This window comes from Alosa sapidissima, chromosome 3 (assembly GCF_018492685.1).
Source record: "Alosa sapidissima isolate fAloSap1 chromosome 3, fAloSap1.pri, whole genome shotgun sequence".
NCBI classification, from domain to species: Eukaryota; Metazoa; Chordata; class Actinopteri; order Clupeiformes; family Clupeidae; genus Alosa; species Alosa sapidissima.
In genome coordinates, this window is record NC_055959.1 from 4,478,060 (window position 1) to 4,550,148 (window position 72,089).

At 42.1% G+C, this 72,089-nt stretch overlaps 2 protein-coding genes across 3 annotated transcripts; one reads left to right on the top strand and one right to left on the bottom strand.

Annotated features, from left to right (window-relative positions):
• The first annotated feature begins 4,035 nt into the window (after positions 1–4,035).
• nprl3 (NPR3-like, GATOR1 complex subunit) lies at positions 4,036–35,082 on the top strand. 2 transcript variants are annotated; one of them, XM_042085623.1, is made up of 14 exons: positions 4,036–4,754; positions 4,966–5,035; positions 8,384–8,422; positions 9,427–9,559; positions 23,326–23,400; positions 28,367–28,520; positions 30,043–30,124; positions 30,406–30,543; positions 30,935–31,091; positions 32,152–32,258; positions 32,559–32,688; positions 33,290–33,482; positions 33,974–34,166; positions 34,531–35,082. In XM_042085623.1, exons 1-14 carry the CDS (start codon positions 4,553–4,555, stop codon positions 34,694–34,696), a joined length of 1,839 nt encoding a protein of 612 aa, XP_041941557.1. In that variant the 5' UTR covers positions 4,036–4,552; the 3' UTR covers positions 34,697–35,082. The 2 variants fall into 2 exon arrangements, with proteins under 2 accessions (XP_041941557.1, XP_041941558.1); XM_042085624.1 differs by lacking the exon at positions 8,384–8,422.
• A 1,029-nt stretch (positions 35,083–36,111) lies between these two features.
• On the bottom strand, positions 36,112–46,635 carry wipf2b (WAS/WASL interacting protein family, member 2b). The gene is made up of 8 exons (XM_042085626.1): positions 46,460–46,635; positions 45,561–45,681; positions 45,071–45,203; positions 44,603–44,719; positions 41,793–42,530; positions 41,354–41,554; positions 39,724–39,825; positions 36,112–39,472 (listed from the first exon to the last, which is right to left on the bottom strand). Exons 2-8 carry the CDS (start codon positions 45,621–45,623, stop codon positions 39,432–39,434), a joined length of 1,395 nt encoding a protein of 464 aa, XP_041941560.1. The 5' UTR covers positions 45,624–45,681; positions 46,460–46,635; the 3' UTR covers positions 36,112–39,431.
• Positions 46,636–72,089: the final 25,454 nt, after the last annotated feature.

Below are 72,089 nucleotides of genomic sequence, written 5' to 3' on the forward strand. Positions count from 1 at the left end.
AGGCAGTGTTTCCCACAGATTGAATTGTATTTGTGGTGGTAGGTGAAGGGCGGGGGGGGGGGGGGGGGGGGGTGGATTCTGTGTCGGAGTCAATAAGATAAACAGCCTATAATTCTACAGTTACTTGCCTTGCACTACAAGTCCATATTGTCAAGTAGCTGTAATGTTATAGTGTGCTAACCTACACAACCCAACATCATTCTATTCTATTATGCTAACCTCCACAACCCAACAGTATTCGAACACTAATGCTTCAAGTGGGATTTGAACTCTCAACCTCACCAGTACAAGGCATTATCCCACTGTGCCACTGACAATCATACACATTGGGCAGTCACATTCACATGGTGAAAATGTGTGTTGGTAAACACACAAGAAAAACTTCAAGCATACATTTGACAATAAAATGAAAGGCTTTCCTGAAAGAGTACACCTGAAAACTTTTTGAAATTCTGTGGCAATTAGACATTTGTAGAGAAGAACACTAATGGAGGAAATATAAATATGATAGACCTAATGATGAAGGAAAAATAGTAAACAAAGAAGTTCCCCTAAATGTCAGAGTGTCTCGGCATTCTGATTCTTGGCAACTAATGACTGTGTATGTTGATTGCCTGATGTCATTCAGGTGCTGTTCAATGGTGTGAATCTTCAATAACCAATAGTATTCGAGCTCGAGCCTAAAGCTCTACCGGGGATTCAAACTCTCAACCTAACAAACCCCAGTACTAGGCATTAGCCCACTGAGCCACTGACAATCCTACATATTAGGCAGTCACAATCACATGGTGAAAATGTGTGTTGGCAAACACACAACATCAAGAAAATTCCTAGCATACATTTGACAATAGAATTAAGGGCTTTATAAAAAAGAGTACAGATCTGAAAATGTGCACTGTTAATGGTATCCACCTAATGATGGTTGTATGGTTGTTATATAGGTGATATAGGAGAAATGGGCTGAGTGGTCAAACTTTATTGGCCTATATCTCTGAAATGGAACAACATATCCAAATTCTTTTAATATCTTTCGTGAGGCTTTGTCTAAACATTGTGTGTGAGAATTTTGGTGAAGATTTGATAATTTTTGAAGCCTGTGAAACTTTTTATGATGTTTGGCTTTTCCCTGAAATTGTGGCAAAAGTAAACATTTTTAGAGCATAAGACCAGGGTGGGAAAAGATGCATCTAAATGTAGAGATTAATATGATGAAAGAATTTTGAGTCTAGGTCAATCTGGTAAGGAGAAATAAGCATTTTTGACAAGAGCGCCACCTTTGGGTGCAGTACCCCAAATTTTGGGTTATGGGTAGTGGGGGGTACTGGTAACAATACTTGAAAATGTCAAGTTTCTAGGACTTACGGTTTATAGGAATATAGGTGATCTAGGAAAAAAGGCCTAAGTGGTCTAAGTTTATTGGCCTATATCTCTGAAATGGAACAAAATATCAAAATTCTGAGTCATAACTTTTGTGAGGCTTGGTCTAAACGTTGTCTGTGAGAATTCTGGTGAAGATTTCATTATTTTTGAAGAGTGTGAAACTTTTTATAATGTTTGGCTTTTCCATGAAATTGTGGCAAAAGTAAACATTTGTAGACCATAAGACCAGGGCCAAAAAGATACATCTGAGTTTAGAGATTAATATTATGAAAGAATTTTGAGTCTAGGTCAATCTGGTAAGGAGAAATAAGCATAATTAACTTTTTTTGCCAATAGTGCCACCTTTGGGTGCAGTACCCCAAATTTTGGGTTATGGGTAGAGGGGGGTACTGGTAACCATACCTGAAAATTTCAAGAGTTTTGGAGTTACGGTTTAGGCTGCAGTATAATGAACGGTACAGAAACAATAGGGGTCCTGCAGCTACACTGCTCGGACCCCTAAAAATGAAAAACAAAAACATGGAACTATACAATTTTAGCAATAGTATAAAAAGTCAAATGTATATATTAAAACATCAAAGAGTCCATTTAATATATATATATATATATATATATACACACACACATATACACATAAATAAAATAAAAGAGACTTATAAAAATGTAACCTGACTCTCGCCAGATGAATTTCGTTCCGCTTAGCTCCGCCTAGCTTCACCTCTTCCGTTGAGAGTGATTTCAGCACGAGATTGTATGGTAGAGCCAATCAGGACGCAGGGCGGGAGTTTCATAGATGTGACATAGCGTAGAAGCGACTGTGAGACTGTTATCAGCGTCACGGGTTGGCTTCCATGTGAGTGGTTGAAGTAGCACGTCAATAGATGACGGACAAGTGGCTTATCCAATCATTTGCAAGCATTTTTTGATTAGGCCCAGCCTTCTGAAGCAACACTTCAATGGTTTGATCCCAGATGGATGAGTAGAGCTAGGCGGAACGAAATTCATCTGGCGAGAGTCAGGTTAATAAAAATGTGCATTAACTGCAGAAAGCATCTGTGTTCCAGAGATGGATGCCATAGTGGCTAAAAGCTGCGTCACCTTGCTTTGTTCTGACAATAGGTTTCCATAGTAGTTGCTTATGTTGTGATCTAAGGGGTCTTGGTTGATAATATTGTTTAAACATGTCATGCAAGTAGTTTGGCCCCATCCCCTTCAATGACTTAAAAACTAACAGAAGTGCTTTAAAATCAATTCTATATCTATAACGTGAAAAGGGAAGCAATCCTGTGCCTGGATTGCTTTCCTTTTCATGAACTGATCCCAAACTACACTTTACAACCAAGAGCTAGCAGCCTCTTTTACTGAAGCAATTCTATATCTAATTGGGAGCCAGTGTAAGGATTTACAAGCGCTGACAAGTATAAGTATATATACTCTTTTGATCCCGTGAGGGAAATCTGGTCTCTGCATTTAACCCAATCCGTGAAACACACGCAGCACACAGTGAAGTGAAGCACACACTAATCCCGGCGCACAGTGAGCTGCCTGCAACAACAGCGGCGCTGGGGGTTAGGTGCCTTGCTCAAGGGCACTTCAGCCGTGCCTGGTCGGGGTTCGAACCGGCAACCCTCCGATTACAAGTCCGAAGCGCTAACCAGTAGGCCACGGCTGCCTCTATTAGTCCAGAGAGCAATATTAGACTAAACCACTTATGTTGCATTTTTGCATGTGAAAAAATAGACATGTAGCCTAGGCTAAAAAAATCTATTTGATGGAGAATATGCAAAAGGTGAAGCAAATAGGCAGATTCATTATAATCATTATAATGATATCATTATAATAGGCCTATGGCCTATACCCTGAAGGCTAATGCATAACTTTAGACAACAGGTGCTCTTTAACTGGCATCATGGGGCGTTCAGAAACAAAAGCTACGATGATTGACATGATGCTGCTGCTGTCTTAAAAAACAAAATAAAAACTTTCTAAATAGCCTTATCTGGAGTATCCCTACAGGGCACAGTTTAACATGTAGGCTAATGTAAACACTGTACCCACAACATTAAGTGTTGGTTTAGACAAACTAAACAGCAGAATCTGCATAGCCTGTGCAGATTAAACCATTTTAAATCAACTTTGTCTTTATATTTGACTGAATTGTGCACTCAATTTACGAAATTGCCGTGTCATTTTTTACTAGATTGTGCGCACAATTTGTGTGCTTGTTTTACTAGTGCACTCGTTTTACTAAATTGTGGTCTCATTTTGCTACTCAATTTAGTAGGCTAAAACATGCTCACGTTTTACTAAATCGTGCGATCATTTTTCAAAAATGAAAAGGAGAGAACAATTTATTAAAATGAGCTCACTATTTGTTAGCCTATTTTTGAGAGTTTATCTACACTTCCCATACTGGAACCATAGTCCTTTTGGATATGCATCACCACGGGTTTATTTAATGAACGGACTGAGTTTTATATACATAACTTAAATTTTTTAACTAAACGAATGGTTCTATTTGATTCCTTTAGCTAATTTGAATAGCGGACCTCTGTGGCTTGTCTCAGTACGGGGTGGGTAAAGGTGTTTCGTCTCTGGGCATAATTCAAAGTTGTGCGGAACCAAACAAAGCATTCCATGTTTCCTGAAATATTCCGGTAGCCTCACAAAGTAGCACAAACTAGTGAGACAAGCAAGCTGAGACAACACTGTTGCTGTTTCGGTAGTAAGCAAAGTAATGTAAACGTAGGCTACTAGCAGCTAATGATTTTATTTGCATAAGAATTATGATTGTTCTTTGGCGCAAAGTATATTTGAACTATTGTAAGCAACTGTTACCTCACTGCATTTAATTTTATGCAATAGCCTGCCTGCCTACCGAGCTTTATGGTGTCCGTCCCGCTCCAGTAATGTCTGATGGCTAAATAGCTAAGTAACTGCTTTTAATAGTTTTTGACAGACATCAAGGCAACTATTACCCTGTTCAAGTCGTTTCTGGATCATATCAGTGATCCTATCGTATCAGACTTTCTGAGGAAAGCTTGCTGGCTATGCCAAAGGAACTTCAATCTCACAAGCCAATGTAAACAGAATCAGTTGTGTGGGGACAAGCATGTGACTAAATCCCAGGAGAGATTACCACAACATTTACCCAGTATTAACCCAGTTAGCCATGTACAAGCCAGTGTCTCCATCAATGGATTACACAGCAGATCACAAATCTGCCTTTAAACAGCCAGAACGCAACGCAATTATAAGTGGCGATAGGACAAGCCCTATAAGTGTCATTCTAGTTAGTTCTGGCAGCCGTGGAAACAAATTGCTGTTTCGGTACCCTTTCCAGAGAGTGTCCGAAAACACATCATCATCAGCGAGTAAGTATGTCTCTTAGGCATTAGTAAAACATAACTATCGTTATTATCAGGGGATACAGTTAATAGAGGTACCAGGGCATAGCATTGAAAGCCTATAGTTCATGTGTTGCTAAGTGGAATTTTGCCCATTGGCGATGTTGCTCACTCATCATGTTGAAGTTTGTGATTGAGCATTATTTATTGACTGATTATACTTTTTTATTGTCTTAAGATAAACAGCGAAGTCCCTATGCCCTAAATACAGCAGGCGATGCTGCAGATGATCAAGATGGTGATTCAAGGTATTATGACACTCAAACTATATATATGATATAATGAATTAATGACTGATCATGTAAAAATGATGCATAGTTAATAGGCATATTATAATAAGGCATATTCTTGTATTAGGTTGGTAAATGTAGTGTAGTGTTGATCTGTTATGAATTTCTGAATGACTAGACATCAATTTTCTTAAATTAATGACATAGTTCATAGTAAATTATTATTAAGACCTTTTTGAATTGTGGACACATTTACCCCAAGCCATTTCAGGGGGAGGATGGCCTAATGTTTTCAACTGTTAAAACAGTGTGACTGAATTTGGTTCTACATTATCTGGGGTGGTGATTTTGAGGGTGATCATATCGATACTGAGGATACCCTACCACCCCTTGCAGTTTTAGTGTTAAAAGGTTGAGTATCGTCATGGCTGTGTGTACCCTGGAGCTGGAACCTGTGTGTGTGTGTGTGTGGGTGGGTGGGGCGGGGGGGTGTAGCCAAGTCTGTTGCTTCTCTTTTGTTTATTTGTGAATGTGTTTTTCATTCATATGGTGTGCATTTACCATTCTTTATGTTATTTTCAAACACTAGGCTATGTTTTAACAATGAATATTTGAAAGGATTCATACTGGTCCACCCAGTGTCACTACGGAAAGCTAAAATTTATATTTTTTTAAGTCAAAACTGGGTTTTGTTTAATATTCCATATCTGGGGTAGTGTAGTTGACTTATTTATGCCCTGACCTTACATTTTATTAGTAGAAGCACATGTGTTATAGTGTAGTGTGTGTGCTATAGTGTAGTGTGGCTGAATTCAGGATGTAGAAAGATATGTAAGTAACATCATCATCATCATCATTAGATGTGTCACATGCATAGCTTTTCTATTTAAACTTTGTAAAATTGAGCATGGTTGGTTTACATTGAGAAATGCTTTACATAGGGTGTGTAATGACTTAAGTCATTATTTTGGCATCCCTTAAGTCAGTAAGTGAAGTTTTAGTGTTTAGTTTCTGTTCCCTTAAGATAATTAGTCTACTATATTTACAGTCTGTTGAAACCTCCAGACACTCCAATGCCCTCAGGTTTTCACAGCTGCTGATGACATGCAAGCTCACATTTGCAGAAACATACTGTAAACAGGCTTGTGCACAATTCAGAATTTAATTGAGAATGACTCCTAAATTCCAATTCAATTCTTGAATTTGAATTGAATTTGAATTAAGGTCAAAAACAGGATGTAGAATTACAATTCGAATTTGAATTAAAGGAAGTAGAATTGAAATTCAACGAAATTCAAAGAAATTCATATACATAATTTAAGGGTAGTGTTTAATCAATGAAGCTTCACAGTATATGACTGATATGATTGCATTAAACACACAATTTGTAACTTAAGTAGACTTCAGGTTTTGTCTTTTGTTGAGATTACTTGCGTAAAATGAGTGTTTTTTGAGGTAGAAAAAGTAAGCAATCAAGTAAACTATACTTGAATTTTGAGGTAGAAAAGTAAACAATCAAGTAAACTATACTTGAATTGCTGAAGTTTGTGCTACACTGTAAAATTAGTTTATAACCTTACTTAACCTGTTAGTTTTGAAAAGCATGCAAACTTATTGTCCTTGCAATTCCCATTCCAGATTTGTCTGTACTCATAATTGCTATTTCAACTAACTTGGTCATTACAATTACAAGTAAAGTATACTGTATGTTTATTAAACACAACAGGTGTATTGAGGTTGTGCTAACTAATGTCACATTCAGCTAACTGATATGACAAAAATGCATTTCCAGAATGCCACAGGCCCGGCCTACATATTGTTAAAGGGATCATATATTAATCTTTACTGAAATTCAATCTTAAGTTACAATAATAAAGTGACAGTGACACTAAAGGCTATATATACTGTTTATATTAATACACCACCCCATCAATGACTATCCAAAACAGACTGATCTCCTTGCAAACTTATGTTGCTTCTAGAAATGGTGGTGTTAGTGGCTGTCCATTAAATGGCACTCTCCTCTCTGGTCAGGATATTAATATCAACCCCAATGCCTTCACAACATCATGGATACACTGAACTGCAGAAATCAGGCCTTTGAATGCAGTGGTAAAACAGTCCTGACTCACTGGACATCAAAGATTAGGGGGTTCCCTGAACCGCTGGACAAACCCAGGTGTGTGCCACATATTGGTGGTACATAGTAAGGTTTCCCCCTCTCTGTGCAGTTCTTTCAGAGTGTAAAACAATATATAAATAAACGTAACATGTTGCTGATGTTCTACCCACAGCATTAGAGTGTTTTGGATAGTCATCTACTTGTGCGATGCATCCACATAAATTACACACCAACAGTATACAACTGTTAGTGTCACTGTCACTTTATTGTAATTTAAGATTGAATTTCAGTGAGGATTAATATGTGATATTTTTACAAATATGTGGGACAGGGCAGTGGCATTCTGGAAATGCACTGTAGGAAATGTAACATCAGTTAGCACACCTTGTGTTTAATAAACACACAATATACTTTAGTTGTAATGACCAAGTTAGTTTAAATATGAATTCTCAATAGTGTAAGTGTACTACACAAAGTAAGCATTTGTTTGCACAACTTGGAATACCTATTCCAGATTAGTCTGTAATTTCAAGACAATCGGTTTGCAGGTTTTTTTAAACTAAGGTTAACTAACAGGTAAGGTTAACTGACTAACTAACTTCACAGTTTAGCAAAACTTAAGCAATTCAAGTATAGTTTACTTGATTTAAATGATCATGTTCACTTTTCCACCTCAACATTAAATTACTCCTTTTAGCCAAGTAATCTCAAAAAGCAAAATCAACATAATCAACAAAAGGCAAAAACTGAGTTATACTAACTAAACCTTTTAAGTAAGAATAGCTATTCGATTTTACAGTGCAAATGCATGTGAGATTCAACACATTCTTCCTGCTGTGTGACAGTGGAATTGCTTTGAATTGACATGAATTTAATTCCACTTCCTGTCATTCCAATTCAAATTCAACTTCCTGTGGGGCGGAGCCAATTAAATTCAAATTCCAATTTGTGAATTGAATGGAGATCCATTCTAAAATTCGGAATTTTGCACAAGCCTGACTGTAAAGAACACTAATATACATATATACGTATGTACTTGTGGACATTAACCATAAATACTAACAGAAATAACCCTAGGATGTTGGTTTCGTGTAGCTTCCCCATTCATTCAAGTCACTCTTGAGTGGACTGCTAATTTACATTTGTCTTGTTTTGTGTTTTGCCATGCACTCTTGTCAAAAATGTCTGCATATTTTCTTTTTGTTTGCTTTTGTTTCTTTTGTATGGCCCAACCCCCATTTCAGAGAACAAACTCCTCTAACTGATGAACAGTTGGTAGCAGGGTAAGACCAAAACTCATTCTAAACCACTTCTCCTTTTTTTCTAGAACACCCTACCTTCATATTTCTCTCTTCCCTATCACTCTTGCATATATATCTCGGTTGTATATATATATGCGCACGCCAGCCGCAACCCTAAGGTCTCCATGGTGAATCACATTTTTTTTTTTGGTATGAATCACACTTTTTGGGTAAATGTTGCATCAAATGGTGTTTTAATGCTCGCAGACTAATTATTAGCAAGTGTCTGTTAATTGTGCCCTGATATCCACAACCTGTGATGATCTATATTGATGTCCAATCAAGAGTGATTTTTAAAAAATTGTATTCTGATGAGGACTGCCATACCACTGTTCAGTTGTCTAAAGAATGGCCTGACTGAGGCTGTAAAGAACATGTCTGGAACTGTTCATACATGTCCCTTTCACCAAACACATTTCTTGGCTTTTCTTTTTCTCCCTGTTAATTTCTCATGGGTAAATTCCCTCAGACCCATCACTGATTGAGGTTAATACTGTTTAATTCGGACTGCGAGTCTTGCCATTTGCGGGCCCCTTTCGGCGGATGGCACATGCTAATTTGGCTACTGGCTTGCCATTGGATGGTAGACGTGGTGTTTTTCAGCATGAGTTTCAGCATGAGTCTGTTCCCTCCCTTCAAACCAAAGGCCTCTGCTCTTCCTGCCAAACAGTGGCGGCGGTCTGCCTCGGCCTCTCTCCTCTTGAAAATCCAAACTCCTCCTGACTCTGCCCCAAGCACAGACCACTCACAGTGGACAGACATGGCCCAAATCATTTACCCTTCCTAACAACCCAACTCCTCCAATACCCTTTGACCTCTAGATCATGTGACTGAGTAGCGTAGATACCTGTAAACCAATCCGAGATTCCTCAAGAAATGATCACCAACCAAAACCCAGTAACCCCCTCCCCCCCATACCATCCCTTCCTCCCTGTGTTGGATACTTTTTGTGTATTCGTTATTGTTGTCATTTATCCCCCGGGTAGGTTCTCCGATATTATTCTCGCCACTATCTTGGCTACCAAGTCTGATATGTGTGGGAAGAAGTTCGAGCTGAAGATCGACAACGTGCGCTTTGTGGGTCACCCGACCCTGCTGCAATCTCCACACACCATTCAGGTAAGAACATCACACCTCTCCATTTTTGTTGTCTCTGCTTTGGTGCTAAGCAAAAATGTCACATTTCCTGCTACTATGCTAATACCTTTGGTACCCATGGTATGATAATATGTAGCTGTCTAACTCTAATTATTTTAAGGGACACAGTTCATGTTTGGGTTTTGCAAAAGGTTGTGTCACTGGTTAGCACCATGTTGTTTGGCTTATTATGGGATTGTTAATGGATAGGTCATACACTCATAGTTTTTTTTTGCTGAATTTCCCCAAATAATGTATAGTATGGGATTAGAATCACAGGTCGCACTTTAAACTAAAATAAAGCCTATTTGTGAATACGTACAAAATGCAAATTCCAACTACTTCCCAGTGCATGTCATTAAGATTTTTGCTTGATTCTCAATTTTTATTGCTTGATTGTCCATTCCAGTTTTAAAATTGAATGGAACCGTTGGACTATCATGTACTGCTGTGTCAGTTTAGTAAGTTGTGTGGTGTACATTTTGTGGCACCGGCCTGTCTTTGCTTCAGAATTAGGGCATGTACAATATTGTCCCGGTTTTCCTGCCATTGTGTCATAGGCTCATAGAAATCATAGGCTGTTGTGTGTTACATTTGATGCACGGAACTTGTGCACTCAGCACATTTTAATGCAGGCAAAATGTATTGGAGATTGACTGGTAGGCTAGTAATGAAGGTAAATGGCATTACAGTAATTTCCTGTGTATTAGCCGCATTGTGTATAAGCTGCAGGACAGTGTTTTATACAAGTTAAAAGAAACAAAAAATCATATTAATACCATATTAACTGCCCTGTGTATTAACCTCATAGCTGAAGAAATTTTGCAAAATCAATGTATAAGCCACGGCTAATAGTTGGGAAATTACGGTATAGCAAATGTGGTGAATAGGGAGCCCACGAAGGGACATGGTGGGAATACATTTTCTTTAGCTTCTATTATGTTCCTAAGCAATGCTTTTGCATTACCTTGCAATAAGTTTACCATTCCCTTGCAATAAATTTGTGTTACCTCGCAAAGTCAAATGTATTGTGAGAAAACACACGGATATTGCGAGGAAATGGAAAAGTATGGAATCCAAACAACGCCATAAAGATTGTGTGCCCGTAAAAAGATATTTACATGTGTAATAGAGTTTTGTCTTTGAGGATATGATTTGCACAAGTGTAGAATCATTTTATAGCTGTGGAATTAATTTTGTCTGTATGCAAAAAAAAATGCGTACCTGTGCGTATTTGTGCACTTGTGAAAAAAAACAATTGTCCACAAGGATTTAGTTTGAATGTGTGTGGAACAGCTTTATAGCTACAGGCATGGGAGAAGTGCGACATCTATCTTTCGTGTGCAAACTGGATCTACGAAGCTACAAAACTTTTTTACAGACACAAATTTTGTCGTTGTTTCTGAAGAGCCAATCAGCGAATTTTGGCACGGCCTTGACACCGTTTCTGCAGAGCCAATCAGCACATTGCATCGCCTACTGACTAGCTAATCGGGGTACGTCCTGCGTCACATCTCTCGGCCAGGGTCAGGCACAGAACTAGCGACCGTCAGTTTATAAGCAAGAAGAATCAAGATCAAGAAATCAAGAATTAAGTTCTTTGAGATGTTTTATCGTTATCTAGCAACCGAGGCTTTCAGTGTTAAAAATTATTGCAGTTGCACTATGTACAAGATCTGCCGTAGCACAGTGGTTAGAGGAGCGAGCTTTGATCTAAGGATCATTGGTTCAAATCCAGCATCAATCGATTTGCCAATGTTAGTTTTGAACTGGATATTTACATACCAATACAAAAGGTTGTAAAAGTAGCCAAATAAGAGTTTGTTAGTGCGTGTCTACAGTTTAACCCTTAGAACCCGATTTACGCAAAGTGCATCAAAAAAACACACCCTTTCTTCTCTGTTACATTGCTCCGTGACTGTTCATCGCAGCGAGATGAGAAAGAAGTGGGGCTTTCCAAAGAGACTAGGCACTTGGCTGTACGATCAAGTATGACATTTTTACAAAATCATGAAATTAAATCAACTTGCATCTACAGTCTATACTTCTCTGCGTTCACCTGCGCACCCATTACTCTCATTTGAATTACTCGCGAACCTGTGATCGCATAGATATGGCAAGCATATCAGATGAAAGAGGAGACACAGGGCTATCCATTGGTACCGTACGTATATCGATCCTTCTGGCTTATAAAAACAGACGAAGTGACTGCAAAATATTAACATCATGTACACAAACCAACGCTGCACACCCATTACTCTCGTTTGAATTACTCGCGGACCCGTGATCGGATAGATATGCCACGCATGTCAGATGAAAGAGGAGACACAGAGCTATCATTTGATACCAAGTACATCCTTCTGGGTTATAAAACAGACGAAGTGACAGCAAAATAATAACTTCATATAGCTGGACTTACCCCACATTTTTGTCTGTTTTTGTGGCAAAGCATGTTTATAATCCAACGCTATCGTGTGTTTCTCTATGGCAAAGCATGTTCATAATCCGGTTTTGAGATCCTAGCAAATTCCTGCATGGCATCCAATTCAAGGCTCACATTGCATCCCAATTTGTTCAACAAAGAAACACCTTTTTTGCCTTTACTTTGTTCATGGCAATGCAGTAAAAAGTTGAGAATCATTATGAGTGCATACACCATAGGCACACATGTTAACACGCAAACCTGGGTCAAGTCAGGTCAGATCATTTTTCATCACTAAATAAAAAATGGCATTTATTTCCGTAAATCACACACCAGATATTTCTGTAAATTGCTCAGCCCCAGAGTATCCCTCCAACATGGCAATTATATTGCCCGATTCAGGACAGTCTGCCCTACACACACACATGAAATGCATGTAGAGCTATGAGCTTGCTGTGGTGAAATACAGGTCAAAATATAAGATTTTTTATAATAGGCTTTTTATATTTTAATTCTTTAAAAATCAAAATAAAATCAATGCTAGTACTAATACATGAAATGATTCTGCTGAAAAAAACAATATATAATATGTGTGTGTGGCACTTACAATGACCAGGATAAATCCTTATGAATAAAGGTAGTGAAAATGCCCTAAAAACAGCTTAGGGTTCTAAGGGTTAAGTGCTTTTATATTGGTAGCTATAGTGAGGATAAGGACTTTATTTGCTATTATGGGTTGGTTGTGTTGCTTGGGCGGTGGCGATTAAAACACCATAATTCACAAAACTGTCTTCTTTTAATGTAGGTATACCTTCATCAAAGGCTATAGGCTTACTTCAAGCCGGGACAGGATAGGTCTACTTGAGTCTATGTGCGTGTGGAAACCATTATTATTATTCCATTCTCACAGTTTTATATGGGCTTATCATGGTAAAGTAGATTATTATCAGTTAGATTTATTTTCTCCTCCAAACTGGATGGCATAGAGTGCAAGGCAGTGCTTCACGTGCGCGTGAAGGGGAGAGAGGCAGATGGAAAGGAAGAGTCCGGCAGAGTAACATCCTTCAGTTAAACTTGTTACAGTTAGGCCGTGGAATGAAAGGGCTTTTTCGTAATGTTTGCTAAGCCTACAGGAGCACTGTTTTTCTAAACCGCATTAAAACGTGATCCCTATATGAGGCATTCCTGACTGTAACGTTAAAGATAGCAATTTGCGGGTTTCCTCGAGTGGGGTTGATATTTAATCAAATAAAAAAAACTCAAAGATCTTAATTCTTGATTTCTTATTCTTGATTCTTCTTGCTTATAAACTGACGGTTTTATGCATTCACTAAACAAAGATTATGGAAATTAAACACCATTTTTCCATCAAAAAGCTTGTTGTAAAATAGTGTTAATTTTGTCACCTATTTTTAATTTAGTCTTAGTCTTGTGACGAAATGTCCCTTTTAGTCTTTGTCATATTTAGTCATTCAAATATCATTTTTGTTAGTCAAGTTTTAGTCGACTAAAAGTCTTGTCATTTTAGTCTAGTTTTAGTCAAAACAAAACTAAAGGTATCTTAATCTTAGTCAGTTTTAGTCAATACATTTTAGTCTTTTTTTATAACAAATTATTTCTGATTACCATTTGAGTCAAATAGTGTTTCACACATCTCAATTTTCCAACAATATTGTGTGTCCACAGGGCTACTCGTCTGTTATAATTACTTATTTTGATTTTTTGTCAGTCAGTATGTTTACATGCACAGGTAAGTCGAGCTACAGTTATAGCTCGGCTGGGATTTGACCATAGACAGTAAAAGATTTGACTGGACCACTGTCATATTCGTAGACCAGTGTTTCTCAAAGTGTGGTCAGGGGATCACTGGTGGTCCGCAAGCTATCCCAAGTGGTCCGCGAGCAGACGTGGTAAAATATAATATAGATGAGTTGTTTGCAATATAACTTGTATGTAAATCCAAACAGTTCTGCAACACTGTCTATGTAAAATATGCCAGTTTAAATCATACAGTATGAATCACCTGACACAATAAGCAAAGTGCAAAGACAATAAGCTAGGTGGTTCACTGAGTAGGCCTATTGTGTAGACTAATTATAGGCTACTGTTGAAGTAGGTATAATCTTTTTTTTTTTTTTTTTTTTAGCTAGGGTTAGTTAAGTGGTCCTGAAACTGAAAAAGTTTGAGAAACACTGTCGTAGCCCAAACTATTAATGTTTTACTCCGCCTCGCTAGATGGCGATATGCGCCCAAACACAACACATTCCCCAAACACACTGGAATCTTAGCCATAGCTAACTTGCTAGCGAACTTTCCATATTAGCTTACTTGCTAGCAAACTTTGCATCATCAGTCTAACTAGATGAATAGTTGACATTACATGCTGAACATTTTCGTATGGACATTCTGGGGGATGTTAATTTGTGTGAGAGAAGCTTCAACTTCTGGGTATGTAGCATTGTGGCATAAAGCTTAGGTAGTTAGCTTGCTAACTCTGGCAGAAATCTCCAGTGTTCTTGTTCCATGTAGTTTCGTGTTGCAGCCACAGGGTTGCAGCAGCAGCACGTAGACTAGCCTACAGGAAAGCTGTTGCGTATGAACTCATTCGGAATATTTTGAAAACGTAACAGCTAGATATTCTGTCTTCTCATTTTGTAGACAAACATGAAGGGAGATTTTATCTTAGTTTTTATTTCATGCAAAACATTTTAGTCTCGTCTTTTTTCGTCAACAATAATGCATCTTAAGATAGTCTTAGTCAGTGTTTCAGGACATTACTGCCGCCTCGTCATCGTCTCGTCTTAGTCATGAAAAAAAAGGTTGTTGACGAACATATTTCCTCTCGTCTCATCTGACGAAATTAACACTATTGTAAAAGGCATAACTTGTTAGATTTAAGACCTAAGTTCGCTAGTTCTGTGCCTGACCCTGGGCGAGAGATGTGACGCAGGATGTCCCCTGATTGGCTAGTCAGTAGGCGATGCAATGTGCTGATTGGCTCTGCAGAAACGCTGTCAAGACCGTGCCAAAATTTGCTGATTGGCTCTTCAGAAACGACGACAAAACGCTGCCAAAATTCGTGTCTGTAAAAAAGTTTTGTAGCTTCATAGATCCAGTTTGCATACGAAAGATAGATGTCGCACTTCTCCCATGCCTATAGCTATAAAGCTGTTCCACACACATTCAAACTAAATCCCTGTGAACAAATGTTTTTCACAAGTGCACAAAATATTTTTGCAGGTACGCATTTTTTTTGCACACAGACAAATTAATTCCACAGCTACAAAACGGTTCTACACTTGTGCAAATCATATCCTCAAAGACAAAACTCTATTACACATGTGAATATCTTTTCACGGGCACACAATCTTTATGGCGTTGTTTTGATTCCATAGAAAAGGAGCTCTAAAAATAAATTTCCACCTCTAAAAATGAATTCCCATCATGACCCTTTGCGTGCTCCGTAGGTGATGCACCTGACTTCGCAGAGAGTCTGGCCTAGATCCATTGGCAAACGTTTATTTCCTGGTTGGTGGACGCTTGTCTGAAGTTTGAAATCATTGGAGTTCAATCACTAAAGTTTGGTAATGACGTATGTTAACCATGGGGGACACAACGATAATGATAGGCTTGCAACTTAAACGTAATCACTCTCAGGAACGCCCTCTGTTCGCTGGTTGGTTCGGAGACAAGTTGCCGAAGTAAACGAAGTGAATGAGAGCTATTCCAGACGGAGTACTGTAGGGAAATGTAAATGAGCGGAAGTACTTAGACAGGCGGAGTCAGGCTAGATGCACACAAGTTTGGGGGAGAAAATCTTTTGTATGTACATATCTTTTGTATGTACCTACAGTTAGTGTGAATCATAGGCAATAACCAAAGAAAAGAAGGGAGATGATTTGCACCTCCATTCATCGCACAATGGCTGTAGTTGTGTTTATACAACACGATTTCACAAAATGTGGTTTCTGTCAGAAACCAAGTAGGCTAAACATTTTCTCCATTGTCAACCTGCACTATGACCATATCCATGCTCAGCATATGTTTTTCATTTAGTCAAGTGAAATGTGGTATAATAATGCATAGGGTCATGTTCAGTCATGTAACAGAAGACAGAAGGGTAACACTTTATAATAACTACACACAATTCATCATTTATTAAGCCTTTGTTACTTATTAGTTAATGGTTTGTTCATTAGTAATGTATTGTTCATACATAATTTATCATCAGTAAAGCATTTGTTCACACAGTTATAAATGGTTTGTTCATAGTAAATATATACATATCTAAAATATGTTTATACATTATTGTTAATACTTAATAAATGATGTAATAATATGTTTTTGATGAAGTAATATTTCCATTATTTAACAGTTGTTACATACACATGCACTAATGATTAGTTAGAGTGAGGATACATCTTTTATAAACCACTTCTTAATACTATAATTCATGATTAACTCAGGAGTTACAAGTGGTTAGTTAATGATATTTTGTGAGCTTATCTATCAACACATTTACAAATGAGTTATAAAGTTTACATTTGCATTTATTCATTTAGCAGACATTTTCACCCAAAGCGATTTACACATGTCAATGAAATTAAAGGGCAAGGCCACATTGGTGGATGCCAGGGTTTGAACCCCCAACTTTATGGGTTACTGCATGCTAACCCGGCTACTTATCCACTACACTACCTCTGCCCAGTGGTATTACAACAGTCAATTCAAAAATATAATATAAATATGCGTGTTTATTATGAACAAACCATTTTAACTGTGTGTAAACATGATTTACAGATGAGAATTAATGTAGGAATAATGCTTTACATATGAAGATTTACAGTTTTTAATAATAGTTTACAGATGTTTAGTAAATGTTTAACAGTGTGTAGTAGAAGAAAACAGAAACTCTTGCATAGTCGTAGGTGTTTCCATCTGGGCCAAGGTAGTGTAGTGGATGAGGAGCTGGACTAGCATGCAGTAGCCTAAAAAGTTGGGGGTTCGATTCCTGGCTTTAACTGTTGTGTCAATGGCCTTCAATTTAATTGACATGTGTACGTCGCTTGTCTGCTAAATGAATGAGTGTGAATGTAATCTTTACAACTCATTTGAAAATGCGTTGCACGGCAGAGAAAGTCCTCACTTTAGATAAGCTCACAAAATATCATTAACTAACCACTTGTAACTCCTGAGTTAATCATGATTTATAGTATTAGTAAGTGGTTTATAAAATATGTATCCTCACCATAACTAATCATTAGTGCATGTGTATGTGTTAAATAATGGAAATATTACTTCATCAACTAAATATTATTGCGTAATTTATTAAGTATTAACAATAATTTATAAACATATTTTAGATATAGGCTTATTATGTACAAACAATTTATAACTGTGTGTACAAATACTTTATTTATGAGTTTACAACTGGTTTATAATGGGAAAATGATTTCATTTATAAGTGGTTGTTTCATTATTTATTAAGTATAAATCATGTACTTACAAAAATATTTTTTGCATAGGCTTATTTACTATGAACAAACCATTTATAACTGTGAACAAATGCTTTACTGATGATAAACTAGAAATGTAATGCCAGAGGAATTACAGTAGTGGATGGAAAGCTGCTGGCTTAATGTTGGTGGGAGATTCCTGAAAAAAAAAATGTTTTGATGTTGATGTTTTTGAACTTGACATTTGACCTCCAACATCAATTCACTTCATCTTTGAGTCCATACAAACACTCATACCAAATTTCAGGCATGTATGTCAAGGCATTCTTGAGATATCGCGCATTCTTGAGTATTCATGGACTTGACCTTTGACCTCCAACCTCCAACATCAACTCACTTAATCTTTGAGTCCATACAAACACTTTTTTAGCACAAATTAATAGCATATGCGTCAAGCCGTTCTGGAGATATAATGCGCAAAGCATGAGATATGGCTGTGACTTTTATTTTGACACATGGGAAACACTTAAACAGGATGTGTAGTTTTAGGGAGCGCCAGATTGTATGCATTAGAAGCTGAGACAGTTGGATTCACAGGTGACACCTGTGCCAGTGTTCTGATTATAATAATAATAATAATAATAAGCTTTATTTGTATAGCACCTTTCATACACAGAATGCAGCTCAAAGTGCTTTACATTTGAAGCATGTAACACAATAATAGTCAGTCAGTCATTATCAATCACTTTTCTTTGCTGTTTATGATCTACTCAGCAACATATCAAAAATATAGAAAATGACATGTCATAAGACTGGCAGCCTTAACCCTCTTACCCCCTACAAGCACGCCATATGGCAACTGTGGCAAGGAAAAACTCCCATATTCCAGGAAGAAACCTTGAGCAGAACCTGACTTAATAGGGGGAGCCCATCTGCTTCTGGCTGGCTGCGCCCTCCAATAGTAGCAGATGTAGAATAATCTGAAAATGTAGTCTACAGGATAAGATGAGTTAACTAAAAGCTTTCCTGTACAGGTATGTTTTCAGATCTTTTTTAAAAATATTTACTGAACTCGCCTGCTTGATGTACAGAGGCAGGGTGTTCCATAGTTTGGGGGCATAATGGATAAACGCAGCTTCTCCACTTTGTTTGTGGAGCACTTTGGGTACGATTAAAAGATTTGAATTGGATGATCTAAGTTTCCTTTGTGGTTGATAAGATATTAAAAGCTCAGAGATATATGAAGGTGCTATGCCATTCAGAGCTTTGTAAGTAATTAACATAACCTTAAAATCAATTCTATAGGAAATAGGGAGCCAGTGCAGTTCAGCCAACACAGGGGTGATGTGTTCTCTCTTCTTAGTCTTAGTTAAAAGTCTAGCCGCAGAGTTCTGTATGAGTGCCAATTTCTTTAGATGTTTTTTGGGAAGACCAGTGAAAAGTGCATTGCAGTAGTCTAACCTGCTAGTGATAAAGGCGTGAATTAGTTTTTCTGCTGAGTTAAAAAGGGCCGCACTTTGGCAATGTTTCTCAAGTGGAAATAGGCTGTCTGAGTAACTTTACTTATATGGGGCTTAAAACTTAACTCTGCATCTAGGATGACACCGAGGCTTGTTACTTTTGATTTGACCTGGTGTGCCAAGTTCCCCAGATTACTAAGAATAATATCTCGCTTTAGTTTTGGTCCAACCAGAAGTACCTCTGTTTTGTCATCATTTAGTTTCAAAAAGTTTTTGCTCATCCACTGATTAATGGAGGTTAGGCATGCAGTGAGGGAGCAAAGGCCATCTGGGTTAGTTGGCTCCACAGAGATATACAATTGGGTATCATCTGCGTAGCTGTGGAAGTTTACATTATGCTGACTTATGACGTTTCCCAATGGAAGCATATATAGAGAAAATAGCAGGGGACCAAGGCAGCTCCCCTGGGCCACACCAAAAGGCAAGTCATGTTTTTCAGATACATGATCTCCTAGACTGATATAAAAATCTCTGCCAGTAATGTAGGTTTGAAACCAGTTTAGAGCATTATCAGAGAGACCCACCCACTTCGCAAGGCGGTGAATTAGGATGCTATGATCAATGGTGTCAAATGCCGCACTCAATTAGCCCGGGAACTACTCTGGGAGCTTAAAGGTGCGATTTGTAGGATTGTTACCGAACGTTTTGTAGGCCAAAATCAAAACACTGGTGAACGTTCTCAAGACTACCAGACGCGAGCCTATTCTGGGTTGCCAGATGTAATGAAGACTTAGCTAACGTTAGTTGACCAGCTGCTTTAACGTTTCTCCAACCATGACCTAGCTACACATTACGGAAACAGTGAAAACAAAAAATACCTCTCTAACCAACGTAACATATTTAGCTGAAGTTAGCAAAGCAGATGAAGTTTAGCCTAGGCTAGGCTACCTGTTGTGGAGAAATATGGCCAGCTCTGCGTCAGACTTGATATTCTTCGTTTGATGAAGATGTCACCATCTCAGGAAGCTCCTCCGATGTCCACTTAATTTGTTTCTTGTTTTCATTTTGGAAATTTGCCTGCCTCTCGTAGGTGTTCATGACTACAATTGACAGCAAGTTGACAGTTGGCCTTTGCTAATTTGGCAACACAAATAGGAGGACACGCCAGCCCATTATTAATACGCTATTCTAGAATTAATTGTTCAAAACATAAACGAAAATTCCAAGAGATTCCGCCCCGTAACTCATTTTTTTCATGGGTTTTACAGGGTTTTACCAAAGATCCTTGATTACTAGCAAGATAGAGCAACGTAATTCGTTACTATGGGAGCAAAACGGGACAGTTCCGGTCTGCATAAGTGGGAGTGTCACCCTACGTCACTAAATAAACTTTCTCTCTTAATAAGAAATAAGAACAAATAAACATAATTGTGTTCACAGTATTATTGTATATAATCGTGTATGATACCAATGAATCATTCTTTAGGACATGATATGAATATGAATTTAATTAGTCATGTGAACCGCGCTAGCTTGCTAGCTAACACTAGCTTAAAATGCTATACAAGTGGATGGGAGTAGCTATGGCAATAGTACAGCTATGCGCTAACAAGTGACTAGTTGAAGGACTTCGCTTAAACTTAATATACTGTTGTTCACTTGAGTATAAACTATCCACTTTAACTAATGTCAGTAATGTTATTCAGCTAGTTGCCATTTCAAAGAAATTACATTTCTCCGTTTAAAATGTTACCTTAGCTAAAAGGCTAGCTAGCATGCTAACAACCGGACAGTAACTGGCAGCAGCATGGTCTGATATTAAGTTATTTTATTACAAATCCGAACGCTAAAAAATTACACTTTTAGGCTTGAACTGATCCCAAACACTTACAGATTATGACAAAATTTTCCAAAAAACCCTCAACAAATCCAGAAAGACATAATGACCAATTTATTGGTAAAATTCCACAAATCTCCATTGACATTAGTGCAGCGAGGGTTTACTGTGGTCTGCATAAAGGGGGATTTTCCCCCCTCCCCCTTGCAATAATCGAACGCGGAAATTGTCGAACGTTTGCGCCTCTCGCTCCGCTTGAACCCTCTCTGGTTTTACGGGTTATAGTAATGGTGTCAAATAAGCCATTACTTCAATTCATCGTGTTTCCTTACTCTCTGACAACATATGGTGATCATTTTTGAAATGGTTACAGTTTATTTTCCATTATTTCCTACATACTGATTCTTTAACGAGCGCAGCTGGCTTTAGGCCATTATGACATCACAGCCATTCACAGGGTGAAAAATGAGCTTTTAACATTTTTAATCCCCTATTTCTCGAAAACAAAATGAAATAATAACTCTCTTGCCCCACTCCAGACCTTCAGAACGGTTATTTCAACATGTCTGTACGTTAAGCGGTTAGAGTCGCATTCACTCTTGAAAAGGTAAAAAGAAAAGGTTATAAGAAGAAGAAGAAGCCAGGAGATTTCAAGATAGTGAATTCCATCCATGAACAAACCATTAACTAATAAGTAACAAAGGCTTAATAAATTATTAATTGTGTGTAGTTATTATAAAGTGTTACCGTTACAGACTTTCTTTAGTGTTTATGTCTCTCTTGTTTAACATTGTTAAAACTGTATGATAAACAAGCAGAATAAAAATAATAATAAAAAAGAAAACTGGGGGAGAAACTACCTAATCCCTGTGTTTATTCTTTTTATAGCTCAAAACAGCTTTAGCCTATGACTGAGCGTTATAAAAATGTTTATGCCTTAGGTGTAAGTCATTGGTCAAACAAGCATTGTGTAAAGGTTAATAGAGATTAGTTTGTGTTACAGTGAACAGTCAATTTATTTCAATTTGATACCTTTGACATTCAGTTTGACCACTAGTAGGTAGTATGTTTTGGGGGCTGGGGGTTTGTTTGAAGGTTGCTTGGAGGCTGTTTGCTGACAGGCCTGCCCCCGCTGCTAAAACAATCTAGAGGAAACACTGTTTTATATTAGAAAAAAAAGACCCACACATAACAGTCTTAATTAGCGTTGTATGACTTAATACACAGCTCCTTCATCCTTGTGAAAGTTTGTAGAAGCCCGGCTTCATGTTATCTTCTCCCTGTGGCAGTGGATAGTTTGTAGCCCATTTAAGCAAGGAGGGAACGTAAACCCACAGAGCCTATGCCATAGGCCTGGGCAGATAGGAGAGGAGACTGCTTTGAAAGTGTATATCACCATCTAGTGGAGAGGAGAAGGAACACTAGTGGGAACATGCTCTTTGTAAATGAAATGATTCGTTTTTCATCTTCCTATTATATACAAAACAATTGAACAAAACAAAAAACCTCCAGTTATCAATGATACATATGACAAAAATGTTAAGTTTTGATTGCAATTCTTATTAAGTGTAGATTCAAGATGTTGTTCAAGACATGTCACACCACTTAGTAAACCATGTAAATTATACTGCATTTAAATATGAAAATAGTATCTGCAAACAAAAATAAAATGCAAAGATAGTCAACATATATGTGTATAGCCCTCACTGAGGGTCTGTACCCTTTTGACTTCTTTAACTGAATGAACATTAAAAAGTAGGCATGTTTATTAAAGATACTATTTGCTGATTCACCACCAGTTGATCAAAGCAGCTTGATAGGCATTATGCAGAGTTCTGATAATCCTATCACTGGTCCTCTTAAATGATGTGAAATATTAAAAAAGAAGAGTAAATGTTAATGTTGTATAATGGCAAAATAGCTATATCATCACTTAATTCTTCTCATCACAAGTTTTTTTTTTTTTTAGCTGAAAGTAATAACATATTAATGTATTATATGTTTACATCATCCATGAATAAGTAGACATTCCTCAGCACAAACCTATGTTTTAAAACTAGGTATGAATTTATATTAAATGAAACATTCAGGTTTTGAGTTTTTTGTCATATACAGTTGATAAACAATACCACATCACATCAATACCACTAATGCAATTCTTTAGCTCAGAGCCAGCTCAACTTTACAGAGCAAGTTTAAATATTTTAAAATATTAAATATAAATATTAGAATAGTAATTCAACATTTATTTTTTCCAAACACTATGGCCTGGTTTTAAACTCATAATGCCCCTTTCCATTTTTGTCCATTGCCTATTTTACAATTATGTATTTATTGTTTTTACATTATGTACTTACATAATAATAATACATTATGTATTTTTTTTATTGTATGTATGTGCTGCCTGTCTGCTTGTTGCGTGTAACTGTCCTAAGTGTTTTGAGACCATAATCAAACTGAACATTAAATAACAATAAATTGAGATTGAATTGAATTGAGTCCCCACATTTTGCTACATTCAAACATGTTATGTCGCTATTTACTCTTGGCCATTGTTATGTCTGGTTTTGCAGGTGTCTAAGACTGACCCATCACCAAAGAGAGAGATGCCCACCATGATACTGTTCAGTGTGGTGTTTGCATTAAGGGTATGAACCATCATTGAACCTCATAACTTAAATGCTTAATGTACAGGCACATCTAAAAATAGAATATCGTGGAAAATTTATTTTTTTCCCATAATTTATTTCAAAAAGTGAAACTTTCATATAATCTAGATTCATTACACATAAAGTGAAATATATTTTTTTTTTTTTTTTTAATCTTGGTGATTACGGTTTACAACTCATGGAAATGACAAATCCAGTATGTGGATAAAGAGTTAGAATAATTACTCAAATAAATAGTAATTATTCTAAATAATTACTAAATAATTTATGATACAGAAATGTCGATCTGAGTAGAGCTCTAATCAGTTAATTAAGTCAAAACACCAGCAATGGTTTCCTGAACCTTTAATCTCTTAGAGTCTGGACAGGGCAAGGGACTTTTCCCACAATATTTACGTTTTAGATGCACCTGTAGTGTTGTTTGTGTTGTGTCAGGGCAATTAATAGTCTGTTTTTCTCATGTCTCAAAAGTGGGCTCATCACAGAAAATGTGCCTCCTTGCTGCTTATATATGTTTGTTTTTTTAAAACCTACAGAATGTTGAATTACCTGAATTGAATCATGTAAATAATTGTGTATTTAGAAACATTTATAGTGTTTCCCATAACAAAGATCCCCTTGCTGTTAAAATATATTACCCAGAAACAGTTGTTTCAAACTCATAAAAATGAATGTAGAAGCCATAGCTTACAAAGAATGCACCTTGAAATCTGATATTAATCTACATTGCAATAGTTACCATTCAACCCTGCCTGGTTTGTTTGACTATTTTTGTAGATTAATAATTAAAAAGGGGAAATGTATTTCTGTCATCTTAGTAACATGTAAGATGTTAATGTCATTGTTTGAATACTTTGAGTAGGAAATGTATGTGTTCATGCATTATAAATAGGTACTAAATTAGCATTTTGCTGACACAACACACAATAGTGACACAGCTTGGGCGGGTTCCAGTTTTTGGGGTAGCATAAGGGCATTTTCGTAGAAATGGTGTCGGTGTGGCAAGGCTATCAGGCCTGTGCCAGTTGCTCAGTCATGGGGGGTGGCAGGGGCGGGGGCTTTGGGCTCTGCTTAATCATGCTGCCCCCTGTGGGCCACCTCCCCTGAGGCGCTGAGTCATGCCTGGCAAGTCAGAATGCCATGTCATGTTCTGGAGAATGTCTGCCATTCCTGCCACACCTGCTGTTTTGCCTTATCCACTGGCAAAAGGCACCAGCTTGACTCAGCAGAAAAGAGCTGCCTGGAAAAAGTAATGCCTTTTGACAGTTTTAATGACAGAATAAACTTTTCATTCAAAATTATGTTACTGACTTCAAAATGATTTGAAGTGTTTCGTAGTTGTATGATTTAACAGAAAGCAGTGTTGTTTCATATATGTATTCTGCATTGTATAACCCTATACATTAAATAAAATAAAATACCTGCATACAAAAACCCACTACAATGAATACAATAAAAATACTCCTATACAATATAATTCCCCATTAACATATGAAGTAGGTGTCATACGTGTCACTTTCATAAGGTTTTAATTCAAAATGGCCAACTTTATTGTTTAGTTTCTTATTTATAGTCTTGCTATAAATTTAAGATGCTTAAATATACTGCACTCAAATGATGATACTGAGTTTGAAACCAAAAGCATCTATATCTTTAAAAATAAGTGTGTAAAACATTTGAACTTAATTCAGATTCCCAGGAGCCTATTTGCAATTAGCTGTTTGAAAATCAAACAAATACTCCTTGTGACTCGGCAGATCAGAGCTGGTGGGAAGGAGTCATGCCTTTAGAATAGCTTTAGCTTTGTTCATTAGAAAATAAACATTTCATTCAAAATTATGTTAAGTGTTTCTTAATGCCCTAATGTTTTAACAGAAAGCAGTGTTGTCTCATATATGTATTTCACATTGTATAACCCCATACAGTAAATAAAATAAAAAGGCCTTGATACCAAAGCCCAATACAGTTAGTCTAATAACAAAATAACTCCATACAATAAAATGTGCCTTTTAACTTATGAAGTAGGTATCATGCGTGTTACTCTAAGAAAGGTTTAAAATGAAAATTGGCAACTTTATTTGACCTGTTTCTTATTAGTAGTCTTGTAAAGTCTTAGCCTGACGTTGTCATACTCAAATTCTAGTCAGAATATGAGTCTGATACTGCTCCATTGGGACGTAATTATGGGGCGTGCTTCAACCGATACAGGGGGGGAATGCCTCTGCACTCAATTGGATAGACCTAACCAATCAGAGCAACAAAATAGCTTACCGTGAGGTGTAGGAAGAAAACACACGAACCATCCTTCTGCTCCTATATCCCCTCCGTTTTTAAAATAATTCTGTTGAACAGTGATGTGCTACAAACATGTTAAACAGCTGGGAAAGGCTGTCGCAAATCCCTCGAACAGGTGGTCAATCAGAGATTTCAAACGAACGAGGGAACATGTCGCAATGCAACAGCGCTGTTTTCCCTTGATGAAAGTGAAACCACCAGTTTTCGCACATCTCAACTTTGGCCAAAGTTTTCAGAAATAATCGTTTTCAGTGATACAAACTCATTAAATAATATGAATTTTCCATATGGTCTTAAAAGCCATGTATCCTTCTAGCCACAGCGTTTTTGTTTCAAACATAAGCCTAATCTAAGCGTGCTCAGATGACGTGATAGACCAAGCGCTGTTGCTCACCTGTCCATCATCGTAAAGCCTGATTTGATTGGTCCGCCTGATTTAGGGCGAGCATACTTGCCCCACAATGGAGCAATGCCAGACCGAACTTTCCGTGGGGCGGGACTAAGGCACCCAGGCTAGTAAAGTCTACTAAGTAAACTTTTTTAAGTTTAAGTAACAGTGTGTAAATCAAACTTATTTCCCTTGTTAGATGCATTCCTAGGAAATAACTTGTATATCGAGTTGCAATAAGCCCTTTTGTTTTGGAAAAACAAACAAACAAATACACCTTGTGACCTACAGTGTAGTATAATATAATATAATATAATATATATAGGCGGGTCAATATAGGGTTCAACGTCAAAAAAAATTGATACAAAAGGTTTTTTGTATTCTGGTACTGTTGGACAGGCTAAATAACATACTAAAAATCTAGTAAAATCAGACCTTGGGAAAGGGGTCATTTTCAAAATGGCCGCCAAAATGGCTGTCAACAGGTTAGAATGGCTATATCTCAATTACTATTCAGCCTACAGGGGTGAAATTGATATCAAATGATGGTCAAATTAAACAAGAATAGGATTTTAAATGTTAAAATTGAAAATGTTTCAATGCTCTACCTTAAATTAATAAAATTTAAAATTTTTAAATTAAAATCAATGTGTTTTAATACAGAGCAAATGCAATACAGGATTAATAACCATCTCCATGGCATTGAGGAAGATAAGACATGTCTTAACTGGTGTTATATCTCATCTAGAGGTTATATGCTTTTAGAAAATATATGGTTTGGGATGTTTAATCTGTTTTGCCTGGACAATATAGGCTAAAATGTATCCCCTTTACACTAGATTCGCCTATAGAGGGCAATGCATTGTTCATGGCATGGAGGAAGATGGGACATGTCTTAACTGGTGTTATATCTCATCTGCAGGTTATATGCTTTCAGAAAATATGTAGTTTAGGGTGTTTCATTTGTTTTCCCTGGACTGTATATGCCAAAATGTATCGGCTTTACACTATATTTGCCTATACAGAATAGAGTATGTATTATGCTTTATGGAAGATGGAAATGTTATTTTGTTGATTAATGTTATATTTCATGTACAGGGTATATGCTTTTACAATATGTAGAGTAGAGTTTGCGAGTAAGTGGCTGTTTTATGACTTGTTTAATGAACCATGACCCATGTACTGTATAGGCATGCATTGTATATTTGTGTAGATCAATAATTGTTGGCATCTATCATTAGGGGGGAGCTAATTAAACTGAATCTTAAACTATATGCATAAGTAGATCAGAAATAATTATTATATCATTATTCATTATCCTCTGACTCCTCTGAAAGGAACTTGTGTGGATTGTCACATTGTTCATTTTGACACGTTCCACAGGCAGCAGTGCAAGGTAATCCATATCTTCTACACGAACAGCGGAGTGTCTTGCAGAAATGCACACAATTAAGAACAGTTGACTGTCTCTGTACTTGGATCTAACATGAAAGAGTATTTGATTGAGGTTGATTCCATACCATTCGGTAATCAGTATCTGAAAGCTAAACTGAGGGAGCGGTACGGGAATGACATATGTTTCACGGAAGGGAAAGGTTTTGAAGGCATGGTGACACTGAGAGAGAAAACATCATGCATCCTCAGGTCCTACTATAAGAACACTAAAAAAGGTGGAGATGAAGAGTCATCAGTGACCTCTTAATCTGATAAAACATGAAAAACATTTTCCTAGGCTGAATAATGCTTCAGATATAGCCAAAATTAGCCTCTGGTGGCCATCTTGAAAATGAAAAGTCTTTGAAAATGATGAACTGAAACTTTAGTCTGACATACATGAATCAGTGACCTCTAAATCTGATTAAACACGAAAAACACTTTCCTAGGCTGATTAATGCTTCAGATATCCCAAATTAGCTTCTGGTGGCCATCTTGGACGCCATCTTGAAAATGACCCCTTTACTGGGGTCAGATTTTACTAGATTTTTAATATGTTATTAAGTACATCTAAAGGTATCATAATCAGTTAAAAAACCTTTTGTATCAATTTTTTTGAGGTTAGGTTTTTTTATATATTGACCCGCCTAATATAATATAATGTAATATAATACAATATAATATTTATTAATTGCTTGTTGAACAAAAAGCATTCTATAAGTGAGGGCATCCTTCACAAACCGCACTGTCACCCCAATGTCACTCATTTCAGTTTGTTAACAATATAATTAGAGAATGGACAGTGATAGTTTTTGCTGCCCCCTACAGGCCAACGCCGACCCGTCGGTCATCAGCTGCATGCACAACCTGTCGCGCCGCATCGCCATTGCCCTTCAGCATGAGGAGCGCCGCTGCCAGTACCTGACCCGCGAGGCCAAGCTCATGCTGGCCGTGCAGGACGAGGTCACCACCATGACTGAGAGTGAGTGCAATTGGGCCACACCACTAGAAACACACGCACACACACACACACACAAACACACCACCACTACAAACACACACACACACACACACACACACACACACACACCACAACTACAAACACACATACGTACGTACACATGTACACACACGCACAGTGTTGGGGAGTAACGGAATATATGTACCGGCGTTACGTATTCAGAATACAAATTATGAGTAACTGTACTCCGATACAGTTACAAGTTAAATAGTTGGTATTTAGAATACAGTTACATTGTTGAAATCAATGGATTACATGACGATACTTCTGTTTCATAAGTTCATTCACTCTCTAAATAAATTAAGGCAACTCCATTTCCCAGAAGCTCCTGAAAGCAATCTATGATGAAATTGTTTCCATGGTTAAATCCAAGCCTCGCCGTCTTGCACTAGCCTCAAAACGCAGCCAGCGCGCATTATGGATGCTTCATCGGAGACCCCGAAATGACTGTTTGCACAGCAAATTAGGAGTAAAGTAAGTGGAGGTAACTCCTGTTCCTCACTGATCGTGGTTCCTGATGTCTGTTCAAAGAATATTTTCCCAAGTATTAATAGCTCAGGCTACTTCGGTCAATCGGTTACACAGTTTGCTAATCAATAAACAAAGCCTCACGTGTTGATTTAGACCTACAATAAAACCAATCTCTAAAATAGGCACTGCATTCTAAGTTTTTTATTCTAACTTAAAATAGCTTTATGGATTATTTATTTTTTCTAATTAGATCTACATTTTCTTTTTAAAATTAATTATATGGTGCAGCCTCTGAAGAATTATTCTTGCGAGTAGCATATTTTAACGTGCGGTTTTTGATTGTCATTACACGATCACGTTCATTTTGAGAGCACTGATATACAGTAGCCTATAGTGTTTACATTTACAGGTCATTTGCGTTCCACCTGCCATATGCGCCACTCACTTGTACTGGGTTGATGCCACCGAAAAATCTCACAGCACAGGCACACCTTAATTATAATTTCTGGCTACGCCCTTAAAGTAGCCTATTTATTTTGTTTGTTTTAATTAGCCTAGTCGCCTGCTGTAGTTTTAGTGGTCACCTTGCTATTTTAAAGTTGTATCAGGTAGCTTAGTTGACTTTACATTCTCCTATGTGGGCCTAACACTTCAGCCATTTGGAACAGAAGAACACACCAGAATAGGCCTGTTTAGTAGGCCTAAACAGGATTTGATGGCCGCATTCCTACACTTATAAAATGCAATTCAATGCGGAAGTAATCTAAGTATTCAGAATACGTTACTCAGATTGAGTAACGTAACGGAATACGTTACAAATGACATTTTTGTGCATGTATTCTGTAACGGAATATGTTTTGAAAGTAACCCTCCCAACACTGCACACACACACACATTAAGTAGTGGGGAAAAATAGTCATATAGTGTATAGTTTGCCCTATGAATGTCTATAATATCTGTAATAACTAGTTTATTTTGTCTATTTCTATTCAATTGTGCCTTGTGTGTGTAGCGGATGGGACCCCACAGTCTCCCTTCAGGCAAATCCTTCCAAAGTGCAAACTAGCCAGAGACCTAAAGGAGGCCTATGACAGGTGTGACTGGGTTACAGTTGTTACATACTTAATTATTGATATGATTGATTGCATTGCATATTTTAAGTTACTTTTCTAAATGATTTTTTATTTTTTTTTATTTTTATCAAACATGTTTAATATTTGTTTTATATGACTGTTAAGAACAGTTTGTATGGACTGTGCTATGCAGTTAAATTCTGATTTACTTTAGCTAGCTTAAAGAACTCGTTTTGGACAAAAGCGTCTGCTAAATGATATAAACAATAAAGAGCTACATTTTGTGCTGGTTTGGTTGTCAGCCTCTGCACGACAGGTGTGGTCCGACTGCATATCAATAACTGGCTGGAGGTGAGCTTCTGTCTGCCTCATAAAATCCACCGGGTCGGGGGCAACCATATCCCGCCTGAGGCCCTGGAGAGCAGCCTCAAGGCCATCAGGTCAGTTGGATCAGTGCAGCTGAATCGTGTGTGTGTGTGTGTGTGTGTGTGTGTGTGTGTGTGTGTGTGTGTGTGTGTGTGTGTGTGTGCGTACTTTAAGAGGTGTTGCATCAGTGGGATTTATACCCCCTAGGGATCTGTACTTCTTCTCAGATCTCCGACACTCCACAGCACCACCTAGTGGCTGTCAGCAGGACCTTCAGCCCCGTAATTGCAATGATGCATTTCCTCAATTCTTACTATCCATCATGACTTTACATCTCCTGTGATCTGTGACAGAGTGTGGCATAATAAAAAAAAACTTTTTCATATAGAAGCTGTCTGTATTAGTGACATGTTTGTGTGTGTGTGTGTGTGTGTGTGTGTGTGTGTGGTGTTTTTTGTGCTGCAGGCCGTACCATGCACTGCTGCTACTGGACAATGAGAAGACCCTCTTGGCCCAGCTGCCTCTGGACTGCTCTCCAGCGCTGGTGCGTCTCATCAAAACCTGCTCCGCGGTCAAAAACCTCCAGCAGCTCGCTCAGGACGCGGACCTGGCCCTCCTGCAGGTATACAGAGCTCTCACTACTCTGCCAGCACACACCTAGAACGGCCAAGCATTTGCCTATGTTTACATTTACATACATTCATTTGACCTGTTGAAAGTAAGCACAGTGATTATTTCAAAACAATCTGCTACTGACAGAGTAAGGGCACATGTGCTAGGTAAGATCTTTATAATGAGTAGGCAACTTACTATAAAGGAATTGTCTTTGGTATATGATATTTGGGTGAAAGAATGAGTAATTTATTTTATTTTTAATGATTAGCACTGTTTTGTATCCATTAGGAAAAATGGCTAATGGTAAACAGGCATGTTTACATTAGCTGGTTAACCAGCAGTTGACTTTAACATGGAAAGCTAGCTAGCAACTAATGGATTGGTCAGTCAGTTTATGTATAGGCAATATGGGGACTTTTCAGAGTGTTTGTGGGCTGCACTGACATCTAGAGGATGCAGAAAGAATTGCAGTTTTGAACAGACTACGGTCTATGCTGTGAATGACTAGAACACACTGATTTGTGTGGTTATACAATTTGACCTGCGATTTAGGGGGACTGTGGCACAAACAGTAGCATCGCACTAATGGCCGTGTCCAAGTACCCATGGGGTCCTGGATTTGAATTCAACCTGCGATCATTTCTCGATCCCTCTCGAAGTCTCTCTCCAACTCATTTTCTGTAACTCTTCACTGGTCTTGTCCAAATGAAGGCAAAAATAAAGCCCCTAAATAATCAAAAAGGAACCTCTGCTATTTCATGCATGTTTACCTACTTGTATTGTGTCATTATGTTCATCTGTGCCAGTTGTGTAGTGTAAATGTGATCTACTCTCATAAAGCTGAAGTTCTCATTGATTGCTCAGATACTGCCACCTAGTGGGCAAATAAACAAACTGAAAAACAGCAGAACATGTAAGCACATCTTCAGAGATTTTCTCAGAAAGAGTACAGTCAGATAAACTAGACCTGAGGGAGATGAAGTGGAAACTCCAGGGTATCCAGTAGAAACAGCAGTTTATTACAGACACTTAAATATATTATCTAATAGAGTGTTATTTTGTTTTAGATCTTCCAGATAGCTGCACATCTGGTATACTGGGGCAAGGCAATCATTGTGTATCCTCTCTGTGAAAACAATGTCTACATGTTGTCCCCACATGCCAACATTCGCCTGTGAGTACGCTCTTCTGTCTAACCTAACGCTTTTAGTTACTGGCATTAATGAAACAATGGCATACATTGATAAAGGCATACATTCATAAAACTGTGAATGTAAATGTGAATGCAAATGTATGCCTTTTATACACTGGTTGTGTAATCTCGTTTAGATATACATTATTGTTCAGCTTTGATGTTTCTTTCATATACTGTATTTACTTTCTGTATGTTCAGGCCTAACCTAGGCATGCAGCAGTCATTGAAAGTATAAAATGGGGCAAATGTGACCCCCCCCCCCCTCTCCTCTGCTCACAGCTACTCCCCTCTGGCAGAGCAGTTTGCACAGCAGTTCCCTGGCCACGACCTGCCCTCCATGCTGGCTAAGTTCTCTCTGCCCATCTCCCTGTCTGAGTTCAGGAACCCTCTGGATGCCCCTATGCATGAGGTCAGTCCAGGAATATCCCTGACGGACAGTATCACTGTTGCAAACACAGCTACTGTAATGTGTCTAAATAAATCTTAAGCCTTGTGTATAAACATACATCCATACTTAATGTGTCTGCTGTAATGTATTTAAATTAATAATTGGGTATAAACATACTTCCATTCATCATGAAATCGCATTTACCATTCTCTGAAACAAATTTCTCCCTTGGGAGACCTAATAAAGTAAGCTTGACCTTGAAATGATCTTGAAAAAAAAAAGGTGGTTATTTGTTGGTTGGTTCAGTATATTCAAAACATTCTTAAAAAGCGAAGCAAGTGTTGTTTTGTCATCAAGTGGAGGGGAAAGCAAGCCTGCTGTCAATCAGCTCGAGATACACTCCATTCAACTCATCACCAGATTTACTCTCCCCAGGCAAGCCAAGTCTAACCAGGACACGCCTCCATCTTGTCCCGTCTGTCTGCGCTACCTCCCCACCCCACCCCGACCCCGACCCCCACCCCGACCCCCACGCCTCCATCTTGTCCCGTCTGTCTGCGCTACCTCCCCACCCCCACCCCCACCCCCACCCCCACGCCCACCCCCACCCCCACGCCTTCAGGCTCAGCTGATCCAGATGGTGGTGTGGATGCTGCAGCGTCGGCTGCTCATCCAGCTGCACACCTACGCCTGCCTGCTGGTGCCCCCCACTGAGGACGAGGAGCACGGCCTGAAGGAGGAAGAGCCCCTCCTGGCTGCACGGCTCGGGGGACGCAGCCTCAGCACGCCCAACGCCCTCAGCTTCGGCTCCCCCAGTAGGACCCCATCAATAGCCAGCTAACTAGCTAACAATTCTTCCTATATATCATATACATACACACACACACACACACACACACATATACATATATATATATATATATACTGTAGCTTGAATGTAAGTCGCTTTGGATAAAAGCATCTGCTAAATGAATACATGTGAATGTAAACTAACCATAACGTTACCAGACTATGTATAGACCCTTTCAATATGTCCCTAGAGGGTTTCTGGTTGAAATGTTTAAAACCAACGCAGATACGTTTGATATGAAAATAAACTGCACTTAAGCGTAATGCTCAACAAAATGTCTACTTTGAACCACATGTTTGTAAAAGATCTTATATAAGATCTTTTGTTCTGGAGTCGCACTGGGCGTGTGCTCTGCTGCAGGTCTCAGAAGTTAGAAAATAAACTGAAAGACTGAGTGTATGTGAAACTTTGTCCATCACACGCAATACTCTCCACAACTCTCCTGTGCTCCTGCAGCCAGCAGTGACGACATGACCCTGACCAGCCCCAGCATGGACAACTCCAGCTCCGAGCTGTTGCCTGGCAGCGACTCGCCCCTCAACAAGCGCATGACCGAGACGCTGTTGGCCAGCCTGACTGAGCAGGAGCGCCAGGGCATCCTCAGCGTGCCTGCCGCACAGAGCCCTGAGGACCTGCGCATGTTCGCCAGGTAACGCCATGACCCCTCTCCTCCCAACCTCTCGCCCTTACTCCGTCCATCCAGGGGTGCATTCCCTGAACGTGTCAACTAGAAGAGAAAGTTCTAGGAAATGATCATCTCCATCTTTGAACATCATTGTGGTCCTTGTAACTTAACTAATGGGTAGACCAAGATGTTCACCTTGGTGTCAAAATTGGTGCTCAGAGGTTATACATGAGAAAGTGTATATAATACATGAGAAAGTATAATATAGATATATACATGAGAAAGTGTATATAATATGATATGATTTTGATAGACTGAGACAACTGTCTTCTGAAGTCTCCTGCTGTTAATTTCACACCTCTGATGTGATACTGGTATGTCCTGACAGGCTGCTTCACTACTTCCGAGGGCACCACCACCTTGAGGAGATCATGTACAACGAGAACATGCGGCGCTCACAGCTAAAGACTCTCTTCGACAAGTTCCGCAGCGTGCTGGTGGTCACCAACCACGAGGATCCTGTCATCTCAATCTTTCAGTCTCCCCCAGAATGAAAGGACACACACACACACACACACAGTGGAATGGAACACCCTGGCATTTTTCAGATCAGTTGTCCTCAAATCAGACACACACACACACACACACAGATGCAAGCACACTCATTCCATTCCACAATAGACTTTTTGAATTCTCTGAATGCTGCTAACACTGTTGACTTACTCCGCCTTCTCCACCTTGCCTTCTGAATCAGGTAAAATATATTATATTATATTGTATTATAATTTGCAACTGAAGGTCTTTATTATTATATGAAGCCCAGAAACTGGTGTCTTAGTTTACTATACTGTAAATAGTGTTGTGAACTCTGTATTCCCCCATTGCTAAACATTCATCTCAAACTTGTGTCTCGTCTTTATTAATAAATTATTGAATGGCCTTATAGTGCAGATTTCTTGTTTTTGTTATGTGTTGGCATTTTCAGTTATGGTACGTTGATGTCTCAGAATTCATCATAGGCCATATAACCACCAGTACTGGTTGGCATGTATGGTTACAGTTGTGGTTCATGGCAGAAGCTTTTGTCCAAAGTGAATAATAACAATTTCATTAAACATGAACAACAACGGATATACATAGCACTTTATCAAGGCACCCCAAGTGCTTTACAGTGAAGAGGAACATCACTGACTAACACCAACGTGTAGCACTGGGTAATGCATGGGAGCCATTAATGTGCCAGAAGGCTCGTCAGCTTGGGGTGGAGAGTGAGGGAATGAATGAATGAGCCAGGTACACTGGGGGATTAAAGGGGCAGGTTGGGAATTTAGCCAGGACACCAGGGAACTCCCTACTCTTTAATTGTGATAAGTAACAATGGGACCCTTAATGACTACAGTGAGTTAGGACGGTTTAACACCTCATCAGAAGGATGGCATCTTCTACTGCAGTGTCCCCGTCACTGCACATAGGGATTGAAATTTTGACCAGAGGGAGAGTGCCACCTACTGGCAACCCACCAACATAGCAGCAACTTAATTTTCCACGGTCTCCCATCCAAATACTAACCAAGCCCTAGCCCTAGCCTTTAGCCCTATTTAGGCCCACGTAGCCTACAGTACCTTGCGTAGACCATAAAACAGCCCTATGCCTTTCTCACTTGCTTTGCTGCCTTTTAACCTGCATTACTCGTGACTTCATTTCTGTGGTAGTCACATGCTGGAGTATTACTGGTAACTTTACAATTTGGTCAAGACCAAAAGAAAGACAGAAAAAAAAAAAAACTTTTTTGATTAACTGCAAACCATTAAGAAGACTATTGTGAATATGCTCTGTTATAATGGTAATATGGTCTCAGACAATTCTGGTCCAAATATGAGGTTTTGAAAAACTACAGATTATTCTAAAGTCGTGAGCAACACCTCAACAGAAGACAATAATGAAATGAGCAAACCAGAGACACGTCCGCTTTTCTCTAAGGTTTTTATTTTTTGCCTTGTACAACACGACTGGCAGAGAAAAGTGCGACAAACGACAGAAGACGAGGGCTTTCATTAGTTTTTTTTTTTTAAAAGCCTGGAATAGAGTGAAATGGGGGAAAAGGGTGAGAAGGAATGGAGGCTCTCTCAATGTGAGTAAGTTAATGCTCCCGCAGATATCTACAGTTACAGCCCCCCTCTGCCCCCTTCAGGACTGGAGAGGGACAGCATGGAGGAGAAGGACAGCGAAAAGCAGGCGAGATTTAAGACAGACAGAAAAGGAATAAAAGAGAGTGCAACTAGCTAACGATTAGCAGCTGGCTTGCTACAAAGCCAGCATCTTTCCCGTTGATTCTGATCCCCTCCCACCCCCAAAAATTCCATTTAGTCACTATATTACAAGCTTTTTACAACTTCAAAATAGATCAATAGCTATTACTACCATATTGCCTTACATGTAGGCCTAGTGTAAATATACTTTTTTTTGTTTCGTATGATTAGTGTTTATTTTCTTACAAATCACGTACCGACAAGTTACAGTAGATCTGTATAAGGCATACCACCAGAAACAAGGAGGTGGGAGGGAGTGATGTAGGATGCAAAGCTGTAAGCATTTTTGGATTGATTTTTTTTTTGTTTTTGTTTTCTTGGTAGGGGTTTTGGGCAGGATGGTGGTGGACAAGGGGTTAATTGTCATGGTACAGTATACAGATTACAGGGCAAACGCACACTTGATCACAGGCCAGGAACCACAGGTATAGGAACAAGCCTTATGGAATGGTTCACCATCCTGCCTCCTTCTCCTCCTGCAAGTACACCTACTCCTATACGTGCTGGGTTGCTGACTTACAGGTTGGAGGGCAAAGGATTATCTCCCAATAATAACACTGATGCCATCTTAACTTCCTTTTCCCCCAAAGGTCTGAATCAGTGTTTATGTAAACCAAGAAATTAACTGAAACTAGTGTGTTAGACTTCCACAGAGTTCAATAAAGTTAACAACAAAGAGAGGAGTAAAACCTGTTTGGATAACTCTTCATTTAACCTAATGTAGTTTAAAGGTGCTCTAAGCGATGGTAAAGTCACATCTGTTGACGTTCAAACAAAACAGAGAGCTAGCTCGCTACTCCCTCCCATGCAATTGAAACTCTCCTATATGCGCATCTCGTTGGTGATTGGCTTAAACAGTTTGTTATGTTTTTATGGTCCAGGCTGGACCAAGTTGTTTTTGTTGCCGTTTTTGGAGCCTGGGCTGTCCACAGACGTGTTTTTTACAGTGTATTCAGGGTACAGGCAGCTAGTGGATGGTGAGGTGATGTTTGCTCAATGTGACAGAAAATGTTTTAGCTTAGAAACCGTGTAACATCGCTTAGAGCACCTTTAACTGTATCCTTAATGTTTTTATACGCAGCACGAAATCTGCATCTGTCTGTATCAGTTTAAAGCATATAGAATCATTAAACATCTCCATGCTGCCAATAAAAAAGGCAAGATTCTCAGTGCTGGGAGAAAAAAAAAAAAATAAGACTTTCATGATTCAAAGAATTTTGGATAATTAAAAGGAATGACATGCAACCTGCTATGACAAAAAAAGAAATACTGGATTTTCTGTTCAAATCCAAACCACTGTGTTGGCCTGCAGTTTCAACAATGGTCAGAAGATTACAGGTTAATGCTTCGCCCCTCTTTAGCACAGCACTGCACATAAGCAGCAGCTGCTCCACCCAAATGCCCCTTTCCTATTCTGTCAGGTAAAACAGCCACCTGGTCAGCATGGGGTCTTTCCATTATACACCAATACAGTAATTCACTTGGACTTGTACTACCTTTTGGACGAGCGCCAAGCCATGCATTTACAGTATGTGTAGATATAGACTGGCGGTGCCAGTAAGAGTAGCAATTGAAACACTAGAGTTCTCTCTGCGTACACAAAGCATATTTAACAGGTGATCCAAGACGCGCTGTCTTGGCCTATCTGGCACAATTGGGATCATGCAAACCTGCCTGATTCTGTGAATATGGATTTAAAAAACAAAACAAAACAAAACAAAACAAAACAAAAAAAAAAAAACTCCTCATACATGTACAAAATGGCGCTTGGAAGCACATGCTGATGGTTTGGAGTAACACACTGATTGACTGGTTGATCTGTTTGGGCAAATAAAGCAGAGACCGGTGCCTTACTGTTGTGCATCCCAAATACTTGCTCACTTTCTGGGAGTCTGTTTACCATACCACTACACAGTCAGCCCTTGACCCTTTTAAATGCACTCCAGTTTTTACAGACATGCATGCAGAGTCCATGGGTAAAGGTGTGGTCTGGCGTTGAATGAGTGGCCGGGTAAACAACCTGTTCCAGTTGGGATTTTGCTTCCGTTGGCACTTTTTTTTTTCGTAGTCTTCTCAGAGAACATGGTCTCAAAAAGTGCCCTCCTCATGTTGATCCACAAGAAGAGGTTAGAGTGTCTTTGAGAGGTTCAGGCCAATTTGACCAAGCATTCTTCAAGCATTAATGGAATAATAATGCCCTCTCTGTCCACCAGGGGGTACTCCTCTCCCCTGTCCTTCCAATACTCTGCCACCAGGTGGCAGCAGTTACAAGTCTCTGTCAGCCTCTCAGTAGGAAAGTCTTTAAGTTATTCAGTTTCCCTGATGACTGACACGTTCACAGTGCATAATTTTCAAAATCTTTCACTAAACATCTTCACAACAACTTAAACAAATAGAGACAAAACTATAATCCATGGCTTGGAATGGTGCTTCTACCACCTTAAGCCAAAGGCTAGGACTGGTAGCTACCACACAAATTTAGCCTGCAACTCAGGCTAGGATTAGTGTTACTTGGTAAACATCACTTGTTAAGGATGCCCCAACATCACGTAAGACTGCCATGTCAAAAAGGAGAAACAACACAAAGGTAAGTAAAACAATAAAGGAATCGTTGGCCTTTGTCTCTCCCTCTTCAAAAACATATCTCTACACCACCAAAATCACATCAACAGATGGAGTTGTGCATCTTTTCCGTCTGTGATATCTTTGTCTCTCCCTGTGGAGGTCCTCAGCCCTGGCGGGTGCTCAAGTGGGCTGATGTGATTAAAAGGGGATGGAGACCAGAGTGCATTCTGGGAGTTTGAGTGTTTGCATGAGGTGGAATGCTGTCTGGTTAGGACATATATGTTAATAAGACACAGCCATGAGTGAGTAATGTGTGAATGTGTTTTGCAGATTAGTTATCACTATGACTGTGTAGATATGTGTGTGTGTGAGAAAGTGAGACTGTTGTCTCCTGGTCAGCAGGTGTTCACAGTGTTCACCTCCCCACAGGAGGAAGAGGCGGCGCTCCTCTCATCACTGTCAATAAAAATACATACACGTCAATCACACTGACATGCCAGTCACACAAACTTTATCCAACATAAACACTAGTCATATCGATGCTAAAGATTTTGTGGATTGCGCTACAAAACTATCAGCTTCTGTAGCACCAGTGCAAAGCAAAAAAAGTTAACATAACATACAGCCCTGTATGCTATATTGTATGCGCATGCAGACGCACACACGCGCGAGCACGCACGCACGCACGCAGAGCTGCGGAAGCTCACCTCTATTGGCTTTGCTGGGGTAAATCTTGGTGAAGTGCCTGTACTCCTCTGGAGGGGGAAAGTCATCCAGAGGGTGGAAGGAATACTTAGATTCAAAGTCATCTGCGAGAGAGTTGCAGAGTTGAAGGAGAGAGGGAAAAAAAGAGAAAGAAAGAATCGAAAAAAGAAAGAAAGAAAGAAAGAAAGAAAGAAAGAAAAAAGAAACAGTAAAAATGGAAAGATCCATTAAATCAGCATCCTACCCGTTTTTCCAAATTGCCTACCCTGCTATGTATTTTGTCTTCGATTTCGCTATTGGGTGTCCAGAAAACAATATTAAGACATTTGTGGAGAAGGATGGTTTGTGTGTTCTTCCTACAGCTCACGGTAAGCTATTTCGTTGCTCCGATTGGTTAGGTCTATCCAATTGAGTGCAGAGGCCCTCGGGCAAAACAGTGGAAGCCAGGAATTGAATCCACAACTTTTCAGGCTACTGCATGCTAGCCCAGCTCCTTAGCCACTGTGCTACCACAATTTCCCTCACCAACTCTTAAGCAACGAGTATACTTCTGCACATATGGCTATGCTGTACGGTCATACGGTGGTGCGTACCGGCGTGCCCTTCTCCCATCTACTGGATTGGCATGGTACTACACATCCAGTTTTACAAAGGCAATACGCAAGATCCGTACGGACACAAAATGTGGCCATAAGGACCAGCTGTCTGTTGAATTTTGCGTCATCCGTTTAGTGCATAGACTGCATCCGTAGAAGTATACTTGGGCCTTTACCCACGTAGGAGAAGACAAGGACACAAGCTGAGGAGGAGTGGGCAGAAGAGGCCCATTGGAACATAGCCCCATAACGAGGCCCTTCACAGAGAAAATGACATGCCTGACCAGAGACTTCAAGCTTTATCCCAGCTGGCTGAGGACCAGTGCTACCCAACTCACACACTGTGGAGGCTGGAAGGAGCTCAAGCCCTGACTTGGCTGAATAGCTCCTCACGTGGCTCATGGAGAGGGAAAAACAACACAAGGAGCAGTCTCTCTCTGGAGGCCCACTGTGTGCTGCTCTACCGACAGGTCCGCTAACCCCAGGGGAAAGATTTATAAGCCAGAGCAGGACTGTGGCGTTGCTGTGAAAATCTCCACCTCCCTCGACAGAAAATGTTTGAATGCTGAAATGCTGAAATGCCCTTCAATGCATTGGAAATGATTGACAGGGGTCCGTCTTTACCAGACTTGTGGCCTCACAGCTTTACACATATACACATATTGACGTCTACACATACGAGTCTAGTATAAAACCCCTAAATTGTCAGTTGATGGTCAGTGCTCCCATGACGTTCAACAGACAGTGACATCCAGAGGTCCACGCAAGACACTCATGTGAACTCCCTCAACACACTCACTGTAAACCATATCATTCAGGGCCAGATGCCACACACTGTATATAATAATAATATCAATAACACACACACACACACACACACACACACACACACACACACACAGTTAATTAGGAAATCAGAGTGTGTTGGGTCAGATGGATGTAGAGAGGGCAGACTGACGTTGATGCCATGATGTGGTGAATGAGAGAGAGACTAAGAGATGTGGGTGACGTGAGGAGGCCGTGAGCGCAAACTCACCTACGAAGGAGCGGGGGGTGGAGGTGTGTCCATTTCGGATGGGCGGGGGAGGGGGCGGGGGCCCGGCAGGGGTGCGGGAGGGAGGAGGGGGAGGCTTGCCTCGACCAGGAGCTTCGGGGGTACCGCCGTGGGTCCGGTACGGGGGCGGCGGGGGAGGGGCTTCTCGGCCATTCCGCGACGGCTGCCCAGGCACGGGAGGGGCTATACACAGAATGACACACACACACACACACACACACACACACAAAAGGCATTAATAAACATACACACAGAGGATACACATGTCCATACACCAAAACAAAGAAAAAACGTCAGTGGCAGTGGCAGCTTATCAAATGACGGAATACATTATGCTAGCAAATGTCTCCCTACAGAGAGAGAAATAGCAGAGAGCAGGAGAGAGATGGGGAGAGGAGGGCTCGCTCCAGTGGGCTCCTACCTGCCCCTCGGCCCGGAGGGTCTCGCACAGGAGGTGGGGGCCGCCCGCCCGGCGGAGAGGGCGAGGGGGGTGGCGGGGGTGCGTGAGCACGTGTAGGGGTGTGCCCGGCGGAGGACGGCTTCTTGCTGAGAGAGTTGTGCCTCTGAGGCAGCTCGGGGGCCCCCTCGCTGCCCGGGCTCGAAGGCCCGTTGACCACACCCTGGCGGTACGGAGGAGGCGGGGGTGCCAGCGAGGAAGAGGAGGAGGAGGAGGAGGAGGTGGAGGACGAGGAGCCCCCTGTGGGAGGTCGGCGGTTGTTGACCGGGGAGGGCGGAGGCTTCACGGGTGGTGGCGGGGGGGCACTTTCACGGCCAGGGGCGGGCGAGGCGCCCCGCTGCCCTGGTGTCGGGGGCAGGGGCTTCTCGCGGTTGTAGGAGGAAGGAGACGAGGAGGAGGAAGAGGTGGGAGTGGCTGCCTTGGGTGGAGGCGGGGCGTTGCCGCGGCGAGACATGGGCGGGGGTGGTGGTGGGGCCGAGCTGCTGTGCTTCATCCCGGTGGAGGAGGATGAGGGGCTACCACCACTAACCGGGCGGGACAGGTCAGGCAGCGAGGGCCGCTGGGACCGAGACTGCTCGGGGGGCGACGAAGACCCTGGAGACTGCTGCTGCGAGGAACTGTCGCTGTCATCGTGGCGACCGGGAGGGCGGGGCGCCATGGGACGAGAGCCAGGCTGCAGTGCTGACCGACCAATAGAACCATCTGGGAAGCACAGGATTCATTAAGATGGACAAAGGAGTTCATTAAGATGACCAAATGGATTAAACAAGCCACAATAGTCTTTACACTATTAGCTACCTAACAAACCATTTTGGTCCTTTGACAATGACAGACAAAACACAACCTTCAAGCTCATTATATGTGGAGAACTCAAATATTGACAATGACAAAATATTGTATTTGAAGAAAAATAATAATGATAGATATCAAATGCTTTCAAAGACCAGTTAAAACCAATCTTAATGTCACTCTTTTTGCACTTCTTTCCAAATTTAGAGCCCTGTGGAAAATCAATGAGCATGCCGTACGGACTTTGAATGGTTCAGTCATACTGAAAACAAATGTGTCATGTTTTGGCTGGCTATGAATGATACTTTTCACTATATATATATACACACACACACACACACACACACACACACACACACACAAACATTGCTTCCCAGATAATGTGTTTCAGGTTGTAAAACTGAATATCAAGAGCTAACAATAATATGAAGACATAGGATTTGACAGAAATATTTCACAGGCCTTGGTTTTGGGACCCAATCATGATATAGACAAGGTTTGAATGCACAAATAAAACACTAACATCTAGGGCCCTAATGGTCTAAACTAAAGCTTGGGTCTTACTAAAGCTTGCTGAATAACTATGCAAATTCTATTTGCAAATTTAATACCACAAGAAAGACTCTAAGCATAAACAGCGGTGGGTCAGCTAAAAGCTGTCCCATGCTACATGATGTCATTAGTTCATGCACGAGAACTTTGCTCATAGACTGACATTGCACTTTGCCTAGCATTTAAATTAGGGCCCATTCTTTCACACAAACATACGTCACAGACCACTTGGAGGTGCAAACAATAACAGAGCTGACGTTGATTTGACCATCAGTTAACTTCGAAACAGGCATTTTTCTTTGGATAGAAAATAGCAATACATCATAGGAGTGATTAACATCAAAAAATCTAGACTGGAGTAACTCAACATTTGACACCTCCAATGTGTTTAGTGTTTTAAAGAGGTTAAATAGCCCGCTATAGTTACAAAATTCATAGCAAAAGAGCCAGAAGTGAACACACATGGATAGCTATAAAACTGTGTGCGTTCATTATCCTAGCTCAACTCGTTTCACTAATGCCAATCCAGGATGAGTAGGAGCGACTATGTCAAGCCAGGTGTAAATAATTCAGGATGTGTGCGCGTTCTCGTTTCTGCTCCAAAGTGCCCACGGTTGGAATAAAAAAGACGCGAAAAATAGCGTCATTCACACAAAGTGAACCACTGCTTTTGATATAGACTAACAATGAAGTAAAGTTGTCCTTTTTGGAATGGGGAATCATGGCTATTTCTGTAAAACAGCAGGAGTAGGGCATGGTAGACCAACTGAATGCAAATTTACGTATGCACCCACGTGTGAGTGCTTCCTTGTCTCGGCAACGTCATTAAGAAAGCGCTTGAAGCTCGCAAAGATGCACATAGTATGATATACCTTAATATTATAGTTGAAAATACCTTCGAGAACTTGCCCCTCCACTTCCAATCAACTACAGTAGGCTATTCATCAAACGTCTATCAATAAAATAAGCAAACAATTGAGTACCTAGGCCTATGTTAATAATTATAAGGCTATCAAGTAAAATAATAACCATATGGTAGTAGGCAGACAATCTGTTTTGTTTTGCGAGCAAATACATTTAGCAAATAGTTTATAAATGGAATAAAGCTCCTTAAAAATTAGCACGGAGGTCTGATGTGAATGACAGCTAGCTGAACCAATAAGACGACATAATTACCATTAGAATTAACTTAGCTTGGCTGTTAGCCTGGTCGGGACCAGGCTAGGTGCAGAGAATAAATCCCCATGGTAACTTATGTGCCATCTCTTTTGTGAAACCAAGTCAAGGCCCAAATTCATCCAGGATAACCTAAAAATCCCAGCTTAATCCCTTATCTAGGTTTTGTGAAATACCCCTCAGGTGACCACCTGGTTACCTCCCAAAAACGCCCACAAATGCCTGTATGTTTGAATAGCAGTATAGTAGGCACTTGCCTCCGACTGGTCGCAGCTTTGGCACGCCTCCTTGGAAGAGCCCGCCCACTGGCTGCACGGCACCTGACACACCCACTGGACTGGCACTGCTTCCGCCCCCACCACCTCCTTTGGGCTCTGCGGAGGACACAAATACACGAGCGCATGTATACACATATGCCAATAACCATTAAATTACCAAACTCAAATAAAATCGTTGCTTTCTTTCTGTGACAGGGATGGCTTTCTTGTAAGCACTACAATAAGGTGATATACAACAAAGTCTTCATAACTGTGGTGAACTGATCTCAGGTGTGTAAATCTGACAAAAGCACTGATGATGAAAATGATCATTACATTAAAATGCATGATACATTTATTTTCTTATTATTAATAATCTAACTTTCCAAATGCCTTGTAAATATATGTTTGGATAAAGGTTTATACTTGTTCTAGAATCCTCAATATGTATTTATGTTAACAGCTTACTCTCGATGACGGGTGCACTCCGATCATTGACAACAGCAACCTTCTTCAGGTTAGTTCCTTTGCAGATGTCGGTCAAAAGAGCATTACGTCCCTTGGTCTCATCTTTGTTCAGTTTGGGTGGGGTTGTGTTGGCCTGGCAAAACAGAGGTGCAAGGTTTTTTTTTTTTGAGCATAGGGAAATCACCAAGGCAAAGCCCACAGTCCATGGCACAGGCCCATGGTTTAATTCCCACTAAATGTCAGAAACACGGGTATATCTTCACTACGCTGTACAATTTGTAGGTTAGTAAATGGAGAAGTGGCTACTGGAGAAGCACGATGGTTAGTTAATGGAGAGGAAGCTAAGATGCACAAATCTTTTTCAAGAGACCACTGAGCGTGCATCTGTCACACCATTCAATATTCATCAATCACAGTGTTAATCATGAGTTCAGCTGTACATACTAGGTTACACATGATTATTTAACTGACAAGGAGACAGTAAGCTTACCTGACTGAACGTGGGAGGAGGTGGTCCTCCAGGTGGTGGAGGGGGAGGGGGAGGGATCGGCATCTTAGCCCTCACAGCAGGCTGTGTATGCACTCTCAGATACACATTAAGATGGGCTTACCTGTAAACACCACCAAAACACCCGATGTCATCCAGTGCATAAGTAAATTCTTTTGGATTCAATCCGATTAATTGGTGCAGGATATAGCTGCTTAATTAACACATCATGCCGCACGAAGCACAACACCGCACCCAAGCCTACACTTGCTAACGCTACTAGTACAGATTAATACACCGTATAAACAGTTAACAGAAAATATCGCTGACATTATTTGGCACTCTTACTCACTCTTAACTGATCTGACATGCAACTCTTACCCACTGCCTACGCCATTGAGAAGCGATGTATGTTGCTAAGAATGCTAGTTATGGCTGGGGTACTAAACTATTAACCATTATTACGGCGTTTGCTAGCAAAGTAAATAAGACGTCACGTTCAAGTTAGCTGCTAGCTGGCTATCGGTAGCTCGCAATCTAACGTTAGCTATCAACAGTGGGCCAAACTGACGGAATATCTAGTCGAACCAAACTAATCGGTGATAACGCATACTTGCCTAGAAGGAGTGCAGGGGCAATGTGATCAGATAAGATGTCTGTAGTCCTTGTATCATCTATGGTTCTCCGACTTGCCATATAAACAAACGTCTCTAGCTGCTCATCTCATACATTACAGGTAGCAAGCAACTTTAGTTAGCGAGCGAAAGCTAGCTTATGTTATGGTGCGCTAACATTAAACCGCCTCAGCCTGCGATAATGCCATCTGTGTTGTTACATATGTATACCAAGTAGTCTTTGGTGGTGTGGCGTGGATCAATTTGACGTGTGAATGACAATATTACCTGTTTATTTTAGATATCAATCATACCACTGACAGTCGAGATTCCACCCTGGCATCGTATCACGACTTCAGATGAAGCGAAAAGCCTCGATTTCAGAACACCACAAGAGTTCAAGACATTGTTTCCGGGTCACCTCATTCGTTTACGAAGTCAAAATAAAAGTTGTTGTAGGTTAGCCAGCTACAGTCAAAACTAGATGTACCACATAGCGGTACAAAATATGACCGCCGCTCAGTCCTGTACATCCATTCCGCGAAAATAAATCATATTAATGAATTTGTCTCCATCTTCTACTCCATCCCCCACTCTTGAAACTTTTGTGTATGCTTGTTTGGAATGTGTGTTTGCACACATTCCGCACACAAAGTTGCCTACTGGCGCTGCAAAGGTGAATAGATTTAGCACTTGCCAAAAAATTTGTAGCATTGTTATAAAACCTTTAAAATCTCTAAACAATCACAAGTAGGGCAGTTCATCACAGTCCATCCATTGCAACTGGACTGATGAAAGGTACACCTGTAGGCTACATTGTATTTGGGAAAAGCAGAAGGTAGCAGCATAATGTATTTATTTATTTATTATTAAACAAAACAATCCCTGTCAGTTCCATGCAGTTTTCAACAGCTATCAAGAAGAGAGGTCATGTCATGGATTTTTGTGAATGTTTCTTCTTCTACATATTCATAAGTTTAGTCATCTAGTTCATATGATATTCAGCTTTATTGTCAATGCACAAATTAAATACCAGTAGTCTAAAACAAAATGCCGTTTTGCCCAGTGGTGCAAATAACTGACATGTCCAAAAGGGCCTCCATGAAATGCGTTGCGAGACTGTTCATGAACTGATACTGAGCTGTGTTTGATATTCTGGAGATGATTGTTTTCTACAATAAAGGAATTTAACTTTATCGCTACTGGAAGTTATTGAACAGCGCGTCGGGCAAGTTAGTCTCCCCTACTCAGCCTCTCGGCGACCAAAGTTTTGAGTCGCCCACATTTGTCAGCAAAAAACTCGGCAACGGAGCCTTCTACAAACGCTGAGAAACCACGAGGCCACTCACGATTAGGCTTCTACCTTTCATCTACGAAAGCGGCCAGTCTGACAGAATCGCGGCAGGCCTACGGAAGGCGGTGGTATGTAATATGCTTACGGTTTGGAACGCAGTTTAGCCTACTTTGAATCGGTTACTGCAACGAGAAGACGTCTGTTTGAATAGGCCTATGGCGCTTGCCTTAAGAACACTGAATATCTGACGTGTGTGGTTTTTGCTTCCATGTGTTGATCAAACAACCCTCTGCTCAGAGATTGCTGTGGCTATTGACATTGTTGTTTTCTGTTGAAATTTGTATCGATGCTCATTGTCTCGCGAGTATAAAATGACTGGATCAACAGCTGGTTATTGTTGACAAAAATGAAAATGATAAATAAAAGGCCAAACACCCTCACAGAAAAGGCTCTTGCAAACAAAATTGGAGCAATTCAGAAAGAACGTAAAAGGGAAGTAGACAAAATTAAGAGTATAATACCCTTGCTTAAAGAGCTTATGAAGGATGATAAAAATGCTTCACAGGTCAAACTACAGCTCAACAAATTAATGGAATTGTCTGAAAATGCTAGTTCATTACATGAATCTTTGATTCCTTTAATTCCCTCTGATGAACGTGACAAACAAAATACATGGTTCTCCAGTATCACTAAATACAGCCAGGATTTCACAGAGGATGTTAAAATATGGCTTTCAGAACTAGATAAACATCCAAGCAGGCCATTAGAACCAACCCAGGATGTAGAGCTACCACAGAAAGTTCCACCAGAGGCAGAAAGTGGTGTTCAAAATGGAATAGAAAAGGAACCTCAATCTGTTCTCAATCCACAATATGATATCCAGGATGAAATATTGCCATGTGACAGCATATCAAATCTTGGTAGTGGTTTAAAATCAAACATATCTACAACCTCATCTGCACTGCTCAAAGCAGAGGCTGAAGTGGCCGCCTTGTATGTCCGTCAATGCATGCTCAAAGAAAAGCACGCTCTTGAGGAACAGGAAGAGCAACTGAGGAGAAGGAAGGAGCAGCTACAAATCGAAGAGGATATAGCGGCGTCTGTTGCAAAGGTGAATGTACTGAGAACTGGATCCGTTGTCCAAAGTGCCGCTTCACGGAGGTCAAACGGAATGGAATCATATTTTCAAACCAAAAGAAAAACCTTTGACACCCTTGATGCTGATACCTTTGTGTCACATGAACATAATGGAAAGAAACAAATGTTAATTGGAAATACAGCACCTAAGTTAAGTACAAGGCAACAAACAATGACAAGTAAGTTTACACATCTCCACAAGGGGCCTTCAGATCCGTAATGGAATGGAATCCAAAATGCTATATTTCCAGAAATTCAACCGAGACCTTCTCAAACACTTAACGGGAATCAGTATATATTGTCTGTAATGGAGAAACAAAATGAAATAACTAGTATGTTGGTGCGTCAACAAAGTCTTTCACAACTCCCAAAAAGAGAAATTCAAACATTTGACGGTGACCCTCTGCACTTCCATACTTTTATGCGATTATTTGAAAAGGTCATAGAGGCAAAGGCTGACAACTCTGACGACTGCCTGCATTACCTAGCACGGTACACCAGGGGGCAACCTAATGAACTTGTTAGAAGCTGTCAACATATGGCCGATGGTACTGGATACATGAAGGCAAAGACTTTGTTATATGGACATTTTCGAAATGAGCATGTCATTGCATCTGCATACTTGGATATAATACATTCATGGAGATTAATTAGATCAGAGGATGTGAAGTCTCTTCAGGCATATAGTCTCTTTTTGCGTCGGTGTTGCAATGCAATGGATGAGGATCAAGGTCTTAATGAATTAAATACTCCCTCCAATATGCTTGCTGTGATTAAACGATTGCCTTATGAGTTAAAAGATAAGTGGCGAACAGTGGCATGGGATATTCAGGAGAAGTATCACCGCAGAGCTGCATTTGTTGACATTGTTGTCTTCCTTGAGCGTCAAGTGAAAATTGCCACAGATCCGGTCTTTGGGAAATTATGTGAAGTTCCACCTACTCAACTGCTAAAGATGGTGTCAGAAGAAGGCACTCACCTCGGCCAAAGGCTAGAGGAAGTAGCTTTGCCACGACTGTCACCTCAGTGGAGAAAGAGCGTCAAACAGAGGAAAATGTTAGAAATGGATACTTACCTGAAGGGAAATGCCTCTACTGCAAAGGTGCACACATACTTCAGTTGTGTACTCTACTGGATGACAAGCCACACAATGAGAAGATTGCCTTTCTTAAAAGGAATAGTATCTGTTTCGGCTGCTTGTGTCCTGGGCACATCAGTAAAGAATGTAGGAAATGCCTCTCATGTAAAATCTGTAACTTAAGACACCCAAGTATACCCGTTCTCTTGTTGCAGTCCAGACAAGTGGTCTTACTGGGGCCGGTGAGCAAGACTGCAAGCTTGCCATCGTCCCAGTAAAGGTAAAGTCAAAGAAAAGCCAAAAAATAATCGAAACATACGCCTTTCTAGACCAAGGGAGTTCAGCACCCTTTTGCACAGTGGGTCTCATGAATGGGTTGAATCTTTCTGGGAGAAAAACGAGGATTCTCTTGCGTACGATGGGACAAGAAAAGATTGTGGACAGCTGTATTGTTTCAGACTTGGAGGTGTCTGGATTGGATGGCAACTTGTTTTGGGAAATGCCAAATCTTTTCACACAGCGTAAAATGCCCGTTAACAGATGTAACATCTCAAGACAGCAGAATCTGAGTGACTGGCCACACTTGAAGCAGGTTCATCTGCCTGATATAGAAGCAGAGGTTGAGCTTTTGATAGGTATGAACATGCCCCAAGCCTTGGAACCTTTGGAGGTCATCCAGAGTGTTAATAAAGGTCCATATGCCATCAAGACTGTGCTTGGTTGGACGGTGAGTGGGCCATTAGACAGAGATTCGACAATGTCTAATAAGACAGCAGAGCAACGTGCAATTAACCGGAAGAGGAGGATCAAAGGTTTCCAAAGACCAAGATTACGCTGGTTTTATGAATAACCTCATCCAGAGGATCTGCACAAAGAGCACATCATTCGACATGACCTCAGGACTCACGAGACATTACTGACGCATTGATATTTGGCGATGTGCTGGTAACCTCTGGCCAATGACTGAAATAAAAAAAAAAACATTAAAAAAGCAAACAAAAGTAACCAACAAAAAGAACCACCACCCTTGAATGTTTTTGTATTGTCTTATGCAGAATTTGTGATGTATTATTATTACTGCGTAATAACTGTAATAATTAGGGGCTGGAATGTTGGGGTCAGATGACGTCTGTGTTATGCACCTGTGGTTGCTCACGATAATTGGGTCACGTGGTGTTGGTGGCGGCAAGGTTCATAATATTACCTAGGTGTTTTTGTGAATGAACAGAGAGGGGGTGATGGGGGAAGCCTTACTTTTTGCTGACCGCATTTTGATGACTGTTGAATGGAATAAGCTGTTGTGGAATACATGAAACTTGTGGATTTTAAGAACTGGATTTATTGACGTTCATGAACTGATACTGAGCTGTGTTGGATATTCTGGAGATGACCGTTTTCTACAATAAAGGAACTTAACTTTATCGCTACTGGAAGTTATTGAACAGCGCGTCGGGCAAGTTAGTCTCCCCTACTCAGCCTCTCGGCGACCAAAGTTTTGAGTTGCCCACAGAAATATTGTTTAATTTTGCGATTGAGATATCCACGCACTGGCGGCCCCCCCCCTGCGACGTGTTCGCCCCCCGGTTTCAGAGCTTTTCTAAATGCAAAAATGCATAAAGGGACAAAACCTATAACAAACTATAAGCTATATAAGGTAGGCCCTATGGCCTATTACACAACACAAATTGTCACTAGGCTATGCTGGCGACCCAAATAAAATCTCATTTGGGAACCAATGGCTTACAGTATCAAGCAGACTTAAGCTGCCACCTCTTGGCGAAAAGTTAATAGTTTTGCATATCAGTAGTAGGCTAATACATTCACATAGCTGTGTGAATCACGGAAAGGGTGAATGAAGTGGACACTTCTAAATGGAACCCAACCCACTGTACAGTAGCTCAAGGTCTGTGGCTAAAGCAGCCATAATTAAAGCAGACATAATTAATTTGGAATGAACGTTGATTCTGATGCTTTTTGAGACTTAAGCAGAAATGTGCCATGTGTTTAGGATGCATCATAGACAGGTTATCTTTCAGGTAGCCTATATATTTTCCATTAGAAAACCATCACGTAGCAGCTAACTCACTTGGCCCCTGTTAGTAGCCTAGTGTTACAGAGGTAGTTTTCCCTCTACCACGTTCTCTGCGTTGTGTTGTGTATAATAAGAGACGCCACAACCGACCTGGTCTTGACAGTCGCATCACAGCTCCTGCCAATCAAACAGGTAAACCACGTTTAAATGCTTTCAGTCAATTCACCAGTATGAAAGTCTGAAAGCTAACTAGTTAACGTCGCTACACCTGCAGCCACGTTAGCAGACTGTAGCATGTAGAACTGAGGTAATGTGCATTGTATAACGAGCTAACATAAAAACAGTGATTAAATAAACATAACTCGTATATAAGGTGTGCAACACCAGAAAACAGTTCTATGTGAAAAATGCACCATACAAGTAACCATAAAAGCATAAATAAAAGATATGATGTATTGTATGCAAGACTCCACATACCTCTGCCTCAGGACAGTAGCAAAAGAGGCAGAGGAGGGGGCTACATGAACACTTAAGGGGTCTTCAGCGTGGGAACCGACCCCTGCCACACCCAAGCCACACCCCCCTACAACCTACTGTACCTCAGAGGCGTGGGAAACTACAATATAACTTGTAGAAACGATGGGGGAATTCAGGGAAGCATAATTAACCCTGCTACACTCACCCCCACTGACTTCACTGAATTTCACCCATGAAGAAAACAAACAAAACTAACAAAAAAAATTACATAGCATGCAGGACAGTGAACCCACAATAAGGACAGAAAGTCCACCAACACACGAATGCTGTCCAGTGACGGACTAGAGAAGTAAGAAGCCAGCTAGAGGGGTTAGCTTGGCTCTAACTTATCACAGGAAAAAGGTGCCATATACACCTTACCAACTGGGGTACATCCACCTACAACCATAGCCTAATGCAATAGGCAGAAAATGATGACATTCTTTCCCCACAAGGGGAGATACACAGTATGGAGAAAAAAAACAGTATTTCACAAAAGAAAACAAACAAAAATAAATCTCCCTACAGAGCTCCTCTTAGAAGACTCCACACCCACTGGAGAGCCATAGTCTGTATTAGCCTCTTCACCGGCCTAACCAGTCTACCCCGCCTAGTGTGTAACCCACCCCCATAATGACCAGGTGAAGCACGGGTGTGAGCAGCAGACCTAAAAGTTGAGGGGGGCTCAACGGACAGAGACTCTTCGGCACAATCACTTGGCACAGCACAGCCAGAGTTCCTGCTGTGCAGAGACGGAACAGTGCTCACTGAGTCCGAACTAACTGTGTCCGGAGCCACTTGAATCCCCTGCGGATCCCCTGTGTTGCTACTATGCGAAGTGGAAGCACCAGGAAGCCCAGCCACCCATGATACAGTTCTGTCAATAGAAGCACGATCCCCACTGAACTGTGAGCTGCCCACCTCACTAATGTTGCCACCAGAAAATGACAGATGCTCATCATCATCCACGTTGGTCAGTGGCAAGAAGTTAACCGGCAAGATGAGATTCCTATGCACTGTTTTCACAGTACCTGCTGGACTCCTAATTCGGAAAGTGTGAGTGGAGTAGTTCACAGAAACTACAGTGTAAATGGTCCCCTCCCACTTATCCGCCAGCTTCTTCTTGCCCCGCTCCCCCTTATTGGCCAGCAGGACCCTATCACCAACTACAACAGGTTGGCCCTTAGCTCTCCTATTGTACAGCTCAGCCTGCCTGCGCTGCTGCTTCTCAGTGTTAGACTGAGCTAAAGCCATAGCCTCCCTCAGGTCCTTACCCAATGATGCCACATAAGTGTCAGTGTCTACTGTGTCCCCATTCAACAGAACATTTTTAAACATCAAGTCAACAGGCAACCTAGGAGTGCGGCCATACATCAAAAAGAAAGGAGGGAAACCTGTGGTCTCATGAATAGTACAGTTGTACGCGAAGGTGAGATTATTAAGAAGCTGGGGCCACTTGACCTTTGACCTAGGGGGTAGGGCCCTTATCATATTCCCTAAAGTGCGGTTCATCCTCTCGGCTTGACCATTCCCCATGGGGTGATACGGGGTGGTGTGAGACTTGTCCACCCCAGCTGACAGAAGCAGCTCCGCAATTAAAGCGCTTTCAAAATTAGCCCCCTGATCTGAGTGAATACAAGCAGGGAAACCATACACACAGAAGAACTTATTCCACAGCACCCGAGCTACAGACTTAGCAGACTGATTAGGGCAGGGATAGGCACACGCCAGCTTAGTGAAGTGATCAGTCACCACGAGGACATCAATGGACTTATTATTAGAATCTTCTGCAGACCAAAAATCAATGCAGACTAATTCTAAAGGAGCTGAGGTAGCAATGGAAACAAGAGGGGCCCTAGCCTCAGGTTCCGGAGCCTTGCTAACCACACACCTCTTGCACCTGTGAACATAGTCCCTGACATCCCTTTCAAGCGTGTCCCAGTAAAACCTTTGTCTTGCTAGCCATAGAGTACATTGCTGGCCCTGGTGACCTGCCTCGTCATGAACCCCTTTTAGAACCATGGACCTCAGTGCTACGGGCACCACATACTGGAAGGCATTTTTTTTAGCCACCCTGTACAGCACACCTAATCGTGTTGTCAGTTTACCCCACTGCCTTAAAGTCCTCAGTGTCTCCCGGGATTCATGTACCCGCTCACACCTAGATGGGCGTCGCCCCCTATCAACAAAGAACCTGACCCTGCTAATGGTGAGATCCTGACACTGTTTGTCATACAGTTCCTCATGACTGAAAACAGGCAAAGTATCCTGCCCAGTCATGGACATGGCCCTCAACTGCTAAGCATGAGAGATAGCCCTAAGCTTAGCACCATCCTCCCAATTACGAGAGGATTGCAGCACAGCAGAGACCTCCTCACGCGAGACCCCACCTCCCGCCATGTTCTGAATGACATGTGTGGCCTCAACACACACGCCAAGAGATGCAGAAGCCTCACTCTGACCCACATGTGTGGCCCCAACACACACATGGTCAGAGGTAGAAATCTCAGGGGCATGTGTGGCCCCAACACACACGCCACTAGACCCCGCAGCCTCGCCCCGAACAGCATGGGTGGCCCCAACACACACACACCGTCAGCCACGGAGGCAGCTCGCCGCTCTCTCATTTCAGCAAGCTGAGAGGATAGGCGAAACATGTCCTGAACTGAATCCACCTGCAAATTCTCTGCTTCTTTAAGCAACTCAACATAGGGAGTTCTGGTCAGGCATAACTCTGGATCTCACAAATGGCTCTCTGCTAAGGGCATCTGCCACCACATTCTTAGGGCCTGGGATATACAAGATGTCAAAGTCAAAGGCCGCCAGCCTAGCCACCCAGCGTTGCTCACAAGCATCCAGCTTCGGCTTCGTCAAAACATACTTAAGGGGGTTGTTGTCAGTCCATACAGTGAACCTGTGACCCCGCAACCAGTGACTAAATTTATCACAAATAGCCCACTTCATCGCAAAGAACTCCAGCCGATGAGCAGGGTATTTAGACTGGGCGTGATTCAGTGACTTGCTCGCAAAAGCAATAGGCCGAGCTTTGTCCTCACCAGGCTGCACCTGAGACAGAACAGCCCCAAGACCACTAGTGGAGGCATCAACAGACAAGAGAAAAGGCTTTGAGAAGTCTGGATGCGCTAAAGGCACACTACTCACCAGTGCATACTTAAGGCTCTGGAAAGCCTCTGCACACTCAGGGGACCAGTCCTGAGGGCAGAGCTTCCTCCTCTGCACAGGTCTACTCACACCTTTACCCCTGCGTGGTCGCTTAGACCCACCTGTAAGTGCAAAAAGTGGCCTCGCAATCACAGAACAGTTTTCAATGAAATGCTGGTAGTAAACCACCATGCCTAAAAAGGAGCGGATCTTGCTTGCAGATGGCGTGACGCCATCAGCCTCCATCAAATCTGACTGTGAAACATTCACAATAGCCTCAACCTTATCTGGATCACTAGCCACGCCATCCTGAGAAATTATATGCCCTAAAAACTTCACAGATCTCCTAAGAAAATTGCACTTAGCAGGCGACAGCTTCAAGTTGTGCAATTTCAGCCGTTCAAACACCATGCGTAAGCGCTGCAAACTTTCCCCTTCAGACCTGCCAAATACAAGGACATCGTCCAAATATCACAAGAGACTTAAGAAATTTTGATCGCCAAAGACAGAGAGCATCATCCTCATAAATGTAGCTGGGCTATTGCAAAGGCCCAGAGGGAGTCGGTTATATTCATGCAACCCTAATGGCGATGAAAAGGCTGTATATTTCTTGTCATCCTCATGTAATGGCACATTGTAATAACCCGACGTCCATGGTGGAGAAAAACACATTGCCACCTAAAGCTGCAAGGACATCAGCCTGGTGGGGGAGTGGGTGGGCGTCTTTCACAGTGCGCGCATTAAGCCACCTAAAGTCAGTGCATATCCGCAGATCTCCGTTTTTCTTCCACACCAGCACCAGTGGAGAAGCGTACTTACTACTACACTTTCTAATAATTTCCTTCTCCTCCATCTCATCCAAAGTCTCTTTCAACTTCTGGTAGTGGGCCGGGGACAATCTGCGATATGGCAATCTGAATGGACGGTCATCAGTCAACCTAATCCTGTGGCAGAACCCATGCGCCTCACCACAGTCAAGATGGTGACGAGAAAAGACAGACTCATATTCTTTTATTAGGTCAACTAACTTATCCTTCCAATAAGAGGAGACCTGACAACTGTCAATGGGTATAGCACCCAGTCCAAGACCCTGCAGCGAAGAGTCACCATTAGCAACACTGCTGCCAAGATCACTCTTGACAGATAAGCTGCCATGAGAGCCACCTGCACTCACTTTAGCTGCATGCTGCGAAACAAAGTCCTGATCAAGATCCTCCAGTGCAACGCATGGATATACATCAGCTACCTTCGCATTTTTGCGTAAGGTTACTGCAACTGACGTGGGATTAAATACCTTGACTGGAAGCCACCCATCTCCCCACATAGGAGAGACAACACGCCCTACTAACATCTGCCTATTAATACAGCGCGAAGTGCTGGGCTCCACAGCAACCGTGCTGCCGACAGAGATGCGTGTCTTAGGCGGTAACCTACCCCACACAAGGTGTTCAGTCATGGGCTGTAGTGTGACTGCACTTCTCAGCTTCAGTGTGCCCACTTTATCTGGGATGGACCCCCCTCTCCATCTCTCCAGACTGGATAACAAACGCAAAAACTGACTATCATCATCCTGACCTGCAACATCAGGCTGGCTCACAACCCGCCAGAAAGCATCACTAGATTTAAACTGCCTGATCAAAGGCTTCAAAACATTTGTGCCGACAATCAAGGGATCCACCTTTCCCTCAACAATTAACACCGGGACCTCAAAACTGAATCCATACATCTCAATAGCCAAATTACATACACCCAGAGGACTAGTCTGCTTACCCCCACAGCCAACCAGGACAATATCAACCGGGGCTGGAGACTCACCTGGCAACACACCGGCTTCCCTCAGACGCGGTACAACGTCTGCACTAAGCGTGGTCGCCATTGACCCAGTATCCAACATCCCCTTCAATTCAACTTTGCCCTGCACCAACACAGACGTGTAAAACAGACTGTCACTCTGCGCAGCTCTCATGGTATTTTGCATGACTATTTTACTTGATTTCGGCAATTTCTCACACAAATATGAATACACAGACTCAATATCATCATTGAAGTTGGAGGGTAAACTCGGATGCCTGCCACTGCCCTCCTCCGAATGGAGGCTTTCTAGTTTCCCTGAGGCGGCCTCGGCCTCTGCGCAGTCCCCACTACAGCAGAACCAACAGCACGCCCTACACCCTGAGACCTACCCTGACACTGCGCACGAGTGTGCTCAGGACTGAAGCACGAAAAGCACAACCTGTGTAACCTACAGTGAGACTGTGTAGAGTGATCAGCACTCTGACACACATCACACTTGAAACTGCGCTTCACATTCTGCTTAGGGTAAGTATGCTGAGCAGCCTGCACATTGCACACTAATGCCTTCTCAAGCATGCCCAGTAACCTATCCAGCGTGGTGCCCTCTGTAGCCTCGCTATCTGGCTTGCCCACCCCCACTGCAGACTCACCCGACAGCATAATGCCACTCTCAGTCTCAGTTACAGGCGTGACAGCAGAAACAGTGTGCTGTGACACACGACCCCTCTGACCCTTGCGATTTCTTAAAAACTCATCCAGACGTGCCTGAACTTCACAGGCCGTCCACTCATTCTGAGGCTTGCTTAGAAACATCACAGACAGGTCCCGGTCAGGGCAATGCCTAACAAACATGGCAGCGACTTCTACAGTCTGCAGCCACACTGACCTACCATCATTCCCCATAGACTGTTCTGCTACCTCCGCTGCTTTATTCAACCTAATCCAATAATCAAGAGATTGCTCATTGGTATACGGTGTGGTAGCGTAGAAGTCAGCAATAGGCATACCTGAATGCACAGCACTGTCAAAATGCTGCCTGAGGAGGCGAAAGACAGCATTCACATCACCAGAAGAAGACACCTGGACATTACTACGGAGCCAAATCCTAGCTACATCCCTGGCGCGGCCCAACAGTCTGCTAAGGAGCTCGTCTACCAGTTCTCTCCCAGTGTAACTACTCTTACTCAGATACCCCCTCATCAATCCCTCCCATTCACACAGAGTGAACTTATCCGAGCTATCACCTCTAAAGAAAGGTGGCTCTTTCCTCTCAGACTTAAGGACGAGATTAAATTTCGAAGCATCCATGAACGTACCATGCCCTGGGGAATGGCCTACAGAGAGAGGCATAGGTGAACCTGACTGAATATTCTTCAAAAGACTTGCAGTGACAGACTGACTAATATTAGCACTGATCTCTTTCGCCTGCTCACTACTCAACTGGACTGGAATGTCCGACTCACTGAAATTGAGTGGTAACACATCCTGACGCATAGGCGTAAATGGTGTAACCCTGTCACCATCAGCTAAACCAGGGCTACCTGGAGTACTACATGTGAGAAGGCCCCTCCCCCTCCCAACACTAGAGTACTCACTGTCCATAACCCTGCCAGCGTGATCCAAGGTAAATGTTAGATGGCCCCTCCCAAAACTAGAATGCCCAGGACTACCACCCCTAACATCCATGGTAAACTACCCACTCAAAAGAAATTAAAAAATAATAATTAAAAAACACAGATATATATACACAGTTATATATACATATACACAATGCTCTCACGTATCACCCTCAGCAAATGCAGGAACAGAGAATTAAAACGTAAGAGTCTTTGCAAAAGATACATGCGCACAATGGCAGTTCGTGCAGACGACAGAGGCTCCGACGACAGCAGACTGCTCCAATGAAGAACGCAGCAACAGGTCCGGTCGAACGTCTCCTCGATGCAGCAACCCCAGCGTTCGGCTTCAGCTGAACAAACGACGGGTCAATCGGCACCAGTGTAACAGAGGTAGTTTTCCCTCTACCACGTTCTCTGCGTTGTGTTGTGTATAATAAGAGACGCCACAACCGACCTGGTCTTTGACTCTTTTACTGAAATATAAGACCAAACAAACACATCAGACAGGGAGCGAGCCAGTCGCATCACAGCTCCTCTGCCTCAGGACAGTAGCAAAAGAGGCACGCAGCAAGACTACGAGACACGCAGTTAACAGCGTCGCCACAAAAGTACATGTGAATAGACAATAACAAAAGTACATTAAACAAACATGGCATACCTGAAATATAAGACCAAACAAACACATCAGACAGGGAGCGAGCCAGTCGCATCACAGCTCCTGCCAATCAAACAGGTAAACCACGTTTAAATGCATTCAGTCAATTCACCAGTATGAAAGTCTGAAAGCTAACTAGTTAACGTCGCTACACCTGCAGCCACGTTAGCAGACTGTAGCATGTAGAGCTGAGGTAATGTGCATTGTATAACGAGCTAACATAAAAACAGTGATTAAATAAACATAACTCGTATATAAGGTGTGCAACACCAGAAAACAGTTCTATGTGAAAAATGCACCATACAAGTAACCATAAAAGCATAAATAAAAGATATGATGTATTGTATGCAAGACTCCACATACCTCTGCCTCAGGACAGTAGCAAAAGAGGCAGAGGAGGGGGCTACATGAACACTTAAGGGGTCTTCAGCGTGGGAACCGACCCCTGCCACAAGCCACACCCCCCTACAACCTACTGTACCTCAGAGGCGTGGGAAACTACAATAGAACTTGTAGAAACGATGGGGGAATCCAGGGAAGCATAATTAACCCTGCTACACTAGGTTATGGTCATAAGCAAATGAGATGACCGTCGAAAGATACAATTAGTGCTGTTATCAATTTGCTTGGTAGCCTATAAACGCATTTATGGTTTTCTACAAATACATCAATAATCAAACCAGCCTCCATCACTCAACCATGCTAATGGTAACATTAGGGACCGTTCGTTATTTATAAACGGGGCCACCGGAGGAAAATAGGGGAGGGTCATGTCTTTTTATTCTTTGTTGAGGGGAGGGTCACCTAACTTTTTTTTGTCTATGAGGCAGGGTCACCCATCTTTTGTATTAATGAAAACAGCAAAAAGTCAAAGTGGCTTGTTTGATTGTTGATTTCTGTCGCCATATAACGTTCTCTTTCGTTCCATAGCTCTGTCAACATTGAACAATGAAAATAAGGGAGATTTCCCGGGTTTCTCACGCAAAATACGGAAAATGTCAACATTCGTCTCCATTAACTTAAATTTAACTTTGGTTTACTTGTAGTTTACCGTGTAGCCTAACTTTAAACAGTGTGCATGCTTAAAGGAACCGTATGTAAGAAATGTAATTCAATTAATCATAAAATGGCCCTGATTTGTCACTAGATATTAGGAAATCATGCTAATTTCAAATACTTATATCACTGACAACAGTAGTCCGGCCAGGATATCGTCATTTAAAAAAGTGAAGTTGCAGCCCTCAACTGATGTTGATGTTTACATATTTGTGTTTTAGCCTGATCCGCCACCTTCCACCTATCTAGTAATCACAAAGTCAGTAGTGTTTCGGCATCTGGGTTGCCAGCTCTGCTCTAGTTACCACATCTGCGGTGTACACCGCTCTACAGTATTTTGAAAGTGATTGTAGTACCAGTTTTGGCCAAAATCCTACATACGGTTCCTTTAACATAAAGCACACTTGTGCTTCATTCATCCACACATCCAGCTCCTAACGTTTTGACAAGCATTTCTACCAATTGACCTCGTTCCTGCCCATCTCTAGCTTTGCTGTCTCCATCCTTTCTGTTTTTGTTGTTTGCAAAAAAATATATATAGTATTTATTGGTAACCAGCAACAAGTGCAATTTGTTAATCGCTGTCATTCTCTCTCCTGCCAACAAAAATGTGTAACGTTCCAAATAGCAGTGCGTAATTCTGCTTCATAAAGTTGAACAAATACATTTGGTCATATACAGTAAATAGCCAGTTTATGGTCTACAGTGTAGTTGGTAAGTTATGGTAGGCCAACTTGGAGTGAATATACAGGGGAAATTCTTTGTCTAGCTGAGTAGCCTGGCAGGTGCGCACGTAGGCATAGCCTACGGCCGAACACTGCAAGCGCTAATGAATCGTGCTCTCACGACAACCACGTTGTTAACTTAAATAGGCCTAGGTTAACATCACTCTGAGTTCGCATTCAAGCAAGCAAAACGATGATTTGAATACATCTGTTTCACTGGAAGGGCTTAGGGGTAACAACAGGACAACACAGAGACAGGCCAGAATGCAGGACTAATGTTATGAGAGTATTACAGTAATATGGGATATTCTACGGGAAAATATTAAAACGACAAGACAGCGGGGAAACGTTAAAATGATAAACCCGGAAAAAGTTGGCATGTTAGTTATTCTTCGGTCCCTGTGATCAGGGCTCGAAATTAACTTTTTTTCTCAGTGTCCCGCAGCTGTCCCAAATTCTACTTGCCACTGTCCCGGACTTAAACACCAGTGTCCCAAATTCAAGTTCTTGTTTTTAATAAACAGCATAATAATCAGTAACTTGCATCACTTAATTAACTCGTTCTGGTCCACCATGTCAGTTCTGAACAATTTATTAAACACCATTTCATTAATCATCTGCTGTTTCACACAACACTCATTTTCAGAGATTGCGCTTTTGGCTCTTTTTTGAGGTTGCACTAAACATTCATTGTCCATCGTTTTGACAGACAGGGTTGTAAAACATTCCGTCAATAATCTATTTTCACGTGTCTTTAATTTCAATGTCAGTTTGGTATGATGTCATGGCCACAGATCTCAGTGAAAACAATAAGTAGCCTAGCGTGGGAAATTACCACAAAGCTGTCAGATAGGCTAGCCTACTCTCCTGCCACGCTGTCACCCTCAAATGCGTTCCCAATTAAATGAATTAGCAAAACGTAGTTAGAATATGTATCTCGATGTAACAAGCTGTTTTGACATTGTAAACGTTCTCTAAGAAGAGTGTAAAGCAGTTTGCAGTACCCTAAAGTTAACCACAACGTCGTCTATTGCTGGAAAAAATAGCGAGCGGCCTATTTTAATAATTTGATAAACTAATAAATGCTCGGCGGGCCGGATTAAAGTGCATGGCCGCAGTTTGGACACCCCTTAGAACTGCCACAGCGAAATGTCAAATGCTAACTTAAATAACTGTTTTCATTGTTATAGGCTACCTTGCAACACTATCATTTTGTCAAATCGCAGTTGCAGTAGGCTATTTAGCTCAGCATGATATTGGTGACGTTTGTCTGTCAATGACAGAAAACACGTACCGTTTTAGTCAGAGAGGACTGTCATCTCGTTTTTTTTTAGAACACCAGTGTAACCTTAGGCCTACACTATCAGTCAAAAATGTTCACAATGTCATGAAAACAAATGCCATTTACCTGCCTGCTAGTTAGGTAAGTTAACCTCTATATCGGAAAGTGACCCATTAGGCCTACCGCCCTTGCCCTATTTTTGTGTCGGCCTATAAGTCACAATATTCATTTAACCAATACGGCAGATTCCTAAGGAAACGCAAGCACCCAGCCCATTTGGGTATCTTACTATATTTGTACCAAAAATAACATTGTAGCCTACAGTGATTTGAAGAGCAGTAGCCTAAACAGTGTTGTAAGGCTGCGTGTACAAAACCGCTTTACAGATTTCTTTACAGATCAGCTGGCTAACGCTGCTTTTGCCAGCTGCCCGTCACGCCAGGTCAAATTTTGTATAGGCCAGATTCTGTATTTTATTCAGACAAGAAAGATACGTTTAGATTCCCATGTGAACAGTTTAGGGAAAAAGTACCTATTTTGAAATTTGCTTTGCCATTTTTTCTACTGTCCCAGAGTTGTCCCAGACATCATTCTATTGTGTCCCGGAAGCATTTTTTATGGTCCCCGGGACGTCGGGACATCGTTAATTTCGAGCCTTGCCTGTGATTATTTGTGAAATTGTGCAAACGGCCTTTTAAAGCCATTTGAGAAGGAAGGAGTGTTAGCAAGCTCCCAAATTGACGCTCGTCTAAAAAATTGAGTTTTGGATAATGTTCAGCTTCGCCAGCTTTACAATGACTGAGGAAGCCTAGAGACGAGTCCATTGCAACAAGTTCATGTGTTGAATTTGTTATTACCCAGTGTGCTTTGTTGAATGGTCTCAATCAGAGCCATATAAAGGTAGAGTTGCGACAATGGGTGTTCAAAATTCGTTAAGGTCACGTGGTTCATGTAAACTTCAAAAAGTTCCCGGAAGTGATTGACAATGGATTAGAATGCATTAAATAAGCTACTGTTCAATGAGAGACAGAGCCACAATTTTGGGACAGACAATAAATGCATTGATATACAATATTTATAACACAGTGTAATTATTGTGTAAACTGTGTAGTTATCCTACCATACAACAATATTAAATTAAATCCCAGACCGTAGCCTGCTAAATATCGGAAGGTGACCTTTTTTTCTCGCTTTTACGTATGTTAATTTCTGTACAAAACCAAGACGGGAGATTCTTTAGAAAACGCAGTAGCACCTGTGGTGATTTTATCTAGACATGATGATAATAATACTTGTGCGTGTACTGGTTTATTAAGGAGACCTTCCATTTACTATGAGAGCATTGTTTGTGCAGCTGTTATGCAACATTTACTGGAAGTCATGAGACTGGACTGTCAAAGGCTAAGAGTGGAAGTAAACAAGACCGGGCCTGGGAGAGAGAGGTGCTTACCAGAAGGGCATAAATAGAAGGGGCTAGCAGAAGAGGAGAGGCAGGGACCTTCCAGAGAGAGGAAGTGAAACCAAAATTGAAGTGACACATAGAACCAAATCAAAACGTACCCTGCCTGGCAACAGATTACACATAGAACCTGGACACATGTAGCAGCTGCCACTCATCACTCTATTGCCTGATGGTCCAGTCCTGACGCTGTTTGGATTGTATTCTCACTGCAATACGGTGAATAAAGGATCAACAGTATTCAGCATCTCTCGCCTTGGTGTTCTCCTTCGGGTCTTTGACATCAGAGTGCTAGTTGGATTGGAGGTTTTGGGAAGTGGATGATTTCCACGACAGATCTGGAGGTTCCTACCAAGATTTGAAAGGATTCAACAAGGGAAGCAGTTCCGTCCCGGGTGAAGCAGACTTCTCCAGTGCAGCTCTCCGGGCCCAAAAAAGGTAAGCACTTTTGCTTATTATTAGGGAGAGCTGTACTGTGGGAGTCGGTGGGTAGGCCGGGAGGGGGTGCTAACCTGAATCCTCAAAAGGATAGTGGAGACAAAAGACAGAGATTGGGTTGTACTGTTGGTCTTAAAAAAGCGTTTTGTGATTTTAAGAACCAGTTAAAAATAGTTTTCAAGGAGAAAACTGAGTTAAATGGCCATGTAATCATTTCCAAGGAGGAAATCTAGTTTTCAAGGAGAAAGCTAAAAATAGTGTTTTAATTTCCAAGGAGGAAATCTAGTTTTCAAGGAGAAAACTAAAATAATATTTTGTGTGAAGGGAGCACGGGCTGCCCTAAAATATGTGTGGTTCAGAGAAAAGAACGGATTAACAGGTAAACTGCAATATTAGCTGTGAGTTAAATGTGTGAAACTGTCCTGAGCAAAGGGTGATGAACAAAATATATTTTATTATAATCTGCTGTTGTTTCTGTAAAAACTGAGTGTGCGCCGTTGTGTTTTCTTTTGCTGCCTGGGCATGGGCCCACAATAGATGCGAGACAAGCGTACATACAAATTTGAGGTAGAGGAGTTCGGCGAGGGAAGGAGGATCGCCACGCTGACAGACGGACGTCAAACTCACATAATAGAAGTTGCGGCTGCAATATTCATAAGAAGGTTGCACAGCAACCATAGTCTGAACATAAGGAGATTGTTACAGTTGTTGGAGGTTTATGCAGATGCCCCCCCCGAGCCCCCTGTTAGAGTAACGGTGCCCAAGCTTAGGATTGTGAGGGACCATAGGCCAGAGACCCTAGGAAAAGTCCTCTACCGCCTTGAAATCTCTGATGATTCAGGTGAGGAAGAGCCGGACACAGACTCCCCAGAAGAATTCACTCCAAACAGTAGCGTGAGAGAGGAAGAGGCAGACATTGGACCAGGGGAAGTAAGTGCCCCACCAGAAACAGGCTACAGCAGCCTAGGGTCAGAGGAAGAGGGGCGCCAGGAGTCAGGTCAAGGGGGTCTAGTGAGAGCTCCAACTCCCTATCCAGGTAACACCGTATCCCACCAGCTAATTCATAGTCCATTCCATATAGTTAACAGCCCAGCCATCCCCCGATACAGCTCACCGCCCTCTACAAGCTATAGCCCAACCACCCCCGGTCTAGCTCAAGCTACAGTCCAACTGTGCCCCAGCAGGAGGAGGTTCACGGCCCGACTGAGCCCCGGCCAGTGCGGGATATAGAGCGGGTGCTAAGAGAGATAGTTGGCCGAGATAGAGGTAGGCTGGCTAATTTTATGAGAGAGTCCTTATCAGTGTCAGTGTTCTGGAACAAGAGAGGGAGCACTAGGGATAAATATTCAGTTCATGTTGACCACCTTGACAAATACGGAGGAACCCACTCAAGACTAGGCACCAGCGTAGCACCATTGGCACTGCAGACAGTAATAGAGCAGGTAGGAAAGTTTGTAGGGGTGAACACAAGGCCAGTGGTTGACCAGCTCTTTGCCCCACCTGAGGGAAGGAAGCGCAAGTTTGAGAGGGACTCCCCAGCTGCAAGAAGGAGAAGGACAAACAGAGATTATAGATAGAAGGGGGAGGGACCACTGCAAGGCCTCTATAGCAACTGCTTGAGCTGAATAAACTCCACAGTAACGGCTTAGGGAAAAGACTTGTAATCCGCTAACTTTGCTTAAATTGAAAGTGTTGTACCTGCTTCAATAAAATAAAGAGAAAATAAAACCAATAAATGTGCTTTGTAAAGACAAAATAAAAGGTTAAAAGGTAATCTTGAGTGAAGAAATATTGGAAAAAAAAAAGGATAAAAACTCAAAGCCCCCACTGATACAATAACGTTGGTAAAGTAGGAAGGATAGTTATAATACTAAAGCAAAAGCAGGGACTAGAGAGAATAAACAGAGTAACGCCCACAAATAGCGAATGAACTTAGAGAGTAAGTGGCATATCACTTTCACTCAACTACGGGATAATAAGTGGTGCATATTCACAAGAAACCGAGAGGGTCTCGTGAACGGAGCATATCGGTGCCACAGTTACACGGAGCTGTTAGAGAAAGTAGAATACCTGATAGGGAGAGCTTACCCGTTAGAGTTAGGAACACCTATGGACATAAGGAGTGACGATAGCGATACATCGGATTAACAAAGCTCAGAAACCCATTAGGCAGGTCCAGGAGAAACGTTGAAAGTGTATGGAACATCAACAAAAAAACGTGATCTCGACCATAGATATCACTGAGTACGGCGAATACGATTGGGAAATAAGCATCCGAGACCGAGAGGGTCAGGAACAAGTGGGGTACGTAGGGCGGTTCCCCTTTGGGTGCAGATTTCCTTTCAGGTGCAGAAATCGGGACGAAATAGACGAGGAGGCAGCACTTCCCCTGGTGCATGAGCTGACCCCTTTTACCCTGCCGCAGAGAGAACCAGAGGGAGCACAGCCCCAAGCAGCAGGGAGCGAAGAGGGAGCCACATCCGGTAGTTCAGAAATAAAAGAGACGTGGACAATAAAGGTCGCTGAAAGCGGAAATAGGGGGTGGAACGTGAGCGCCACAAACGATAAAGGAGAGGTGCTCGCAGGAGGAAGGGCCGAACTAAATACTGTCCTTGAAGATTGGGGAGAGGTAAGGGACACTATACTGTATACGGTAAGCGACCTCCGACTGGACTGGGAAGAGAAGGACCAGAACAGGTGCCAGAGGGAGAGAGAGAGGCAAGACAGAGGAGACTCCCTCAAGCGCAGTCGGAGGGAAGAAGAAGACAGGGAATTTGAAAAGGACTACTTCAAGTCTATCTGGGGCAATAAAGCCTGCCCCGTCACCGAAGACGCTGACATCTAAAAAGAAAGTGACACATCAGACTGGCAGAGACTCAAGAACTCCTTGGAGAAGGACAGAAAGGATTCTAAGGAGTATATGGAACAGGGACAGCAGAACGTGCTCTGGGCCATAGATATCGTTGAATACGACGAACACGACTGGGAGATAAGCGTCAGAGACGGAGAAGGCCAAGAATACGTTGGATACGTGGGTAAAGTCCCCTTTGAGTGCAAATTCCCGTATAGGTGCAAATATCGAGACGACATAGACCTAAAAGCAACGCTCTCTTTGTTAAGGGGACTAACCCCTAATAGCCTGCCAGTGAGGAAGCAGGAGGAACCACAGCCCCAAGCAGCCGGGAGTGAAGGAGGAACTACATCAGGTGACCTGAAGATAAAAGAAAAGTGGACAATAAGAATCTCCGAGCACGGGAGTAACGGGTGGAGCGTGAGCGCAGTGAACGATAGAGGGAAAACATTTGAAGAAAGAAGAGGCAAACGAAATACTGTCTTCAAGGATTGGGGCGACGTGCAGAATTCTATACTATACTTAGTGAGCGACCTACGACTGGACTGGGAAGAAAAGGACCAGAACAGGTGCAAGAGGGAGAGGAAAAGGCAATACAAGAGGGACTATCGCATGTTCTGCACGAACCGGGGGGACAGAGACGAACTGGGCTAAGGCAGAGATCTCCATTTCACCGAAGACAACGACCTCTAAAAGAAAAATGGCAACTAGAGTAATGACACCTCTGGAGGAAGTAGTAAAGGAGAATGTCATTGCTGAAAAGGACGTAAAGAGCATCAACCATAAATGGTTCCTAAGATAAGATACAAAGGAGACCACACAGCATGGCCAAAAGAAGGGTCACTCAACCCAACAATAATTGCCCAAATGAGGGAAAAAATCATGAACTACAAGGGCTATGACAAAGGCACACGGAGGCAGGAAAAAAGAGAGAAGGAATTGAACACTCTGGAGGCCTTCGCTAAAATATCTGAGAGAAAGAAAAGGCAGAGGGCGGACCAGAACGACACGCCGCCTGCAATGCCCACCACAGAGAAGTGCCCCCAATTACAGCCCACAAAGAGAGAGCTGGACACCCCGACCCAAGCAGCAGAGCCAGGAGCTCCACCCATGGAGGAGCCGCGTCCTCCCCCATACAGGGAAAAGGACAAGCTGTACCCAGAGGTGCCGCGAGAGGAGGACAACGTGCGGGGAATAATCCGGCGCCTGGAAGAAAGGGACCCACGGGCCCTGGCAATACAAGCACCAGTGTACGGATCACAGGCCCCAACGGTGCACCTGGCAGTGCAGGCCCTGCTAATGGTGAAGGGAATCACACTGGAAGGGACCTGCGCGGAGGTGCTGAAGGAAGTAAAGAGAATAAGGTGGGAACAGGCCAACCCCCAGCCGAGACTATCAACATCTCAACCGGCGTCCGCACAGTCATCGTCACCATCATCCCCCACCAGGGAAACGCTCCCAGAACACCTTCTGGGAAGAACAGAGCCGGGTGGAGGACAGGAGTGGGCTGAAGAAGAAGAAGCTGCAAGAGAATTGGAAAAGCAGGTGGTAAGTGACTTCCACACAAGCACAAAAGATCATTGGGAAACGAATGGATCTCCAGTAACCAGCCCCCAAGAGCTCCATTGGGAGAGCCAGAAGACGTGTACGGGTGACCCAGAAGCTGGAGGAAGCGAACCCCTACGCCCTCCAGGCCAAAGGAAGGAGCGAGCCCCTGAGGAGGGAGAAAGGGAACAGAGACAATGGTATGGGAATCTGTGGGACCACCTGGAGACAGTCATGAGAAAGTGGGTGAAGGCCACAGGGGAGGAAGAGAAGGAAGCCCAAGATAGAGAGGCCCTGAAAACCCTGGCCTGGGTGAGGTCACAGGTGGACAAGGAACCAGTGAAGGAGGGGTGCAGGGAGTCATGGCGGAAGCTCGAGGAATACATCCAGATATGCTGGAAGAAAGTGGAAGAGGCCGTTAGGCAAGCGGAAGAAAGATACCGAAACAAAAGAAGAGAGGAACAAAGGATTGAAGAATGGTATGAGGGAAAAATGGAGAGAACGGAAGAAGGTCTGAAAGAGTTGAAAGCCGCTAGAAAGATCGGATCAAAGGTTGGTAGAACTGGCCGAGGAGATTATGGAGGAACTAGCAGAAATGGAGAGGTGGGGAGACAAAGGGACAGGCCCAGGAGGCACGCCAGAGCATGTCAAGTATAAAAGGGCTTGCAGGAACTGCGGCGAGAGCCTGAAAAGAGAAATGACAGAAGTCCTGAAAAGAATGGAGGCCATGGGAGCGCAAGAGGAAAGAGAAGGAAAGCTCAGAGAAGAAGGGATGAAGAAGAGCGAGGAACTGAGAAGAAAACAGGAGAGTAGGGAAAGGGAAAGCCGTCGAGAATCCAGACGAGAGTCCTCCGACAGAAGGGGGACCCGCCGACTGACCTTCAAACTGACCTGCGGTCCAACCACGATGGCGGAAGAGGAGGAGGAAGATACGGACGGGGCAGACAGCCAGGTTGGCTCAGGAGAGGACTATGAGTCAGCGGAAGACGAGGAGGAAGGACTGGGTGTCGTAGAACAGTTCCTCGTAGAGCAAGTTCAGAGAGAACTGCCACAGGTCCCGAGAGAAGCGGACCCCGCAGTGTGTCTCGGCTGCGGAAAAACGTTTAAAGGAGAAAGGGGTGTGAAGGCCCACCAGCGACAAACAGAGGCATGTAGGAATGCACCCAATGATGATCCCACCCAGTGTGCTCGCCACAGGACTGTTTGGAATCAGCAGGGTAAAGAAAGGAGTGGAGAAAGGCCTGGATGAGATCAGAAAAGGAGTGCGAAAGGGACTCAACGAGATTGAAGGGGGAGTCAAGAAAGGCCTAAAGGAAAACAAGAAGGAGCTGGAAAAACTGGAAAAGGAGGGAAAGAAAGAAAGAGAGAGGGCACGGAAAGAAAAAGAAAGAAAAGAAGCCATCCCAGAGGGATCGGATGAGGAAGAAACGGTTGTGATGGCACCATTAATAACAAAAAACCAAACGGCCCACTACCAGCCGTGGACCCACTCAGATGTGAATGGTCTCATTTCACGACTTCCTGTCCTGCATGAGGGAGCGGGCCGGTGGATAAGTCGGCTAGAGTCAGAGACTCAAGGCCGAAACCTGGCCGTAGGAGATATAAAATATCTACTCGGCCTGATATTGGGAAAGGCTGACACAGAGGCTGTCCTGGAGAGAGAAAACCTAGGGCGATTGATGGAGGCCAGCAGAGACGCCCTGTGTTTCGATAGCGTCCGGAACAACGTGTGGAAGGCCCTAAGGGCAGCTTACCCCAACCACTACAGCCCCTCAGCCGTCTGGATAGAGAAACTCAAAGACAGTGATAATCCCGCAGCCTTCGTGGAAAGGGCAGCGCAGGAATGGACGATAAGGATGGAACAAAGACCAGAAGACTCAGGTCCCCTCACCATGCAGTTCAGAAGAGCGGTTATGGACGCACTGCCAAAGGAAGTCAGGACGCAGCTGGAAAGCGACTGGCGCCTGGCAGCCATGCCAAAAGAAGAGTTCAGACTGGCAGTGGTACACCATGTAACTCTGTACAGACAAGGGAAAGACAAGGAGGAGCAACAAGAGAAGGAGGCTATAAGGAAGCTGACCCATGTGCAGCTCCAGGAGGCAAAGGGGGCAAAGAAGGCAGCTACCCAAGCTCCGGTAATGCCTGCTACAGCTCCTACCACACAGCCACAACCACCAGTAGTACAGCAACCAGTAATGCAACAACCTATAGTGCAACAACCAGTAATGATGCAACCGCAACCTATGCAGCCCATGATGCAAACATGGCAACAAGTGCCATATGGACCCCCACAACAACAGCAACAGAGACAACAATGGTACCAGCCAAGAGGCAGAGGAGGATTCCGCCAAGGAAGAGGAGGACAAGGCAGAGGAGGCTATGGAAGAGGACAATACCAAGGCCAGCAGAGTCAAGGAAACAGCATTCAATGTTGGGTGTGTGGAGGAACGGGACACATCTCCAGGGACTGCCCGACAAAGACCGGAGGCCAGAACAACCAAGGAGGACAGGCAAATCAAGGACAAGTACAAGGAGGAAATTATGCTCCCCAACAAGGGAGAGCCCCACAGCAAATGCAGACACCCCTTACGGGGGAAACTGGAATTGATGAGGCCCAGAAAACCCAGGGGAGGGTCAGTTCCCCGCCCTGACCAGGGGGGCTGACGCAGAACCAATGCTGCAGGTTCTAATCGAGGGCATGGAAGTCAAATGTTTAGTGGATACAGGGGCAACGTATACTTGTCTTCACCCAAAAGATGCCCAACACCTCCCCAGATCTTCAGGAAAGTTTATGAAGACAGTGGGGTTTTCGGGAAAAACGCAGCTAATTCCAATGACGGCTCCAGTATCAATCCAAATAGAAGACAAGGAAATCAGGATACCAGTCTTAATAGCAGAACACACGCCCGTCAACCTATTAGGACGGGACGCGCTGTGCAACTTAAGACTCCAAATTGAGTGTTCCCCAACAGGAGTACAGATAACAGGGCTGGCAACCCAAATGGCCCTAAGGATAAGTGCCCCATCTCAAACTGAAACTCACCAGGTCTACTGGATTGGACGATTGGAGCCAAATATAGAGCGAGTGATCTACAACGAGCATGCTTTTCAAATAAGCAGCCTTCATGCTCGGCTGAGGACGCCAAGATGCCCTTTTCATTGTACGATAAAATTCGACCAAACGCCAAGCAAGGAAAGAGAAGAAAGATGGAATAAGGAAATGAGTAAGTGGGGACGCATCCCACTCGACATACACGCACTGGTGGTGGCCAAGG

Bases quoted from the DNA above. Each gene is read 5' to 3' on its own strand.
- nprl3 (XM_042085623.1), top strand. From the start codon at position 4,553: ATGTACAAGCCAGTGTCTCCATCAATGGATTACACAGCAGATCACAAA. The intron at 30,125-30,405 runs GTGTGACTGGGT...TTTGGTTGTCAG, and splicing joins CTAAAGGAGGCCTATGACAG to CCTCTGCACGACAGGTGTGG. The intron at 32,259-32,558 runs GTGAGTACGCTC...CTCTGCTCACAG, and splicing joins CCACATGCCAACATTCGCCT to CTACTCCCCTCTGGCAGAGC.
- wipf2b (XM_042085626.1), bottom strand. From the start codon at position 45,623: ATGCCGATCCCTCCCCCTCCCCCTCCACCACCTGGAGGACCACCTCCT. The intron at 41,555-41,792 runs GTAGGAGCCCAC...TTCTGTGTATAG, and splicing joins CCCTCCGGGCCGAGGGGCAG to CCCCTCCCGTGCCTGGGCAG. The intron at 39,473-39,723 runs GTGAGCTTCCGC...TTTTATTGACAG, and splicing joins CCCCAGCAAAGCCAATAGAG to TGATGAGAGGAGCGCCGCCT.